The 60,299-nt window shown below is 33.7% G+C and overlaps 1 protein-coding gene across 1 annotated transcript; it reads right to left on the bottom strand.

Moving 5' to 3' along the window:
* Positions 1–8,279: 8,279 nt before the first annotated feature.
* LOC124374477 lies at positions 8,280–50,895 on the bottom strand. The gene is made up of 9 exons (XM_046832682.1): positions 50,676–50,895; positions 48,522–48,668; positions 46,832–47,008; positions 40,337–40,496; positions 36,290–36,411; positions 25,976–26,101; positions 16,920–17,104; positions 16,601–16,688; positions 8,280–8,715 (listed from the first exon to the last, which is right to left on the bottom strand). The coding sequence occupies exons 1-8, from the start codon at positions 50,892–50,894 to the stop codon at positions 16,607–16,609; spliced, it is 1,218 nt and encodes a 405-aa protein (XP_046688638.1). The 5' UTR covers position 50,895; the 3' UTR covers positions 8,280–8,715; positions 16,601–16,606.
* Between the last annotated feature and the right edge of the window lie 9,404 nt (positions 50,896–60,299).

Genomic DNA, 60,299 nt, shown 5'->3' with positions numbered 1-60,299 from the left:
AAACCAATGTAGCTTTAAAACGCTACAATATTGTTATTGAGCATTTCAGATTAAACAAAAAACAAAATAGGCATGTTATAATTACTCAGAAGACTTACAACAAATTGCAATATTTGATGTATTGCACGAGGCACGCAGCGGGAGTGTCTCGTAATTGTGCAGTGTGCCTGACTCAAAGGTCTACACATGTGGTCTTTCCTTGTGGCCACTGGTGTATGTGCATTGAGTGCTGAGACACACTGCCTGGTTACCAAGTTAATCTCCAATGCCTGTTGTGTAGGCAAGTGAGCCAGGCAATAAACCAGAGTTTATTTCTAATAATTATAATTAAAAAAAAACGATAAAAACCGAGATTTAAACCCTATTATAATTCTATATTATAAAATTTTATTTCTTTCCTATGTAGTACATCCTGTATAAATAGATTACAATGAAATGGATATGTTATTAATAGTATCACATGGAATATTTTGAGAGGTATTGAGATTGCGTCCTAAACAATTAATAACTTTGATCCTCAAAAATCAGGAAGATTAATTTTAACAACAATCAGTCTACAAGTAGACTGCGGCAAACTTCTTACGGCGCAGTGGGAGGACTAAAAGTAGTCGATCTCACTCAGTATATACCAGCAACAAAGGTGTTAAGATACTTTTTCGATGTTGTCGTCTTGCACTGTATGTCATGTTATATTGGTCTTCTGAAGCCTTATACTTGTTCTCAGTTTTTTCAAGTAATTTTCTAATAGCCATCATCCTCTTTTTAAGATTGACGTCTTTTTTTAACATGGTCTCATACATTCTTTTTTAATCTATGCATGTTCAGCTTTGACAATGGTGATTTAAACATTAATTTAAATTTGTTATGCAATCATTACTAAGAGAGAGATTTGCGCCAATACACCAAAATTCAGAGGTAGCAGGCTGATAAATAATTTTTGTAAAGACTCATAACAAGTTTTTATTTTCTTAGAACAGCCAAAACAAGACGCGCTCTTATAAGTGCGTTACTGGCGCAATCTGGAATAAGATATATATCCCACTAATATTATAAATGCGAAAGTTTGAATGTTTTGTATGTTTAGATGTTAAGATGTTTGGAGGTTTGTTCTCGAATCACGCTGAAACTGCTATACGGATTGTGCTGAAATTTGGAACCGGTATAGCTTTTGGTCTGAATTAACTCTTAGAGTAGCTGTTAACCCTTTCAGCTAAACTTCATCCAAGAGGCAGAAACAAGTGTTTACATTTAAATTTTAGTAAATATTGAATAATTTTAGAGTACTTAATCAGTAGTGTAATGCAGATTGCAAACACGAAGTTATTTAATCTTAAATTTAGATTGCGCCAATGATCAATAATCCATCTAATACAATAGAAATGCTATTTATACGCTGTTATAACAACTACCTTATTGTATAAAGCTGTGAATGTTTGCATATAACGTAATCTAATCTGGTTAGTTCCTTTAACATTGTGTATGGCCTTTTTACTGTAGTTATTGAAAAGCAATTGGAGATAATATTGCCCTAATACATATTTAGTGATCGGTAAAAATATCAAAATCACCTAATCATAAAAATTTAACCTAAGTTAGATTCCGAAACCAATATATGAGACCATTGTTTTGGTTAGTGCAACAGCATAAATCAATAGTGGAACTGTAAAATAGATTAGACCGGGGGTGAATTTAAACGACCAGAACAGACCCATATTGACCGCAGCAACTTTTTTGTTGTACTATACACTTTCGTCATTGGGATAAAAAGGCTAACTCTTATTGTTACTGAAGCCATCGAAGAACTTCAATAAATTATCATGGAATGTGGAAGGGAAATACTAATCTTATAAAAACTGTTTCACTTTACGACTTCAGGATCCCAAACCTCTGTTCTTTAAACTTAAATCTAAATTGGATCAGGAGATTGGAATAGCTTTGAGTGACTATCGATTATCTCTAGACTGTTTATTATGTCATAGAAAAAGAATAGATAGATATATTGTCCAGTTTTTCAACAGAACATTGCGTACGAAGCCGCGGGTAACTGCTAGTGTATATATATATATATATATACATATATATATATATATATATATATATATATATATATATACATACATTTTTTGCTGTCTACATATCTACTGATCAAGCACTGTTCTGAAATTTAATTTGTATTAAAATGTTTCTGCCTGTTTTACGAACATGAACTGAAAGTGTCAACAACTGTTAAATACTCAGTTAAAATTCTATTATGAAACAATAATATTAGAATAGTTTTCAAATTGTAAAATATTCCAGGCAACTATTTTGATCCACCTCTTCTTAGAAAATTTCTTTACATTTCAACGGATTACCAAAAATTTGTCGAAATAAGAATATGTTGTGATTCATTTTTATGTATAATATGTAGGCCTTATTTGTAATCGTAATATAGATATTATTTCATATAAGCCCATAAGCCATTTGAAAGAATTTAGACATCTTCACCTTTTTAAAATATATACTCATGCCATTGATAGACAACAATAAACACTTTTTAATAGAATATTAAAATAATATTCTTAAATCAAATTTTTCAAGTTCAAGATCACGTTCAATCTTCTTTATTATCTCAAAATACATATAAAAATACAATTTACCTCCCAGTGCACCTCAAGCGGCGCGAGCGGGAGTTCAGTTGAATCATAATTACAATTATCTTAGTGTTCATTATCCAATTCATATTTCGATAACATTGTCTTCACTTAAACTAAATTCATAAACTACTCAAAAGCAGAGTAAATCTAATAAATGGTATACCACGAGATTATTATAATATTACTTAGAATAAAGCAGCATTAACAGTTATATGTGCAAAAACAATGTAATTATAAGCATTACAAATTTACAAGGAATAATAAATAAATAAAAAATAAATAATGCAGTGATAACGATAATAAGTAATAAATATTGCAGTGGTAAACAATAGAATCTGACATTCCCAAACCAAATAAAAAAATAGTCTATGTATAAATAATCCAAGTGTGCAACAAGTAGTATAAATAATATATGTTAACTTTCTAACAGTACAATTTTAATACATTTTCAAGCAAATTCCTTTGCAAAGTTATTTGCTTGCAATGCACAAAAATAATGAAATAACAAGCAATGCAAATTAACATAACATATAGGCTATATATTGTAGATATAACAAATAAATATATATTGTAGGTGGTTTGAAATTTAATAACGTTCAGTAAATTATAATTATAAACTATAATATATGAAATCTAATAACAAATAAATAAACATTCCAAGTGGCTACAAACATTAAATAAGTATTTAATAAATAATTCAGTAATAGCAATAGTACGTAATAAATATTGCATTGGTTTCTTCCTTTGCAGAAAGACTTAGAATTGATATCAATTCTCCAACTTTTTCACAAAAACTTTACCTTCCACAGTCCAGACAAAACGTCAATTATGTTTCTTGAGTTTATTTGCACGAAATAACAGCTCTTTGTTATGGGTTTTAAGTGTGAGTTAACATAAACATTTGTTTCTGGAACACCTTGAACAAAGTCCGTGGATTTTATTTTCAATTTTTTACACTTATGTAGCATGGCATCTCTAGTCTGTCTGCTCTAAAATTGAACAACAATGGGCTTTGGTCCCTTTTCCCGCTTTGGTGGAATCCTGTGCATTGGTTGCACATCAGTGGCAAAATTCAACGGTATACTGGACAACTCTGACAGCTTTCATTAGCTGACTCCGGAACTCCATCAATCTGAATATTTTAATTTCTATTATATTGCTCCATATTTTCAAGTTTGGTCTTATACTCAGCAACACATTTTCTTAAATCACTATTTTGTTGTTCAAGGGCAGATTGTGCGGACTGAATGTTTTTAACTTCAGTCAAGTACGTTTCAATTTTCCCCTCGTATTCATCAATCTTGTTAGAAAAAAATTGTATGAACTCCTTAAATTCACCCATTTGTTTCTTAAAAATAATAACATCTTTTTTAAATTGAGCCTTAACGGTATCCTCCATTGTGACTAAAATTCTTCGTGCAATCTGGCCAAAATGTCCTTAGTAATTGTTTCTTTTTGCTGTTTACTCTTACCTGTGCAGCAGTTCTTACACTTCCATGATTCACGACGTGCTTGTCCCATGCGATTCCATGTGCTTTCTAAAATATCAGCACACACGAAGTGTAGATTTGTTTTACATTGAGAACAAACAGCATGTTCACTCACATGAGGCAGAGGATCGTCGCAATCGGCACAATCACTCATCTTGATAACACGGAGAACAGCATTGTGTTAAATATTAAAACTAATATAATCTATTTTTTCCAGTTGGATTTTTTTACTATAAAAAGCTCAGGTTAGTTTCGTTAATTTATGGAATGAATTATAGAAATTGCAGTTTGACTTATAAGTGTATGTAGTAATTATAAAATAAATATATTTTTTTGTAATGTAATGAGCCGCCTATTTATTAACGCTTCATGAAGAATCAAAAGGCTTTATTGAAATGGTTTGTTGTGCGTCCGTCTGTGCGATAATTCTTATTATAAAGGTCCTAGTGACTTCAAACTTGGTACATATGCTCTTATTGGTCTAAATAAGAACTATTGATTTTAAGATAAAGAAGAATCGTCTGTGCGCTACCACTCATGTTACACTCTGTCGAGTCTTTCCATGCTTCTAACATCGTTCGGGTTATTTTAAGTAATCTCGTATTTAGTTCCCAAAAACAACATATATGTATAGTACTTGTATTCATTATAACACTCATCTAACTGTTTGACATAAAATAGCTAGCTTTTTCAGCTGAAAGTATAAAACTCGTGAGTCAAATTTCACTGTTATAGAACATCGGGAGGTTAAAAAGCTAAACCATAGTTCTAATGGTTGCAATTCCCTATGGATGTTATGTTTTAATCCAAATACTTTTGCTTTTTATTTAACTCATGGTGCTTACGTGTATTACATTTTTACTTTGTGTGATGTAGGGAAATTGGAGAAGGCTTTGCCTATTTTTATAGAGATTTGAATGCAAATTATTACCGGTTTTCAGTGCACGGTATATACGATTTGAACACATTGAATTCCAATGACGATAAAAAATATTATAAACTTATATAAAAATGTGAAACACAATGAAATTAGATGAACAAATCATAGACATTATTGGATTATGTGCAAGATTTGCGGTTTGGCCTAAACATTTATTCAAATTCAAGGTACTTAATTTTTGGTGCCATCATTAGTTGTAATCAACAACCGCCGCACGCCATACGCACGGACCCTTCCCTTGTGCGAGTAGACAGACTGTCTATCTCGTGTCGCCTCGCCTCGTGCTGTCGACTGCTCGCCCTGCTGTAATGGCGGATCGTCGGTAGCGGGGTGAGGGGCAAGGTTGGATTCTCCTCCAACCACTCTGTCCCCACCAAGACCCCTTTGGAACAAAGAGAGAGGTGCTGTGACACTGAAACTTGAAACAGTCTCACGGCACCTAAACGAACCGCGGATCGTTGCACAGTACCTAACCTTATAGCGCCTAATATCACAGCACCTAAACGACGACTTTTTTGCTGTCGGTGGAGTGAGATTAGGTGCTAAAAGATTAGGTGCTATGAAGCCGCGCCCTCTGCAATTCAGATTACAACTCTCTCAAACAATCATTAATGTTCAATTAATTTCCAATTAATAATTCACAATAAAACAGTTACAATTAAATATTAATAAATTACGATTCTAATATTAACCTATTGTAGGCTATAGTCACTCAACTGTAAAATACAGTAGAATTGTATTGTATAAGCTTTTATACATATGAAAAATTACATTTTAAATTCAGTATAATACTAAAACTCCTTTGATTTATTTTTTTGATGGGTTTTACCTACACCTATTTCCTAAATTTACATTATTTTATTAATTACAAGTAGAGAATATTATATGCATACTGAAGATCTGAAAGACAAAATTTGAATAAACTATTTAATATTATTGTTGGTTGCTATAATTTGAACTTGCACAAAGGTAGAAATAAAACATGATTGTTTTGGGTTTTGCGTGGTATAAAACTAAATTTTCATTACCAATTCTGAGATTTATATTATTAAATGGAAACACAGAGGCCAGAGGCCAGGAATAGTGGTGACTATCTCAGGCAGCAGGACTACAGACCAGGTGTTGAAGCAAGAGTATCAGTGGAAGGCAATGAATCATCAGTGCACAAAGCTGTCTGCTTTCATTGGCAAAAGCACTGTGAGTTAGGATTGGCAACACTTGTGCTCTCTGATACCATCATTACTAACTACGGCTTAGCGCATGGGCACCAACAGTCTGTATGATACATTGTTTGTCTATGCCGTTAACCAACGGCATTAGTCTAACTCTTTGCAGATTATGTGTAAATGTTAATTTCTACACACAAAAAGGTTGAGTTTGATGATAGTGCATGCCCCACCATGTGACTCGGCTAAGCGTTACCAAAGCTCATAACAGGGGGATATATTGAAAATTAATTAAACTATAGAATTGAAATGTTGTACATTTTGTTATTACTTAGAGGATTGATAAAATTTCATTTCTGTCTGTGTTCCACAGAATATCTCAAGAACAAATTTAGCAACAAAAATAATGAAATTTTGCACGTAATCTCATATCTACATATGCAACATCGTGTTTTAGGATGGTGAACGTCCATCCATGGGATTTGACTGATCGTTATTGAAGTCTAAAGGGGCTGGAAAATATTTCTTTTCTGTCTGTCTATAGAACAAAACTGACTTGATGAAATGAACTTTAGACTTGAAATTTAGCATACAACTTTAGTGGTGTGGCATACTTCTACTTTGTAATCCTACTGACTTGTTCTGAAGTACACAACTATTGAGTAATTCTGACTTGGTTATACCTTACAGGTAATTTATTTTATCAAGATTGTTGGCAGTCAATAAACTGCATATAAAGTTACAGACCAAACTTATTGCTTTATGTTAAAAATACAAAAGACACACACATTAAAATTTTAATGTAAAGCTTGTTTCTTGTATTTAAGGATTTCTGAAAAACTTTTTTTAACTAGTATATTAAAAATACAACTCTCCAATACTTTTGACAATTTTGTCAATTTATTCTTAAATGTTTGACTGCACAACTTATTCAAGGAGGCATTTTTTATTAGTTAAGTAAAATTAGCCTAAAAATACAATTCTGAACAAAAAGTCTATTCAAATTTCCAAGTAGGCCACTTTTTAAACTTCCAGAAAACGTTCCCTCCCAAAAATTGTTCTGGCTATGCCATTATTTGGTATCATAATGTCCTTCACTGTATAAAAATAAAATGTGATTGAACCAATTCATTTTATTATAAATATTATATATTCAATGCTGTTTCATGAACCAGCATAGATTTACATTATATCTTTATATATACGAAGATTCTTATACAATTTGTTTGGTTTCCTGTTTCATAGGATACTTTCTTCATATTAACTAAATAAATATTTTGTGTGTAAAACTATGTTAAATACAGTAATTAAGTATTTGATGCTTTAAACATGTTGTGGCCAAGAATCATTATATCAAAATCAGCGCCTTAACCTGCAGGTGATACTCATATAATCCTTATTGTACTTTACTGATACTATAAATATGATTGCTTTCTTGATCAATGTTGGAATGTTTGAGCTTTATCTTATAAAATATAGTGAACCTTTTAAAACTCACAATATAAATACAGTAGGCATTAAGAACAACATATTTTAAATCAAAACTGTTTAGTAGCGTAAAACAAAAACTTTTTAATTAAGTTAAAATAATTATAATATTAATATTCACACTAGAAATAATCTACAAGTACAAGGCTAGGTGACTCAAATTTTAATTAATTTCAAATTAAAATATAATGACTACAACCAAAATTTCTGCAGATATAAGATTAGACAACTCAAAATCCAGACTTCATTCATGTGTAACAGATACTATACAGATGCAGTTGTCTTGTTTATTCAGTAACAACACAGCTTTCAGGTCACTGATTTTTCAGAATAATTTATGGTAAATGTGGGTCCGGTCAATTTGTACCTTTCAACAAACATACGGGTGGTGTACCAGGCATTTGGCTGAATGTCCGCTTAGCCAACCTGACTCTGCTATGTCTACTTAAAAAAAAAACTGCCAATGCCTTGAAACTCTGAACAGCATTGGAAAAAGGGTTTATTCCATTTGTTAGTTCAGCCGTAACTCATCGTTTAAGGGAGTATGAAAACAATTCTACAGATTTGTACAATTATTTTTATTTTAAAATAACAATGCATGTAATACAAGCTTATTAATGACTATACATTGTAACACTTTTCTTCCAAACATATTAAGGTGATAAAGATCTAACCACATGTTAAAAAGTACAATTTCATATGCAAATAAATTTATAATGAAGTTTAAAATTTCCGTACAAAAATATTGTTATATGTTAGGTAACTATAATAGGTAGTTATTTTAATCATGATTTTTAGTATGAACCATATATAATGTTAACATTTGAGAAGCCCAGTCTAATGAGATTATGCTGAAGCTTAAAGGAAAACAATATTAACCTTTATTTATATTTTTAAATGTTATAATAAGTCTTCACAGCGATAGAACACACCACATCTACGAGCACCAGTCCAGTAGATGTTGAGGGAGTACTTGAGAACACCATCTGTTGTACCTGAAATTGCAACAAGATTGCTTAAATCGCTTATTGCTCATACCAGGAAACGGATATTAACCTATGGTGCAACACCTTCCAACTATGATTGAAATAACAATAAGTTAAATTTACTAACTATAAATATTCAGTCATTAAGAATTAAACTTGGTTAGCTGGAAATAATTATAGATCACAATAATATTGACGTAGTTTTTACTGATGAACATTGGTTAAAAGAAAAGCAAATTTGTTTATATGTATCAGAAAGGTACACTGTAGCATCTACCTTTTGTAGAAAGCCTCTCCTTGCTCATGGAGGCACTTCTATACTAATTAAAAGTACCTAAAATATGACCTGATAGATGTATCTTCAAAGCATTGCCTTAATTATTTTTGTGAAGTTTTGGCAATTTTACTCTTAGTTTATAACTTAATTATTTTAAATGTTTATAGAAATCCTACATCTTATTTTAGTATTTTTATAAATATTCTAGAAAATGTAATATTAGAAATAATAACCAGACTACCTCAGACATATTTTGCATTGTGTGGTGATTTAGATATTGACATATTGAAACCTAACAAGCTTGAGGTAATTTACTTCCGTAATATCCTTGGATCAATAAATTTATATTGGGTGAGTCATCAACCAACAAGAAATTTTCCTGCCTTGATAATGTGTATAAAAACATTAATAAGGAATCATTTACATCTGCATTAATTGATCAGGATTTAATATCAGACTATGCCGGTGTTTTGGTTACATTTAGTTTTGAAAAAGATTTTTGTTAAAATTCAGCAAACATAAAGTAAAATGTTAGCGTCTAATGAAAGGTTATCAATCCTTTAAAATAATGTGTAAGAAAATCTTTGAAATAATTTTGACTGGACTAAATTTTATGAGCCGGATGATGTTGATAAGACTGCCACTGTTTAACCGCCATTGTCTCAGGAAAAAAAATCAATAACAGCAAAAATAAATCTAACCATAAATGTTTAAAAAAGTGGTTTACACCTGAGTCAAAAGCAAAACAATTCTCTCACGTTTGATGTTTAAAACACATGTAAAATGGCATGGAGTATAATAAAACAAGAGTCTGGTGTAAATAGCTCTAACAATTTTCACAGTTTAAACAGTTATTTTGTTAGCGTACCTAGGAATTTATTTTTTATAAAAATGCTGAATCCTGTTTGCTAACTCAGTTATTTAATTACTTAGTATATAGAAAATTGTTATATAATTTTTAATTTGGGTTTAGGCCTAAACGTTCTGCTACAATAGCTGTTGAAACTGTTGTTGATTTAATTTAAAGGGTTTTGGAGTTAAGTTAGAAATAGGAAGTAGTTTAATAGATTGAAGCAAGGTTTATGACAATTTTAACCACAGTATATTGGAAAAATGTTAGAATATTATGGTATTAGAGGCAAGGAGTTTACAATGGTTTAAAACGTACCTTTCCAATAGAAAGCAGGTGGTTAAGTTAATAATATTGAGTCTGGTTATCTTATGTTACTGCAGGGGTTCCTGAGGGCTCTATTTTGACACCTTTTTTTCTAGTTTATGTTAATGACTTTAGTGTACCTTCTCTGTCTATATTATATGCTGACTATACCATTATGATTAGTACAGGTGTTAACATTCCTAACGTTATGGCACAACTAACATCATTAGAATTCATATTATGGTTTTATTCCATAGCCATCTGTGTTATGGATTCGTCTTTGGGGAAATTCAAGTGCTACATAAAGTCTTTGTTTGCCAATAAAAAGCCATTAGAATAACTGCTGGACTATCTGGGCTTGTAAACATCCCGTTTGCTAGGTTCCAGATTTTGACTCTGGCCTGTATTTATATTTTTGAAAATGTAGTCTATGTAAAAGAAAACCGAAGCACATTTGAGACTCACTGTACTCTTCATGATTATGATACTAGATGGGGAGAAACTTTAATCAATTCTAATATCAGACTTGAGGAACTTTATAAAAGTCACAACTACCAGCAGCTCAAAAGTTACAGGGTGTCCCATAACTCTCTGGACAAAGGTATACCACATTATTGCTCAGGTCCAGACAAACATATTTTACGATATGAGCATGGGTCTCCTATGCTTAGTTTCCCACTGTCTGTCTGTCTGTGTTTTTTATTTAAAAAAATTAATATCTTTAAAAGTAATTAATAAATTTATAATATTCATGATAACAAGGCCAGTTACTGAAAAGAATATAATGAAATTATCTTTAGTATTTTCAAAATAGCAACCATTAAAACTTTTTAACTTTGAATATCTTAAAAAATAGCATTTTTTCTCAAGAATTGCAAGAATAACAGTTTTTAGTGGATTTTATCACAAATCTAATGACACTAAAATTATTTAAATAGAATAATAAATTGCTGATTTAGAACAGGTTTACTGTGACAAGACACGGCCACATTGAGATTCTCAGCAAATAGCCAACAATACAAAACATGAATAAAAGGCAGCTCTCATTCATCATTTGACAATATTCTCTCAAGTGGGCTGGAAAGTCATTTATAAATAAAATAAACAAAACTGGTCCAAGGACCGAGCCTTGTGAAACTTCTTTTCTTGCTGGTAGGGGGTGAGATTATATGATTGTGTGTGTGTGTGTGTATCCATTGGTTGTTTCCTTCAGTTCAAACCACCATTAACTTTACCCTGCAAAGGAAATTGCATAAAATAACACAGCTCTGTTATTATAGCTGGTTTGGGGTTAATTGGTTTTTTGTATTGTGTGTTTATTTTCTTTTGTCCTTTGAGATAGCTTTTAAACCAAACTGAGTGCTGTTTGTCAGATACCAACGTTTTGAAGTTTAGTCATTATGAGTTTATGTCCAAGGCAATCATAGGCTTTACTGAGATCAAGGTATAAGCTGGTGATGGTGTTGCTGATCTCGATATTGTCAATTATATATTCAGCTAGGTCGATAATTGCAGTGGTGGTAGATTTTCTAGAGATGCATCCATGCTGCTTGTCACTTAATATTTGGTTCTCTCTTAGATACTTTAAAATTCTAATAAGAATTACTTTTTCAATAAGTTTTGAGACTGATAGGATGAGAGAGATTGGCAATGTTTTGAGGATCACCTTGTTTATATTTTGGATAGATTTCGGCTATTTTTAATTTGGATGGGAAAATGCCTGTCTGAATGGACAATTTTGTAATTTTTACAGGGGGTTTTATAAGTTGATGAGCACAACATTTGAGGATCTTTGTTGATCATTCATCTATTCCAGAAGAAGATGAGCTCCTTAGAGACCTTACAAATTTGTACAATTCATCAGCTGTAGTTGTTTCATTTTAAGCATTTCTTCAGCTATGTTTGCAAAATACTTGTTAAAACAATTAGCTATTCTTCCAATATCTGTCAACAGTTCTCCGTCATGGCATATTTCTATTTTAGTAGTTTCAGAGCATATCTTCCTTTGCCTCTCGTTTTTTATGGTGTTCCAGATAGCTTTGGGTTTATTATCTGATTGGTGTATGTATGTAACGTTAGCCTCCTGTCTTGACTGTTTAAGTTTTTGGTCATATGTTTTCATAAGTTCGGTGGCAGCCCGTTTGTCATCTGCACTTCCAGATATGGAAAACTTATCTTGTGTTTTCAGGAATTCATCTTAAAGGATAGACATTTCTCTAGTGTAAGTCATAATTTTCCCCTTTTTTTGCTTAGCAAGAGATCTTACCTCGGAGCATGTCCAGTCAAGTGCAAACTGGAGAGGTGTGCCAAAGTGGAAATATGCTTCATCTACCTCATTTGAATTAATGACGGAGTCCCAAGTTTCCATGGCGAGTTGGTTCTTGAAGTTAAAATTAATATGTTTAAGACTTCTTTGTGAATTACATATGTTTTCTCTGGTCGCTTTTGGCATGTCAAGTGTATAGTATTTATTGTCTGTGTGGTCTGATCGCCCAGTGTTAGTCATTTCTACACTTATCATGTCTTGATCCAGATCTGAGCATACTGTCTATTGAGGATATAGAGATTTCGGTGATTCTGGTAGGTGTGAGGTCTAATCTATGTATGTTATATCATAGAACCCTTAGTAGTTCGTTGAATGCACTGTGTTCTCTTGATATCTCATCAAGATTATCAATGTTTACATCCCCATAACAAGTTTTTTTAGCACACAGCGGTAGTTTGTCCAGATCTTCAGACAGAGATTGAAGTACAGAGTCAAAATTTGATCCTGATGGTTGGTATACTCCAAGTAAGTATAAACACTTTTTCTTGGCCATTCTGATTTTTATAGCTGATACTTCACAAGTCATTTCAATACTATATTGTTGTAACCCTAAGCTTTCGGTTTTATGGGAAACTTGTTTTTTGTTTATATATAGCGACTCCTCCTTTAATGTGTTCACTTCTGCCATAAGCACTGATTAGTTTATAGTCAGCTATTCTGGCTTGATCTATTGTGCCCTTTTTAGACCATATTCTGTTAGTATTATAAAATCTGGATTTGTATTGTGCAGCAGGTGTTCTAGCCACTCAATTTTGCTTGCCATTCTGTCCATAATTTTGTAGAAGAAAAGTAGTCCTGATTTTGCTTAGGGTTTTGTTATGGATGGTGGTTTATTGAGCTTACATAGTCTAAAAAAGGGTCAGACTGATGTATTTCTGCCTCAGCTGTTGTTTGGTAGTGGTCTAGTACGGTAAAGGGCGTGGTCACTGATGTAGCTGGTGAAGTAGCAGAGGCCATGTCATGTGTACTGTGGTTGGCTTGTTCAGGAAATTTTGATTGACTCTTTACTTTGAGAGGTATAGTTACCCGCAGCATATTTAGCAGCCTGTAAAGAGATGCTAAATTAATTGGTTTTATTCCTAACCAGTGATGTTGTAACGACCTGAACCCAATATTAACAATAATTCAAGAAATTATGCTTTATTTGGTATTATAAAAATTTCATCCATTTGGTAAAATTTAACTAAAGACATAATAATAATTGTAAAGTGTACAGCACTGTTGAGGAGGTCAGCAGTAAGACTGCTGACAATGCAGAGTCAGCACCTGCGTGTGCTGGAAGGCAGTCTAGTTCAGGCCCGAGACTCGTAGACATGTAACTCTCTGTCGCCCTATTATAAAATTTTCTAAATTCTTTCAATAATGTAATTCAATATTTTATATCATTCAGAAGTGCTCTCCCCTTTTTAACCAATGTAAATTGTGTGATTTTTATAAGTTAATCATTAATAAACAGTGTTTTTAAAATTCAAACGTTGTTGCACAAACTTTATTTCTTTTTCCGGAATCATCCGGTGGTGGCAGCGGATACCAATTAATCCCCAAATCGGTCGCGTTACAATGTGTTAGTTTTCTTCAGTTTTTGTCTACAGGTTTGGCTGATTCCTGGGGTAGTTTTTGTGTCTCTATCTGCTGTTTTTCTGAGTTTCGATTTCCCCATTTTTACTTCATAATGCTTTGTTTTTTAGCCTGAGTGTTTCTTCTTTTAAAAACTTGTTTTCTTCTACTAGAGCTGATCCTATCTTGGTAGCCATTTCTAATTCCTCCTCTTGTCTATCTGAGTTATTTTCAATGAGACTATTTTGAAGTTCTTGAATGGTGTCAGAGCTGTTGAGTGGTATTGGGAAAGCTAGTCTTTGGTTGGCAGGTTTGGGGTTAGAGAGCAAAGAATTCAGGTTGTAATGATTAAGTCTTGGGGATTTGTCCACCGTTGCTTTACAGTTGTTGCAGGTCCAAGAGTTAATATCTGCTGGGGTCATTTTTTTAGTTGTCTGTCAAGAGATGTTAACACAACCCACACTGAACCATAGCCTGCAGCAAGTGGCTGTGCAGAAGATAGCAGAATATTTAACTCCAATGCCACAACTGCCACACGGGTATTTAGATTTGCTTTTTTGCTGTCCATTTAGTGAATTGGAAGTGGTTATTGGTATATAATTAATTAAATAGGTACTTTAAGTTAATCAGTGTTCAGTATAATAAAAGAGAGATTACATATGAAATTGCCAATTAGTTGTCAATAATGAAGATGTTTTATATGATGTTTAGATGAGCAAGCCAACTCCTATGTCAGATAATGAAAGAATACATCTGTCAATTTATATAACTGTTCTTAATTAAATGGCAATCAAGTGCCGTATCAGTAGCACGAGTATTACAGCAGCTGGATATGTTGCTGTAGGTCAGCGCTGACGATGCTGACACAGTGTCTGGGGTCAGTGGTCTGGTTGTCTAGTTACAGGTGGCCAAGCAGCTGTGTGCCAATGCTGTATGATGTGGAATATCTGTTGGATTGTGACTTGGTCATTTTTTATCAAGTTTAACAAGTTGATAACAAACATTCCATCCAATGGTCTCCTCAAAATCTTTGATTTAAACAGAGAACTGTGCCTTTTTGCTTTAACTCTTTGACAAAAATATTAGCTAAAACAGACATCAGAGAACACCTAATTCCCAATCTCTGCATCTTGTCATACAACTCAAAGTTGGTGCAAAGCACAACTACTTCCTCGATTACTTGGACATAAAGTTTGGTTTTCTTTGTAATTGTAATTTAACTGTTTTGAGTTTTTAGAATTAATATATTAGTAATAAGACATTAAACGTCAAAGCAGTTTACCCCTTTGCATAACTTGACAATAGTTTAACACTTGCAACATGCATCAATAGTACCTTGGCTCTTTTGGCAAGTGCTTATTGAAAATGGAACAGTGTGCAGATGTGAGAAGGGGTTGAAAGCTTTACAGCCGAAAAGTGGTTTACCTTATCTTGTGTGATTTCTGTCTTATTTTATTTAACCCTCCATCGGGCGCTTAAAATTAGAAACACCATCAGGCGCTCACGGAGGTTTCCTCCAGGTTAGTTAATAATGGATATTATAGTCGTTTAAACTGTTTTTATTTATTTAAATATTCATACTGATTTAATTACAATGTAATATATTCATTTTTAGAATTTAAATAAAAATTACTCTCTTATGTAATGAATTTTCCAAATAAGAATTTCGAAATTAAAAAAAATGTTATTGTATAGTAACAACATGATTTATTTTAAGGAATAATGCAATTAATTGTAAAAATGTTATGTTAAATGTGTTATACCTTCTGTAATAATATATGGAAATTAACTTAGTTTTTAACTTCTTCCAAAAACAACTTTCTTCAATTCTTGAGATATTATACAATTGTAATGTCAATTATTATTCTAAAATCAAAATTTATTCTTTACTAAAAATTTTTTAACACTACACAAAGTTTCAAAACATTTTCCTTCTGGTTCTTATAACGACAATGTTCACTCCATAAACAGTACTGAAATGTTCCCTAGCACACGGGACCTGTACTGACAAGTCTCTCGTCTTCATTCTCCATTTCACAAAATTCAAATAAAATATATTTTAAAACTTAAAAAGAAACCATCACAGGTCAGACATTTAGGCGCACACGGATTATTACTCCATAAAAACTAAACACTATAAGGCGCTCACGGAGATTTCGTCCAAGGACTACAAACACGACATCGGGCGCTCACGGAAGAATCGTCCAGTCTCGCACGGAAGTAGACCTCATACTGACAGATTTTGACAAAGATAAGCGGAAGGCTATTGTTTCGCTTCCCCGAAAGATGCTCGTGAAGTACACTGCGGGACACGACTGCCAACATCAGAAAAGTAGTACTATTTTTAATAATAAAAAATACACGGAGGAAAACTCCGTGTAGCGCCCGATGGAGGGTTAACTATCTAACAAGAGATTAAATTGTGGGTCTTGAAATTTAGTGTTTCTGTCTTTTTTAACATTTAACTATTAGTCTGTGAAAATACTTCAATACATTAAAACCTAATGTTGTTAAAACTTGACTTGTAAGAATGTAATAATCTATTACTGGTAAGACAACATAAAACTGTAAAAAGTACCTTGCACTACGCTGGAAAAGAATTCAAGTACTGTTGCACCTCAGTGTTGTTGGAGACTCCGGAGAACATAGGAACAATCTGAGCTTTACTGAAACATAAAGATCATTAACCAGTCTACTACTTTTTTACTTCCAATCATTGAGTTATATAAATAATGAAAGAACCCCAATCAATGATAAAGCAAGTGAAAAATTGTAGATGCAAATGTGAAAAGATGAATATAAAAATATAAATTAAATTTATATAATTTAGAGACACTATATCAGAGTTTATTATTTATTAATGATAATAAACCATTTTATACACTTATACAACTTACACTTTTATCGCTTCATCTTTTGTAATGAATTTAACAAAACAGGATAGTGGTTGTAGGAGACTGAAGTTTTTGTTTTTTAGGATGTAGGATGAACCTGCATACAGAATGTCCCAGTTCAGATTTCTCAGCTTGTCCTCCTCCTTCAGTTGGGAAAAGAGAACATGGGCTAATCCTTCAGCTATCATCTGAAAATGGATACCATTTTCTCACAATATAACATTATTATCATATGCGTGTATGGATTAGTACTATATTAAATAAGCTCTATTTTAAGATTTAAAATTCACATTATAAATTCAAATATTTAAGCTTTTAGAAAATTATATACAAATTGTCCTTTAAAGAGATGTAGGCATTAAAGGTGGTTTGCTTACTCATTCCTTCACAAATCATTCTGAAGAAATTCAGTTTTAAACCTCAATTACTTGGCTTTTGAATAAATTCTTTTCATGGTTGTAAGGTTTTATAGTTTGGTTTAGTTTAAGATTAAGCTTGTGACATACTATGAGCAAGGGTTGCTGTGAGAGGATTTAATAATAGGTTAGATTGGCAGTACAAATACCCTCAAATGAGCCAACACATATTTTATTTTGACAACATCTCTTTAAATTGATTAAAAATTTTAATTAACAATTGATTGGGTCAACCGATATATTAAGCACAAATTTTAATGTCTTAATACTTTGAAGACATATTTAATATTAAATTATTCATTACAATTTATTTTAAATTATTTCATTATAACCTTTACTAGTAATTTTGTAGTGTTGCAATAATTATGAGTTCATGGAATAATGTGAGAAACTTTCTTTTAAATAGCTAAACATTTACATGAATTTACATTTTCGAAATTGTGAACAACTAAATGGATATGGAATTGAAAATGATTAATGAACCCTAAAATATACTAAGTTCTTAAAATTACTTACATTTTATTCCACTTCACACTTATTACGCCTAGAGATATTTTTCCGCACACGAACACAAACACTCCCGAACTTCACTTTTCGAATTTCCGGCCTCGACTTCTACCTCTCCTCCTAGTTCTTCAGTTTTGATGTTCTTCTCCCGCCAGCTCATTGACCACGCCTCTGCCAAATCTCTCCATCATAATTGGTGAGTAACAATTTTTCATATCAGCATGGCTGTCCCTTACATTGTCGCACGGTTTTTACAAACAAGCATTTCCTGTTTGTTTACCATCGGCGTCTGGGCGGATGTGCGTATCCACTTACATCCGGAGGATGTTTATCTCGAATTGTAATACAAGACTTCCTTTCCAGCAACTATCTGTACATCGATTCTATGAATTTTATTTTACTAATAATTACATATGTCTTACATTCCCCTGGCTTAATGACGATTCTACCTACGAATCGTACTTATTGTCTAATTAGGGTTATCCATTGGGTAGTCACGTTCATGTACTGTAGGCTGTAAATATATACAATCAGACGGTAAGTTAGCTTCGTAACCAAACATGACGTAGTGCGGTGTGTAGCCTGTTGAAATGTTTACAGACGTGTTGTAGGCAAATGTAACTATTTGTACATATTTTGACCAAGTTTGGGGTTTTTCCACAACGTAATGAGATATTGCCTTTATTAGCGTGTGGTTGTATTTTTCAACCGCACCTTGTACTTGTGACATATAAGCAGCGCCTGGCCTTTGTTCAATCCCGAGTGCATTTAGTAACTGTGAAATTACAGAATTCATAAAGTGTGTTGCTCTGTCATGATTAATAATTCTAGGAAATCCAAATGTGCAGAATAGATTTAATAATTTTTGTGCTACTGTGTTCGCATCTGCATTTCTACAAGGGGTCGCAAATGCCATTCTAGTGCAGGCATCGGTTGCAACTAGGATATATTTGTAACCATTACTTTGTGTAATATTACCTACAAAGTCTATTGTTATTCTGTCAAAGGGTTTTATGGAGGGTGCAATAGGTTGTAGTAGGCCGTAATTTTTGTTCGTTTTTGGCCTACGTAGTTGACATTCTTCACAAGTTTTTGTATATTGGAGGATATCACGGTACATATTCGGCCAGTGATATCGTAATTTAATTTTTGAAGCTGTTTTGTAATGTGATAAGTGTCCACCCGTGTAGGGGTTGTCATGGAATATTTTTAATATTTCTTGTGTTTGTTTTTGGGGTATAGCCAATAAGTTTCTAGTTTCTCGTCCGTTGAAAGTTTTGAAATATAACAATCCATCTATTTCTTCGTAATGTCTTGAAGCCCGTCTGATTTTTTTATTTACCGCCTCTGGTGAGGTCATCGCAAGGCGTATTTGTTTCAAATAACTGTCTTGAGCTTGTAGTAGGGGTAGATTTGTCTGTATTAAAGTATTGACAGTTAAACACACGTCCGTAAATTCTTCATCCAAAGGTTGTTCTAAAGGATTTCTGCTTAAGGCGTCTGCTAACACGTTTGTAGCGCCACGTTTATGTTTTACTACAATGTCGTAGTCTGTTAATGACAGTGCTAATCTGTTTAATCTAGTGGAAGTGTGCTTAAAATTTTTATAAAACTGTAATGCGGCACAGTCCGTATAAACTGTTGTTTGTCTACCAAGCGTGAATTCTCTGAAGTAGTTCACAGCATAGGTTAGCGCTAGCATTTCACGTTCAGCATTGCTGTAACGCATTTGGGTATTTGAATATTTTTTTGACATGTAATAAATTGGGTACATTCTATTATTTTCTTCATCTAACTGTACTAACGCTGCTCCGCATCCAATCAAACTGCTATCTACATAAATGTGTGCTTCCCTGTTGTCCTTCCAATGTGGTAGTAATGGTGGGTTTGTCAAAATTTGTTTGATTTTTATAAAAGCCTGTTCACATAGATCCGTCCATTTAAATGCCATGTTTTTATTTGAATCTTTTATTATCCTCAGTAAGGGGTTGTGCTATTTTGGCATAATTTTGGATGAATCTGCAGAAGAATCCTGAGCATCCTAAAAATTGTCTCACTTGCCTTACACAAGTTGGTCTTTTAAATTCGGTGATAGCTTCTACTGACTGTTTTTGGGGTAAAATGCCTTCTCCTGATACCTCGTGTCCTACAATGTTTACACTTTTGTAGAGAAATTTACACTTTTTTGTATTTAGTTTCAAATTAGCTTTTTCTAGTTCTTCTAATATAGTTTCTAGATTATGTAAGTCATTTTCAAATGAGTCACCATAACAAATTAGGTCATCTACGTAACAGATGACTTTAATATAAAGGTGACGGTTTAATATCGCATTCAAGGCTTTACTAAATAATGTGGTTGAAGTTGAAAGTCCCATCGGCAGTCGGCAAAACTGTAGAAGTCTATCAGGTGTTTTTATGGCTAGGATATGCCTATCTTCTTTCCTAACCTCCATGGAATAAAATGCATTTTTAAGGTCTAATTTTGTAAATGTGTGCGCTTTGTTCAAAGAGCTTAAAACCAGGTTTACTGAAGGAATGGGGTGGGCATCTGTTTTCAACTGTGCATTAACCTTCCTGAGATCAGCTACCATTCTGTCGCTTCCATCTTTATTTTTCACTAAAAATACTGGGCTTGCATATTCTGTGTAATCCTGACATTCCTCTAATATTTTTGCTTGTACTAAATCGTCCAATAATTTGTTTAATTTTTCCCTTTCTGTTTTACTCTGCCTATACGGTGGTGAGTTTACAGGTTTCGTATTCGGTTTTAATTCAAGTTTAACAGGAGGTATGTTTGCAGGAGTTAAATCGATTACCTTTGTTGTAAATATGTGTCTGTATTTTTGTAAAACGTCAAGGACTTTTTTGTGTTTTTGGAGGGTTAAATGTGGTGAGATATCAAATACTATGGCGTCCTTATCTGTCAATATTGTTTTTCCTGTGTCACTTGTAGTGGGATGGTGTTCCAGGGTAGGCTGTGCTTCAAGAGTTGGGTAATGTATATGTCCTATCGTAGTATATGCGGGTATCCTTTTTGGGAAATTTGATGCATTATAAATATTTACAATTGTATCTGTACCATCTTCCCCTTCTGAAAGATATGCATGACATTTCTTTTTTATTCTTAGATTCCTATCTGTTTCGATGGCTGTTCGAGACTCTATGCCTTTTAAGGAGCTAATCCTAATATGCTGATGTGGTGCTATAATTATGTCTCGTGGGGCTGTTACATCTGTTATTTGCTGTACTTCTAACTCCTGTGTTTTTAAAATTCTTGATGTCTAACTGCCACTGTTCATTCATAGGTATTATATGTTCAATCTGATATTTGGTAATTTTTATTGTTTTATTTTTATAGTTTAACTCCACGCAGTTCTGAAATAGGAATATGTTTCCTACCAATATTGAGCTTTTTAGATCAGGTGTCACATAAAACGTGTCTTCAAGTATTACTTTGCCAATTTTTATGGCGATTTTTGTCGAACCCAAAACTGTTAATGGTATATACCGTTAGCCGATATCAACGAGGGTATGTTGCTAGTATTTAATTTTGTTGCACAAACTAGGTCTGCTCTAATAATGTTTATGTTACATCCTGTATCTATAATGCAGGGTACTGGATGTCGAGGGTTTGTGGTCAAGGCTACGTCTATTGTTAGGACAGGTATCTTCTTCGTAGTTTTATTTTCGCAATTAAATATGAGTTCATAAATATCCTCTAATAATAATGTTTTATTTTTCCTCGGTCTGTGTATCCTGTCTTGCGTTATTTCTTGCAAGTTAGTACAAGCTATCATATTCTGTTTCTTCTGTTGCTCTATGTGATTTAAAATCTGTATAGTGTCTATCTCAATGGTTTCTTCCAATCCAGTATGTGTGTTTACCTCCCCCATACTACAATCTGGGTCCTGTTTTACGTGCGCTACTACCTTTAATACGCTAGGTTTTATCTGTCCTGTGAAATTTTCTGAGACTGCAAGGTTTCTTGTAAAGCTGGGTTTATTTATATTTGTTGTCCCCGAGGGGTTTGGTTCGCTTAGGGTTGGGGTTGGATTGAACACAGATTGAAGTTTTATGGTGTGTATAGGCTTTTGCATAATAGGTTGTTCAATTTCTTCCATCTTCTTTAAGGGTGGGAATTTTTTATTATAATCTATGGCTTTAAATATCACTTCTGAACTGGTCTTTCCAGGGGTTGATAGTGGTAGTACTTTGGGGTTAGTTGGAGTAAATGTCATAGACTTTATACATTTGTAAGTTTGTCGATTCCTTTGGTTAAGATCTATGGTGTTATTTGTTTTCGCTTTTGATAAGGGGGAAGTTCGGTAAGGGTTAGTGTGACCTCCCCCTATTTCCCGTTTTTTTGATGATTTTGTTTATAATAATTAGACTTGTAACATGATTCGATATTGTGGTTTGTTCGCTTGCAGTACCTGCAGAACAGCTCTTGTGTATTGTTGGTTTTAGGTGCCAAGCAGTTACTTTGGGTTTGAGAAGTTAATGAACGTTGCTTGAACCAGCATTGTTCAGTATTATGGTTGTCTTTACGGCAAATAGTGCAATACCTATTTTGTCTAGCAGGTTGTATTTGGGAATGGTTTTGTCTTCTCCTATCACTGAAAGTAACGTGTTTAATCATAGGTGGCCTTTGGGTTTGTTTGGGGTAGTTTGGGCTTTCCATATGGCGAGGACTAGGTGTTCTATCATATCTTGGTTTATATTTTGAGTTTTCATACGGGGATGGAGACCTTTCGTACTTGTGGTTATGATTTGAAATTTGGTTTGTACTTAGGGTAGCTACTAAATTGGTTAGGGTGTTAACTTCTGCTTGTAGTTTATGGATGATGTTTTGTTCATATAAGGGTGTACTATAGGGTTTGTTTGCTGCAACCCTTTTGTACCTTTCTTTGTTTTTCATTTGTTTTAGAACTAGCTGTTCTGTAATTTTTAAATTATTTTCTACATCACTTAAGGTGTCGTTTTTCAGGCCTATAACTCGTTTACAGATTTCTGGTTTTAGTCCCTGTATGATAAAATGTATAATTTGCTTGTCCTGTATTGTAGGGTCATATCTTCGGCATGTTGTTAATATATCTAAAAAATAGGTTAGTGTTGGCTCGTTCTCTCCCTGTATTTTGTGTTCTAAAATCATTTGTAGACTCTGGGTTTGTGCTAATGGAGTGAAAGCCTCTATGAAACTTTTAGCAAGTTGATCCCATTGTATAACTTCCCCTCGTTGTTTTTGCTTGTAGTGTTTGAACCAAGTTAGTGCTGTGCCTGATAAATGCGCTGGGAATAAATTAACTTTAGTGTTATCTGTCCATCTGTTTGAAGTTGCTGCCACTAGGAATCTGTCTAAAAAATCTGTCTAAAAGTCCCAGCTGATATTAGCGGTATGTTTTCCCCCATGGTTGCTGTGTCAGATAGTGTGAGTGGCTCGTAATGTTGTGCTAAGGTTGGGGGTGCTTGTGTCTTGATGTCCGCCTCAGGGTTATGTACTGTGTCATATAAATTAGTTCTCTGCGCTAGAAAATCCTCGATTGTAGCTAGATCCTTATAGTTTTCCCTGTCCTCTTCACTAAGGTGAGTCTTTCGTGTAGTTAAATTATTAAAGATGGTTTTAATATTAGGGTGACTTGCGCTTATACGTGTTAAGTTCTTAAGTGCCGCTAGGATAGGTCTGAGGTCTGCTACAGTGTCTGTGTCTCTAGATAGTATTCCATTTTCATTTAATATTTTTATTATGTCACTTTTGGAAGTAATATATGTGTCTAATGGTATTAAATCTTCATTTAGTATAGTTTCCATTTAATTATACATGTCCATTGACGTACCTCGTTAGTTTACTTGGCGTTACTCTAATTACGGGTTTGAAAATATTTTTGAGTTATTGGAAATTTAATTTGTCTTTTAGGTAAATGAGTGGTTTGTCACTGAAGTAGGCTATTTTAGTTAAATACTTTCTTATGAATATTATTTAGTTCTAATTTATACCTAGCCTATGAAACTATGTGCTTGCCCATGTGAGGAATTTGAATGCCAACCGAGTTTTAACGCCTCCACCATGTAAGGTTTTATAGTTTGGTTTAGTTTAAGATTAAGCTTGTGACATACTATGAGCAAGGGTTGCTGTGAGAGGATTTAATAATAGGTTAGATTGGCAGTACAAATACCCTCAAATGAGCCAACACATATTTTATTTTGACAACATCTCTTTAAATTGATTAAAAATTTTAATTAACAATTGATTGGGTCAACCGATATATTAAGCACAAATTTTAATGTCTTAATACTTTGAAGACATATTTAATATTAAATTATTCATTACAATTTATTTTAAATTATTTCATTATAACCTTTACTAGTAATTTTGTAGTGTTGCAATAATTATGAGTTCATGGAATAACGTGAGAACCTTTCTTTTAAATAGCTAAACATTTACATGAATTTACATTTTCGAAATTGTGAACAACTAAATGGATATGGAATTGAAAATGATTAATGAACCCTAAAATATACTAAGTTCTTAAAATTACTTACATTTTATTCCACTTCACACTTATTACGCCTAGAGATATTTTTCCGCACACGAACACAAACACTCCCGAACTTCACTTTTCGAATTTCCGGCCTCGACTTCTACCTCTCCTCCTAGTTCTTCAGTTTTGATGTTCTTCTCCCGCCAGCTCATTGACCACGCCTCTGCCAAATCTCTCCATCATAATTGGTGAGTAACAATTTTTCATATCAGCATGGCTGTCCCTTACATTGTCGCACGGTTTTTACAAACAAGCATTTCCTGTTTGTTCACCATCGGCGTCTGGGCGGATGTGCGTATCCACTTACATCCGGAGGATGTTTGTCTCGAATTGTAATACAAGACTTCCTTTCCAGCAACTATCTGTACATCGATTCTATGAATTTTATTTTACTAATAATTACATATGTCTTACATGGTGTATTATGTCAGAATCCCACTTCTGATAATGATTTTCATAACAATGTTGAGCAACTTAGACTTTTCCACTAACCCTTTTGTCGTATTGTCTTTATGTTCTTAACCCTCACATTTAGTTGCATTTTTGCCTTATCTATGTATTCCTTATCACAAGGACAAGTTATACTGTAAAAAGTTATTTAAGTGCTCCCTGCCATATTTGGGTTTGTTTTTACAATGACGTGTGGTGGGTGAAATATTAGGTGAAGCAGCAATAATGCTTGATGATGAGTAACCTTTGCTGTTTCTTAGTTAACCCTTTGACTGCTGTAGATGAGTATACTCGCAAGCAGAGCACTTACCATCATTACTGATGTAGAGTATTCTCGCTCAATGCTATCAGCGCTCTGACGAAGTCATGTGAGCTATCTTGCATACTAATCAGCTGTCTGATGTGTATTTTAATTGTCCAAGAGTTGGAGTGAGATCTTGTGTTGTGTGGGGGAGCTGGTAGGAGGGGGAGGGATTGGCAGAAAAAAAGAGATATGAATTCCGCTACACGTGTGGGAGTTGCGACGTTGCTTTATGTGCTGTTCAATGTTTTTCAAAATATAACAAACTAAAAACTTCTAGGATTGTATTCTAATAGTGTCCTATCATAAAAGGACTGTGGAATAAACTGCCTTATTTATATCCTGGTTAAAATAGACCAATACACCTTCAAAGATATTTTTTAGGGGTAAAATCTAAATACACTAGAATAATTAACAACAGCAATAAAATAGTTATATACAACATACATGGTTACCAAAGATGAATGAAATGATCACGGTACCGTGCTGTCTGAGCAAGTTTGTCTCAGCGCAACTAGCTCAGTCGGCTGCACAATCAGTCAAAAGGTTAAAAAAGTATCTAATGGGTTTTATTTCATCAATTTTTAATAATATGCTTCATTTGCAGAACATTTTGTAATATAATAAAAAATATTTATTTTAACAATATTCATGGTTTTCAAAGTCAGGTGGAGACTCTGTGTGAAGTCAGTTCAGATAATAAAAGTTGTACAAGTTAAAACGAATGTACACACCTTTGATAATTGGTTTTAAATCCGCCTAAACTACATCCGGATAACTACACTAGTACTGCCTAAATTTATAGACTTTTATGTTACTTAATGTCTTAATCTTGTTCCAACTCACCTTACAAGGACTTTGTCCTTGATGTATATTGATATTTGCCAGTGAATAAATAAGAATAGAAGGTAAGGAAGCATTTGATGACAGTTCTTCAATTAACTTCCTTAAAACAGGATTGTAATTCCCATCCTGTGATGAACACAAAAATATGTTACCATACTTTAATATTTGAAGATATTTAATAAAATGTTTCTCTTTGCTTGAATAACAAAAAACATCAGAGAATATTGAAGAAAAATTTACAACTTACTTGACCTCTTACGGCCTGACCTGGATCTATTGCTTCCTGGAAAAGAAGCTCACCTAGGCTATAATTCAGTGTTAAAGAAACAGAGTTATTTGTATTTCTTTCTCCTCAACAAATATTTTCCTATTTCTGCTTATATATCACAAAAATTTGGGTATTGTCATACCCAATATATAGTAAAAGCTAGTGTTTGATTAAAGGTATTGTTTGATTCAATATCAATGTTTACATAATAATAAATAATAAACTATGACTAAAATCAATCAAGAGAAAGTCAACATTACAAAGTTAAACTGATAACAACGACAATAGTAAACAGACTTACAATTAAGCAAGCTTCTAGTCTAAATTTAAATTGTCCTGTAAACCATACAAGTGGCAATCGCCTGATAGTCGGTTAATTTTATTGTTCCTATAATGGCATAGCCAGTTTACAATCAATTTGACAAATGCCCGGTATGAAGTTTATCTTGGTACACATGTCAACAGAAAAAAACATGATTCACATACCACTGCATTCACAAACAGCTGCTGATTTCAGTGATGTTTTTTTTTTCTAAACAGCTTGGTAATGGTTTGTCAATGAAAATAAAATCTTTTGGCATTTTGCTTTATGTCAGTGTTCTATTGTGGTATAATAATGTTTGCTGAAGTTCTTTGGGGCCAATATAAGTGGTTTAGTTCTATAATTGTTATCATACAATATTTTAACTTATATTTTTAAGTTCTGACAGTAATTAATTTTCATATCTGTTAAGCTTAATGACCACAAATGTACAGAAAATTAATCAATGTAAAAAAAGGTACTAAGTATTGTAGAAAGTTTTTAGCAATGATTGTGGGATTTATCACAAATACAGTCAACTCCCGATTTTCCGGAGACGGAACAACAGTGTTGCGGATTAGGTGGGGTAAAAATGTTGATGTCAATAAAGAAAAAACAATTGTATGGTCAATGCAAATTAAAAACAGTTGTGCATAGTTTTTTTGACAATTTTACTTCCTTTTTATTTACATTGAGTTTTATAATACTAATAGTAAATATTAGATACCATACAGCATTTGTAGATTGCCTGCTGGTGAGTCCATCTAGCTGTTAACTGTAAGTGTTGTGAATGCGGCTAGTTTTAGACTCCCTTTGTTTGCTGGAAACATCTTTCATCTCCTCCCATTATTTAACTTAAGTTGTCACGAAACTGTTTCTGTTAGTCTTTTACAGGTGATTGAACCAAATCAGTGATCTCTTGTTTACATTAAGTGTGTGGCATTCTGTTAATTTATCTTTTCATTTTGATTTCTTACAAATTTTATTAGTATACAGGTATATAAATTATACAGTGTTGTAGTGCATTGGAAAAAGAGGAAACGTGTTGTTCTTTCAATACAATAAAAACTTGAAATCGTCAAGAAATTAGTAAAAGCCTTGATTATTGATCCTTCTGAGAAGATAAACTTTTCAATGTTATAAATTATGTCCTTTTGAAATCCCTCGACAAATATGCCACTTAGCAGCTAACGCTAGAAACACACGCTATTAGTGACTGGCGAGCAGTGCTAAACAGAATGTCATAGAACTAATAGAGCGTGCGCAGTTTAGAACAGGTAAATGGTGGAGCAATGTTATCACACCCACGCACACACTTGCTCACTGCAACCCTGCAAGCAGGCCCCTGTGGCCCTACCTGTCTTGATTATGAGCATGTGTGTAAAGTGAATTTTAAATTGAAGCAGCCTAAATCTTAGGTCTAAGATAAATCTTAATACTTCTTTAAAGATTTTTACTTTTTACTTATAAATTATGAAAAGTAATAATATAATATGTAAAATTTAAAATGTATAATATAATATTTAAATTTTAACATCTTTAATGTAATATTTAATATGTATCTTTATGTGTCTAATAAGAACTGTCACTTAACTTGGGTATAATTAGACATGATTAGTGTATTATTTTTTAGGTTTATACATTAATGTTTAGGTATACAGTCAACTCCCGATTATCCGCGGAATAGGGTGGCTTGGCGGCTGCGGATAACGTGATTCGCGGATAATCCGCAAAACGTAAAGAAAGGCAAAGAAAAACTCGAAATAAGCAAAGTAGGACATTATTTAATGACTTATAACTAAGTTTTTATTACATTTAAAAGGCTGGAATAAGTTCAAAGTTAACATTACGTACCGGTATTGTATACCGTTACGTAAGCCTACAGTTAATACAGTATCGAGTACAAACAATTTAAAAGTTAGTAGTACTGTACTGTACATCATAGCTAACTAAAAATATACATAGACGGGAATGAAAATACAGTACTGTTCTGTAAATACCCTACTCTAAATAATAAAATTATTTTATATTACATTAACTGCAAATTAATTTGCTTTAAAAAAATCAGTAAGTTTCTTCTGTTTTGTTTTGTTATGGCACTTAACCCTAATTTGTGATCTAAGTTTACGTAATGTAAGATCGTCTGCAACTGTCCCGAAGTCTTCGCCCTCTAAATATTCAATAAGTCGTTCAACGTGTTGTAGAGCTGATTCATGTGAAACACGAGATTGAGGAGGCATCTCTTCTTCTTCATTGTTGTAAATTTCTTCTTCGACTCCCTGAGCTTTGTTAATGATGTCTTCATCACTCAGGAGTTCGTACCCGGGATCGTCAGCATCACAGTTCATCCATTCATTGATGTTTTCGTCATTAACTTGCTCACCCCCTTCGACGGTTCTTGCCAATTGTACTAAAGCTAATGCACAATCTACATCAGATTGATCTTGAAGGGCTTCTTCTTCTACACTAATATTGCTGTTTTCTTCACTCGCCATTAGTTTCTTCCATGATTTTTGCAAGGTTGACGATTTTACTGACTTCCAAGCTGCTGCAATGACGTAAATGCTGTCAAGAATAGAAAAATCTTTCCAGAACGATTTCAGGTCATAACCTTCATTTATTCTTCTTTCTAGTAAATGGGACCTATAATTCTTTTTTGTGGCTGCAATAACTCCTTGATCCATTGGTTGGATCAAAGGAGTTACATTTGGCGGTTAAAAAACTTTAAAACAATGTTCCCATCAACAGATTTCATCACATTTTCAGCGGGATGTGAAGGGGCGTTATCTACTAATAAAACTGCTTTCAGGGGCAAGTTTTTGGACATAAGATGGTTTTCAACTTGTGGGACAAAGTGTTTTTCAAACCATTCTTTGAAGATTCTTTGGTCCATCCATCCTTTTTTTTGAGAAAAGTACTGAACAGGGAGGTTTACAAAGAACAAAGAATTGTGTATCTTTCCTTACTAGATTTGTGCCCTGAAACTTGATGTTCTCTTTCAAAAGCAAGTGTACGTGTCGGCAAACATTTCCAGAACAAACCAGATTCGTCTGCATTATAAATCTGGTCTGGAGTCAGATTTTCAGCAGCAACATACTCCTCAAACTCTGCTTTAAATAGTTCAGCAGCTTCAGTGTCACTGCTGAGTTTGTCACCTTGCAGTGAAATTTCCCTGATGCCATGGCGTTGCTTAAACCTAGTTAACCAACCAGAAGAAGCATTAAACATACCTTCGAGGCCAAGCAGTTTGTGAAAATGTTCAGCTTTTGCTGCTAGGATCGGACCTGAGATTGGCGTACCTTCACTCCTTAACTGAGCAATCCACTCAAGTAGTGCAGCGTCTAGGTGTTCATAGGTAGAAAGCTTCATTGCCTTTCTCTTTTTCATTGCAGACGACGTTTCAGCACTAGCAGCAAACGACAATAACTTATCTTTTTGTTTAAAGATGTCACGTACGGTCGTTTCTCCAATGCCATATTCTGCACACAGGTGTTTTTTCAAAACACCGTTTTGTAGTTTTTTTATTATTTCAAGTTTTTGGTTGATTGTTAAAACAACTCTCTTTTGTTTTTCTGACATAGCGAATTAATATAGGCCTACAGTATACTGATAAAACAAAGTAAAGGCACACCTAGATAAACAGTCAATAACACACAAGAAAAGACAGTCAATAAGAAATGGCAGAATAGTCAATAACACACGAAAGACACTTCAAAAAGAAACAGCAGAACAGTTGACACACGGAAGGCCAGTCACTAAGAAAAGGTTGAACAGTCAATACACTAACTAATCAACAAAAATACAGATGTTTAGAATAACGCAACAAATGTAAAGTAAACAGTGTAGTGTAGACAATAGGCAGTGACAGACTGATGAGTCATGGCAGATGAGTGACAGTAATGGCTGATGCGCGACAACAGTGCGCAGTGACACAAGGGAGTGGAGGTGGCAGTGGTGGAAATGCTTGGGAAGTGAGACGGGAGGCAAATAAGTGGAGGGGAGCAGACTGAGCTGGGTGCCTGCCCGCCTGCCAGACGAGTCACACCGCCACTCTCACTGCTACACATCACGCGTCGCCAACACAACTTACGTCTTCAAATAACTGTCTATACAGTACATTATGTAGTTAATATTCCACCATATTACTTATTACTTAGTCATTTATCACTAATATGCATACAGTAAGTACAGTACATAGGCTATCGTTCGCGGATCGCGGATAATCGGGAGTTGACTGTATAGTGTAAAATTTAATATTTATAATCTATGCAAATATGTAATATGTATCTGTAAATATGTAATCGGAATCTTCTTTTTATTTGCATTCAATTATGTTTTCTTTATGTATTGTTAATTTAGAACATTTTGACTAATTCCAAAAGATTTTCACCTTAATATAGTTATAAAATAATACAAATATGTACATTATCAAATTATGAACTGTCTGCAAATTATTGACATTTGAAAGTGTATGTAAATCTATTTATTTAGATTAAGTGATTAGATTCTTTCCCTATAAATAGACATAGTTTATAATATGTTTATACAAATCCATAATAGTTCGAATTAATGTACTTAACACGTTCGCTGCGGGCCACTGTCCGGACAGTCCCGTGACCCTCGCCAAAACTGCGAGGCACTGTCCGGACAGTGCCGATACGCACAATGCATTGCTTATTCGTTTCGCTTGTCACGTTCTGCGATCTTGCGGGAATTGTCAGAAACTTTTCAAGCTTGTTCTAGATGAAGTATACTTACTTTCTGATACGTCAGTTCGTCCTGGAAATGCGGGCCTACTGTTCCGACAGTGCCAGCGAAACAGCTGAAATTTCACTTGTTTATTGCTATTATGAACCAGTAGGAAAACAATAAAACACGTGTTCCTAATTTCTTTCCCCTTGTGTTATTGTTTTCGTGAATAGACGTATTAGCAGCAAGGCTTGTTTACAAATTGGATAGGTTATTACTACTAAATTAAAAGTAAGGTAATCTTTTACCGGTATTGCGATTTTATCTATATGTGTGGTGTCAATATTTTTCTTGTATACAGTATACACATATTTTGCTTTTTTTGTATACAGTATGTATTGTCTCCTTAGTAAATTCATTCAAACGATACTTCTATTTGTTTTACTGTACGGACAGCACGCGGTGGCGATCTGCACCGCGGGCTTTGTGGGTGTTTTACGCTATGTGCGGGACTACTTTCCGGACAGTAGCGTTGTCTAGCAACGGAACCTGATGCATATCAAAGTCGATTGAAGTATTCTTGCTACTTTTGGACATCACACAACACATTTGGTGAGTTATAATTAAATTTTATATAGCCCGTCATATGTTAACATAAATGATGCCATGCCAAAAATGCGGGCCACTGTCCGGACAGTCCCGATGATTACGAACACATAAGAACGTAATATAATCGAATATCATTATTTTATAGCGCATCAAACCAAAATAACGCCAATTCAACGAAAATCGCAAGTTCGAATTTTGCCGCATATCGGGTACATCATTGGCCGCTCTTGCCGCAGCGAACGTGTTAATTCATCAGCAGCCACAATGTAATAATTGTGGTATTGCACAATGGGCTTACACTTTACAGGTGCAGACTGGGGATTGCTGTTTGGCAACTGGATGAGCTTATTTAATTCATGAGACTTTTTATTTATTTCCATGTTATTAAAGTGTGTAATCTTTTTTATTCCCAACGAAATAGACAATACAAATGCTCTTATTAGACAAGTTTAACTGAAAGCCATTTCATTTAGCAATAAATTACTAATTTAACAATGTTAATGGCTCTCTTTGTTTTAACCATGTTTTTGGGATAACTGTTGGAGGCTTGCCGTTGATAATACTAATATAATAATAACCAGGATAATCAAGAATTGACTGTGTTTGTAAAATATTTATAGGACAGTGTAAAAAACCTTAGGCTATGGATTATTCTATATTTTAGTAAGAAAAACATTTAATTAATTGTGTAATACTATTTAGAAATATGTTCTTTTACATTTTAATATCAATTAGAGAATTGTACTGCTTATTTTAAATTTACTTTCAATTTTTGAAAAAAGTCGTATGAACTGTAACAAAATCAGTTGTTCATGCACTACTACTGTTTTTTGGCAAGAAAACATATAGAACATTATATATATTTTGAAACTAAATAAAAATTACAAACCTTTGATTAAATTGAAAGTTTATTATTTTTACAAAACCATTCCTTTGGTAGGTGCACACTCCCCCTTTCATTTTAGTAAAAAAAAAACTTGTGATAACTTTTTATACTTTTTCTGTGAGAAAAAGACATCATAAATACGAGGTGTACACGGAAAGTAAGTACTGTTCCATTGTACTGCCACTGCAGTCAGTGTTCTGCACATGCACACAATTCTTACGGTTGTTCAAATGACAAAATTGGTATTACTATACATTGTGTTTTCAGTTTGCGTGCACATTCAGTTATTAAGATAGTTACTAATTCTACCAACTGTGAGATCCTTGCTGTAATTAAATTTTAAACACAATGAATGTAAAACCGGCTGAAATTCTTAGTCAAGTTAAAGCCAATAATAGTGAAGACTTGATGGGTGCCTGAATGGTGTAAAGGTGGGTTAGAATGTTTAATGAAGATCGGCCAAATGGCCACGATGAGGCTTGGAGTCGACCTTTAGTCGTAAATGATGACCTGATGAGTAAAGTTGATGAAAACATCTACAAGAACAGATGTTTCACAATAAAGATACGGTCACACGAATTTCTACAAATTTCCCAAACTGTATACTATCACATTTTTCCAGACCGACCGCTTAGGTTTTCACAAGCTGTGTTCCTGATGAGTTCCACAAATGCTCACTGGTGTTCCAAAATTACATTGGCAATGCTGTTTGTCACAAGGTACCGTGAAAATAGAGAAGTTTTTGAACATTAGCAGAATGTATGCAGAAAATAGTGTAAGGTATACTCTTTCAAGTAAAAGTAAAATTAGCTTAAAAAATGGAACTCACTTTCCAAATATGGCTCTTTATCTTAATCAAAGAACTTTTACAGATAGGCAACAAATTACCTAAAATTGGCCTGCAAATACACGAATTTTTAACTGCGATTTCAAGGGTTAAAACATACATTAAATTAAAAACAGCTACTCTCGACATTTATAAACATAATTTTGAATTTTATTTGAATAAATACGAGGCATGGTTTTAAAGTAAGTACAGTTTTAAAATTACGCCGCCGCAGTGCTGCAGTTGTCGTTTAGCGCATGCGTGTAGTGTAGCTACATCAGTTGGGAAGCCACAGACGCCATTACGACGCCGTTTGATCGAGTCTTTGTTTGTTTATGTGATTTTAAAATGCTGCTGACTACCGAGAATCCCACCGACTGTGAAGTGCGTGCTGTGATTCGTTTTCTCTATGCTAAAGGCTTAAAAGCAATTGACATTCATTGTCAAATCAGTGAAGATTATGGTGAAAACATTACGAGTGAAGGAATGGTGCGGAAATGGGTTAGGGCCTTTAAAGATGGCCACACAAACGTTCATGATGGGTAACGAAGTGGGCGACCTTCAATCAATACAGATGATCTCATTCAAAAAGTGGACTGTAAAGTGAAAGAGAACAGACGGTTCACAATTTTTTCCTTAGCTGAAAAATTTCCTGCTGTATCAAGAAGTATTCTCTATGAAATTGTGTCCGAACGTTTAAATTATCGGAAACTGTGTTCACGGTGGGTACCGAAAATGTTGAATGATGAGAACAAAACCAAACGATTGGGCAGTGCATTGAGCTTTCTCGAGCATTACAGTAACGAGGGCGATGATTTTTTAAGCCATATCGTTACAGGCGTGGATAGCCTACTTTAGACCAGAATCAAAACGACAGTCAATGGAATGGCGGCATTTAACATCCCGTAGGAAAGTCAAATTCAAGCAAACAATTTCTGCCCAGAAAATCATGTGCACTGTCTTTTGGGACAGACAGGGTGTGTTGTTGGTCAATTTTCTGCCTCGTGGTGAAACGATTAATGCAGCCGCGTACTGTGAAACTTTATGAAAACTGCACAGCGCAATTCAAAACAAAAGGCGTGGCATGCTGAGTGCAGGCGTCGTTTTGCTCCACGATAATGTTCGTCCACATTCAGCAAATCGAACGCAAGAGCTCATCACTTCATTTGGCTGGGAACAATTGGACCATCCTCCATACAGTCCCGATCTAGCGCCTAGCGACTACCATTTGTTTCTGCACTTGAAGACGCATTTGGCGGGGAAGCGTCATTCCAATGATGAAGAAGTAAAAACGTCTGTGCAAGCTTCTTTGACAACGGCATACAAAAGCTGGTCCCAAGATACGACAAGTGCCTTAATAATAATGGAAATTATGTAGAGAAGTAGAGAAAAGAATGCTCTTTCAGGTAAATAAAGTTTTGTTTTAAAAATTTACTTGTTGATTTTTTTTATATCAAAACAGTACTTACTTTAAAAACATGCCTCGTATTACGTTGTATTATTCTTTTGGTAAGTACAACTCATGACTACTCATAACCGTTTTAGTTTATTAATAAACTTTAAGTATCATGTTCAACATTATACAATATAAACAAAATTATAACTGAATGTGATGTCACAACGTTGACACATTTTAATATTGGTTTTAATTATAATAGCAAAGTATTTTCATTAACATATAAAAGTACTTGTACTTGACAAACCCATATATAAATTTTATTAAACAGTGAGTTTACACTAAAGAAGCAGTGCTTCATCTGTTTAATTTAACATGTACTATTGATTTAGGCCAATACTTAAATAACATTTCTAGTAGCCGTATATTACTATTACTTAATGTATTATTTTAAGTAACCATTGATTAGTTTACTATAAATGAAACATTTATAAAAGGTTCTGATAGTGGATACTTGTACTGCTGTTAGGATCAAAAACAGATCTGACTAACAGATCCAACATTTTATGATCTGATCCCATCCAAGTGTCTTGAAATCGTTATAGTACAGTAAAATTCCATTAATCCGGCATCCTACAGTTAGGCAAGCTTGGTAATCTGGCATGTTTTGGAAAAGTAAAATTCTCTTGAACAACACAATACATCAATAGTTAATACGTAATGATGTTTTTTTCCGTTTGTGGTGGACACAGCGTTTAGGTAGGCGTAGAAAAGAGACTAGGTGTCATGTTTGGCTAACTTCGGGTGATATCGATTCACGTGACTGACCATGGCCGTCAGCCTGTGTAAACAGGTGCACTTTCATTTCAACTCAATTAAGTCTAGTTATAGTAAATCATTTTCCAAGCTAATGTGCTCAGCACAGGTTTGTGGTGGAAGGACGACTCTAAACAACTGACGTCTTTCGCCACTGCCTTCTGAGATAGGTTGGCAGTGGCAGTAAGATACTGGGTTGTGATGAACCGTAATGAATGTACCCTGTGTTCCGCCCAATTGTTGTGATGCGTAGACTATGCACGGTAAATTGACCATTAAAAAAATAGCACTTATAGATCTACATATAATGAGGACTACCTGAAGGTTACATTTGAATAATCAAACGTGTTTTTTATTATGTCTACATTATTTATCTGATCTACATCCAATAATCCGGTATATTTGATAATTCGGCATGCCTCAAGCCCTAATTGTGCTGGATTAAAAGAAGTTTACTGTATGACCTAAGTGTTTTTTCCTTTACTTTTTGGATGCTTAAATCATTGAAAAACATTTTGCATACCTTTAAATACAATGAAAAATGAGGCAGGACACTTGACAGATAGGAAATGTCTAGAATCCCTGAAGATAAGAGATTACAGTATCTTTTAAGGTGTTTGGCAGCTACTTGAAATTTCTGCGAATCTAGAACATAAACATTCTGTGGATATCAAGATAGCACTGTCATACCCTATCATACCAGAACTACTTATATAAATTTATTAACTACATATATAAAATAAAATAGTTTTCATCAAAACCATTTTATGCACTTACATTACTTTTTACCATAGCATAATAAAGGTACATACATACATAATCCCATTTAATATTTTTTTCATAAAATGGTCAATTCTTCAGATCATTTATTAGATGATTATGGTTAGCCCAATAAAAATACTATTTGTGGCAATATACTTCACATATCTTGTATCTTACAATTTAAAATTGTTTGACCTACATGCCACATGGGTCCAATACTTTATTCATATTCCAAGAAGACAATCTTGATGATAAAATATGCTTACACGAATATAAAAGTCACACCAAAGTTACAGTTTTGGTGATGTATACTGTATTTTTGTCTTTGAATATGTTGTGTTCAACAGTACAATTATGAATTGATAGATAGTTTTTAATTTTTGATTATATTATATTGCTTTGTCTAAATTATCAGAAATAAAATTGTTGGCAATATGTGATATCTCTTCAATTCAAGTACTTTATATCTCACTGTTGTGTATTTGTTACATTGTGCTAATTTTAGTTTTAAACCAGGACGGTACATTAGAGATTCTGAAATACACAACAGTTCTTTGGGATTTTGTAGACTTTCTTTGTAATATTCATAAAACACGATTTTTAACTTTTACAAAGTGTTGTAAATTATTTTACTTATTAAAAAACAGAAAATTAGACTATATAAGTATGAAAAAATTTGGTTTCACAGTGGTTTTAAAAACTGTACTTTTAAATTAAAAAAATATTATACATTAAAATGATGCGTCTTTTTTAAAAAAAAGGATGTAAACATAATTTAGAATAGCCGATTTGTAAAAAATTTTACTGTGAAAACAGTGGTGGTGTATATAATGTTAAAGGTTTTTAGGTTATATAGTTATACAAGGTGCCCATTATTTACAAGTAAAAATGTATTTTACCACAGTAGTTTCTAAAAATTGAACTTATTAAAAAAAGAAAAGGTACTTTCTGATCAAACGTAGACCACCTATTCAGAGCACACTACGGCAGTTATGTTTTTTGGAAAACCTGAAAAATTGATATTAACCTTGTAAAAGGAACTAGCAGTTGAACGGGCTGGGCTGACATTAATGTCTCCGGCCATAACACAGGTTACGACAGCACTGGTGGTAATGAACAACTACTTCCCTTGGGATAGTAGCATTCTGTAAAATACAACTATTTAAAGGGCCAGGTCATAAATGCTTGAGAAAGCTAAAAATATCACATGTATACAGTGGCGTAGCTACCTTGGGTGGCACCTGGTGTCACCCCATCGAAAGTAAAAAGCAATAAATATTATATGGTAAATGTCATGGATCATTTATTAAATATAATATTGAAGTAGCAAAACAATAATAACAAAGACAGAAAAGGAATTGTTATACAATTAAAATTTCTTCTTTCTTGCTTTGACAGCTGCAAACTCAGCAATAACTTCATTGAAATTTATATTTTGTATTGCCTCGTTTTCGATGACTAATATACCAAGATTGCTAAGCAGCGATTGGGTCATTGTTGCCTGCAAATAGTTTTTTATTAACTGTAATTTACTGAATCTCCTCTCACATGAATCTACGGACACGTAAACCGTCATGAACTATTTCAATGCTTTCATAAGATTTGGAAGAGATTTTGTAAAATCCCATTGTACAATAAACTTTAAAAAATCTAGAGACTCCTAATCAGTAACCGTAACAATAGCGGATTTTAAGTGTCTTCGCAGTCTTAGTATCTCCAAAAGTCAATCTTTTTAATCTTCAAACAACAGCATTTAAGTTTGTAAAATATATATATATATTTTTATTATTTATCACTATAGAATTATACACGTTTAACAATTCACGCCAACCAAACACAACACACTTCAAGAAACAAATGAGAAATGTTGCAACTGACACGTCAAAGATCGCGAGTATGAGACGGGGAATCCCCCACAACAATGTCAGGCTCTTTTGCGGGAATCCCCGAAGCATACTTAGAGCTGAGCTAGTGCTAGTGGAGGAATCCCTGAAAAATAAATTTTTGTGCTAGCGATTTATTTTTTTGCTTGTTTGTACATTGTTCTTAAAGTTGAGAGACTGGGTGGGTGTCACCCCAAAAAAGGTGACACCCGGTGCGGCCCGCCCCCGCCGCCCCCCTTTGCTACGCCACTGCATGTATAGACAAAAACGTATGGTAAGACGTAGCAAGTATTAACAAGCCACATGTTTGCGTATGTGTGCTGCTGCCGCCCGGGCCAGACATAACTTCTTCAATCTTAATTTCTATCTTCAAAATTAAGAAAATACATTTACAGTAAATTCGCCTAACCATAACAGTTGTAATGTGCGCTGCAAGGGTGGCATATATACATATTGATTGTCAATATACAACTAATATTTATTACACAATTATGTAAACAAATTAAAAAGAAATATGAGTTATAATAATAAATTAAAATATATGTTGATTAAATATCATTAAAAACATATAAAGATAAGTACATAACAATATTAAATAGGATTATACAGGTTTTATATCAAGATATGGCATTAGTTTTTGACAGAGAATCAGTAAAACGCAGCATGACATGTATTAGCAAACACAGACAAGTGATGGAATCATCACCTTCTCATTGTCTGAATAATACTTCAGAAGTCGAATCTACAAGTAATAAGATTCATGAGTTGTACAGACTTAATCAGGAGACTATTGCAGTCAACACTAATAGAGTGGTGTTTCTTTAAAAATCACACAGATACTGGTATTAGTTGATTTTCAAGTCAATTTCAGTAAAGAGATCTGAGTTTCATAGAATGTTTCAAATTTTGTATTTTATTACTTTCACTATTTTATTACTTTCACTAGATACAAGCTATATGATATGAAGCTCACAGGGAGACTTTAATACATACAACTTATAAATATGCTGCAAAACATAAATTCCAGATGAGATTATGTTAAATTCATTATCAAACTGATTATTGGGACATTCATCATTATCTCACTGGTTTTTATGTAAAATTGAACAAAAATACTGTATAATATTTTTGAGTTATGAGAATGTTACTAATTATATGATTGTTCAATTTCGCATTTATTTTGTTTTGTAGCATATGCCATGAAGATAGATTTACCTGAATTTAATAACAAATTTCAACAAAAGAATGAAATAACAAATTTTAGTACAAACATATTATTAATATAGTTTTAAAATATTGTACAATATTCATAAGAATTAATATGAGAGGCTAAAAATAAAGTAACTATTCAATAAATATTGTTAAAAATTGCTCAAGTTATTTGATTAATACAACTAACTGAATAAATCTTAAATTTTTAATAATGATCTATATATTTAGCCTGTTCATTTTCAAATCAACTTCAACGTTTTCTTTAATGTGAGTTTTAGACATTATTAAAGTATTGAATTTGTTAATACATTTAATACACTTAATGGCTAGCAAATGCTTTGTGTTCTTCCATTATGATCTCATCTCCAAAATTCAGATCCTTCCAAACTTTTAAGTAAAGTTGCTAAAAAAGAAAGAACTTCATATTTTAATTCATCTAAATACACTGGGGACACGATTATCTGGAAAGTAGTTGCAGGTTATCTGAAGTACATTCTATGAATTAGACTTAGTAATGTAGGTAAGCCTTGCTGTAGGCGCATACATGTATGCGTGACACTACTGCTTGGTTTTCACATATCAAACTAACCAAAGTAAGTGTTTAATGATGATCTATCTTATAAACAATTTCAATTATCTGATAAACTAGGTTCCATCACCTTCAGATAATTGTGCCCTTGGTATGAAACATTAAATTTCCTATACATATTTACCTGTATATGTTACATTGTGAGGGACTAATACATTTAAGTTAAAGTTCAACCATTGAATCATTTGTACAGACGGTTGAATCTGAATGCTTGATGGTAAGCCTTTAATAAACTCGCTGTTTTCACAAAACAACTCCAGGAGCCTACACAACACTTTGAACGCCTGTGAACATACATTTAATATAAGTTTAAACATATAAATAAAAGGTAGATTAGCCATTAAAAGGAATTGTACGAAAATTACTTGTTTATTTTAGTTGGATTTAACAAAAGTTACACACAATTTACTGTAGCGACTATATTATAGTGCTTGATTTTCTTCAATAACCAGACTATCTAAGCTTCTATTGAAATTCATAAGGACAAACAAGTAATATATTTAACGCAAACTCATTTATTGCAACAACAAAGAGAAAAGTTTCAAGAACAGGCCCTTATGAAACTCTATTTAAATTTTTAAGATTAGATTCATCCTCACTCTGGACAAAAATAATTCATTAAATTCATGAAAAAAAGTGATATCTTCTGCTGATGGCTTCTCAACTTCAGTCAGAATTCAAATACTAGATACGTGCTGTAAGACTACATTTCATGGGTCCTATACAATTAAATTTAAATTTGGGTACACATTTATTCAATAAATCTCAATCGTTATACTAATATTTTGTTTATATATACTTGTAGTTGAATAGTTTTTCAGCATCTAATAAAATGTTGTATATTTTTATTGGGTGAGCTTCATCTTGTAAACCAACTGACATATAGATTTGTAATTTAGCAAGAAGCTTCATTTATATATTAGCAACAATGAGTTTGATGATGGTGCATGTCACTCTATGGAGTTTGGCTGAACGCTACTGAAAATTTGTATTTTATTCTTGTGGGTAACCATCATGACAACAATAAAATAGCAAAGTAAATAAATTTGTAAACAAACTGGATCCAATCATATGAGATTTCAACATGTGACTTTTAATCATAGAGTATAAAGAAAAGGAGTAGAAATTCAATGTTAAAATCAGTGACACGATTTGACTTGAGCACTCTTTTTGTAGTACCCTTCCTTGCGATTGGAACTTTTGTTATTTGAATACTGCTATGGAACCTAATTAAATGAACAAAAATGGAAATGTATCATGTGGCAAGATATGTTGAGAAATATTTCATCTGTTCAACTTCATTTCTACATATACAAGAATGAGCTCTATGAAGGTGCATTTGCAATATTGCAATTGGAATTTGGCTGAGCACCATTGAAGGTTATTACTTAGTATCCTGACACAGTCTCACATTGGCCTGCTAGAGGCAATGAAAAAATTTCTTTGTGATCGTCTGTCTTGCTATCTGTCTGCAGGACATCTCCAGAATGAAACGAGCTATAGATTTGAAAGTTTACATGCAACCTTAGCGAAGCCTGACACATCACAAGTGGTGTGGTGTACTCCTATCTTGTAGAAATAATAAATGTTGCATTGCTTGGTAATGTTTGTGTTGTTCCACTATAAACTTACTACAGAGACTCTGAGATTAAGAGTAAAATGTTAGCTTATAATTAATTGAATGATTAAAGCACCCCCGGCTTGTATTTATTTTAGCATATTTTCATGGAAAAGCCAATTTTGAGTAAACTAGTAATTTTAAAAGTAGGTATATATATATATATTAGTGTTACAAACTTCTGTTGGAGATAGTACTCATCATTTCAAGCAAAAATGTCCTATAAATAAAGGTAGAGAAATGTGTTGTTTAGCCGCTATTTTGTAATTTTTATAAAAGAAATTAATATCTCTAGAACTGTTAAGCTAAGGAATCAAAATTCGGCACATAGGTTTGAAGATGATAAGAGGAAAACAAAATTGTGATTATTTCTTTAATATTAACAAAATGGTGTTTCTTGAAAATATTTGAAGTCAAATAACAAAAAAACTCGTATAGTTATAAATGTTCTAGACACCAACTATTTGACCAATTTTGTTACAATTCCAACAGAACTTGTTTTAAACGAAATCCATCAGTGCATAAACGAAAATGACCACTTTAAAGGTAAACTTGCACAAGCCGGGAGCAACAAACATTTTGTCTTTTCATAGGCATCAGCTGTTTTAAATAGGTAAAAAAATTTTTACAAGATACCAACTATTTTTAATTTTTATAACATTCTCAACGGTACTTATTTAAATCGTCAACGCATAAGTGAGCTTGACCACTTTAAAGATACGCTTACACAAGCCAGGAGTGCCAAACATGTCACAGTTGAGAGTTATCAGTTGTTTGTTGTAATTTATAGAACATTTTTTGCTTGAAATGATGAATACTATCACCCACAGAAATTTATATATACGAGGGCTGTTTTTTTTTCAACTTCCGATCGTGCCGCTAGATGGCTGGGCGAGCGGTATCGGCCAGCAATGCGCGGCAGTCGACTGCGCACCTCTCCCACTACAACCTCACTCAATTTCAGACGGCCGACGCCATTTCCAATTTATCTAGCGACACATAAACATGGCTACCATGATAGAATCTCCCGCCAAGTGTGAGTTGAGAAGTGTCATTCGTTTCTTGCAAGCTGAAGGGTTATCTGCAGCAGAAATTCACCGTAGAATGGAACGAGTATACGGTGAAAGCTTTATGAGTGACAGTGCAGTGCGTGATTGGTGTTGGAAATTTAAAGATGGACGAGTTGACATTCATGATGAAGGGGGCCAAGGACGAAAGTCGGTCGCAAACGAAGACCTCGTTGATCGAGTTGACCAAAGTGTAAGAAGCAATCGAAGGTTTACGATTACGGAGCTATCCAATCAGTTTCCTGAGATTTCAAGGTCAGCCCTATACTCTATCGTAACTGAAAAGTTAGGCTACAAAAAACTTTGTGCGCGATGGGTGCCGAAGATGTTGTCTGATGACCACAAAGCTCGGCGAATGGCGTCAGCAACGTCTTTTCTGAACCGCTATGAAGCTGATGGCGAAGATTTTTTGATCAAAATCGTGACAGGAGATGAGACATGGGTTCTGTACGACACCCCAGAAACGAAACAGCAGTCCCAACAATGGATGCATTCAAACTCTCCAAACAAACCCAAAAAATTCAAAAAAACTTTCAACAACAAAAAGATTATGGCCACAGTGTTTTGGGATCAAAAAGGTGTATTGCTTGTTGAGTTTTTAGAGCAAGGTACCACAATCAATGCGGAAGGATACTGCGGTACGTTACAACGTTTGCGGAGAGCTATCCAGAACAAAAGGAGAGGAATGCTCACATCGGGAGTAGTGCTCATTCATGACAACGCCCGTCCTCACAGTGCTGCTTTGACAAAGCGTCTTCTTGACGGTTTTAAATGGGATGTTTTTGACCATCCGGCGTATAGTCCTGACTTAGCGCCGAGTGACTATCACCTTTTCCCGGAACTGAAGAAGATGCTAGGAGGGCAGAGCTTCCGAACAGACGACGCGCTGCGAGACGCCGTGAAGACCCATCTCAAATCACTGGCGGCAAACTTCTATGAAGAAGGTATTAAGAAGCTTGTACCCAGGTATGAAAAATGCCTCAATTTAAATGGCGATTATGTTGAAAAGTAACTAATAATGTACCTAACTTTTGATAATAAATTTATTTAATTACTCTCCCTAGTTTTATTTTTATATCACATCGGAAGTTGAAAAAAAAACAGCCCTCGTATATATATATATATATAAAAAAAAAAATATTGTATTGTACCATATATTATGTTTTCAACACATTGTATTAAGCCATACACAATTATAATTGCACTAACAAGTTTTATAATTAACAGGGTACATCTTTCTAAACATTCTGAAAAATTAAGTCCATTATTTTGTGCAATAATACGATAATTCCCTTACAAATCATACGTTGGACATTGACAGACACCATGATTTTGCTGTTTCACGTTTATATTAACATTAAACATTCACTGACAACCAACATTGTAATGACATCAGTTTTATTTAATTATCAGCCAATCTGTGATGTTTCCGATTAGTGCTGTGATAGCACGGCATTCTCAGAAACTAGTACATGACAGATAGAGAACGATTGTCTCTTGCTGGTTTTTTTGTTGTAGTCAGTTTTCCAGACTATTTAGATGCATTCATGTTGTACCTCAATATGTCATTACCAAGTACGTCTTCTGCTTCTGATTTCAAAGTTATTGCTGAGTTAAAGAATGTCGGTTATTGTAGTAACGACGAAAATATACGAGGTGTGGCTATTAAATAATGAGACTGGCGCTGCTGCGCATCAAGGGGGCATGCGTCAACAGCCATTAATAAACAGTTGTTTAGTGTGAACATTTCTCTTTAGTATGCAGCTAGTATTGCTTCTGTAAAGAACACCGTTTAGTCAGAGCCTACTTTTGCATTAATGATTTTTTTCCAGATAAAATGGTTAGTGTAATAGTAGCACAACGAATTATTGTCAAAATTAACTTTAAAACTGTAAAAACTGCTATTGAAACTTATAAGTTACTAAAAGACATGTATGGCAGTGAATATTTATCGCACGCTTGTGTTTTTAAATGCTTTGAATTGAAAAAGTTGGTAATTTGATTCAGTCTAAACGTCAATTAAGTATTCATGCAATTAGAATAGAATATATTTATTTCCATCTTTTTCATTTATATTACATAATAAGATGACAACTTGGAAAAAACAAATAACCACCATTTACCAGTAGTCATTGGTTATTTTAGTAATTTAATTATAATATAATCACAACTTAAAGTAGTAGTCTTCTGTAATAAATTAACATTTTAATTTTTCGTCTTATTTAGTGCATAAAAACTAATAATAATAAAAATAAGTATGTAAGGGAACGAAAAAAATACATATTTAATAATTACACCTATTTTACAGTTATAGCACAGTTAGAGAGAAAATGATTGAAGAGCATACATTAACGAAATACAAAATGTATAACAATATAGATTACTAGGTTAGATCGTAAGCTAGACAGATAAAGTTAGGAAACAATAGACAGTAAAATGCCTAAATCGTCAATATTATTAAACCAAATTCTAAGCTTTTTGGAAAACAATTTAAAGCTAGCAATTTGTTTTTATATTATCAGGATAAGATTGAAGCATTTTGGGCCTAAGTATACAAATGTATTTACAAACAATGATCTGTTTACCTTTGGTCTTACAAAAAAACGTCGGACTGTGCTTCGAGTAGAATAAAACAAATTTTCAGTTCCACTGTTACCGCTCTTTTTGAAAAATGCTCAAAGAACTTTAAAGACAAAAAGGTTTTTTATGGGTAAAATTTGCAGATTTTTGAAAAGATAGTCTGTGTTTTCACGTTTTTGGGTCACAAAAAGTTTATTAATTAAGGTATCATAACCACCACCCTAAAACTGCAGCCCATATTGAAGGAGGGAGTTTATCAACAAGAAATACAGTGAACTTAAGCAAGTTATGTCACAGATATTTCTTAAAAAATAGAATGTACGAATCAATTTCCTGATTTCGGCGTGTAATTTATTTATATGACTTTTCCACGTTATTTTGTTGTCAATTAAAATTTCAAGATATTTATTTAATTTCGGGTGTTTGTTGAATAACTTCAATAAGATGATGGTTTTTTTATATCCATGGGATTGTATACCTTCACTGAAGGTCAAACAATTAATCAATATTACTACCCTGAGGTAATTTCTACATTACGTTAAAGAGTAAGGAAAAGCTGCACCGAACTGAGGAAGGATAAATAATGGGTTCTTCACCAAGACAATGCACCAGTTCATTATGCATAATCTGTCAAGAGGTTCCTAGACAAGTACAGCATTCCAGTGTTAGAACATTCATCTTATTCACCAGATCTTGAACCTTGTGACTTCTACCTGTTCCCTAAGGTGAAATCTGCATTAAAAGGGACGAAATTTAAGTTTGTGGAAACTGTAAAAGAAAAAGCGACATGTGTTGTGAAGAGGCTGATAAAAGATGACTTCCGGCACTGTTCCAACAATGGAGAATTGGCATTGAGCATTATAGGGATGGATAAGGAGTGTATATTGAGGATAGCAATAAGTGATTATGTATACAATTTTTAACAAAGTCGGTCCTATTATTTAATAGCCACAACTCGAACAAAGTGATCGTGATGATAACCTAGGCGTAGGCCCACCAGCAAATAGTGATAGTGGTGACCATGGATTGGATAACAGTTGATCTGTTTATGAAAGACCTGATTTTTCGTAATTTCCTTACACATTGTTAGATGGAAAATGACCAAACATATTTTATACGTATTAGTTCCTGAGAATGCTGTGTAATCACAGCACAAATCCTACACATCACAGGGCGGCTGAAAATGAAGCAAAAGTGTCGTCATTACAATGTCATACAAAGTCCAACATAAGAGTTTAAGAGTTAATTGGTTAATAAAGGTAAAGCAATTTTAAATGTCCATTAGAGATCTGTTGCCTAACAATGTGGTATTAAGTCAAAATAGATTTTATTTAAAAAGAGGATAGTTACTTACCATTGTTCTGGTGTCAGAATTTGTGGCTTGTAAGAATCTGTTTAATGCATTAACTAGATCATTGACTTGTTGTTCAAGTTTGGCCACTCTGTCATTACTTGCAATTAGGCTTGGTAAATCTTTCAGCTGCCACTCAATCATGTAAAGACACATCGGAGCAACATAAACTTTCACTAGCTGCGAATTTGAAAAACTCATTAACAACATATTACTTTTACAGTTTCAAATCATTCTTAGTGAATTTTATCTTGAATTGAATAAAGGAAAGGGTTTTACGTTTGATTTACATTTAAAAGTATTCTGTGATCCATTTTACCAAACAATAAAATGTAATTATTTCACTTGCATATTGGTGAAGACGTTTTGATGTTTTATCGTCACTTGCAGTATTTGCAAAATGCCACAAAGCTGCGGTGCTCTAGCATTTCGTCGTTGCCAATACGCGAGAAATTCTGTGACGATTTATCGCTATCACCTATTTTAATCTCCTTAGTTTATATCTCTTTGTCTTTTGATGTGTCAACATAACATTGTGTATACCTAATAAATTTCCTTTCTGTGACGTCTAGAAAATACATGTATCCAATTCGGAAATACAAAGATAACAAATAAATACCACACAGCACTAACATGGAGCAGTCTACAGCCCAGTATTGCGGGTCAGAGGTCTAGTGGTTTAAGGAGATATATATATATATATAATTTCAATAAACATTGAATCGCAAAAAGTATATATATATATATATATATACTATACATATACATATATATGTATACATATATACATACATATACATATATATATATATATATATATATATATATATATACATATATATATATATATATATGTATAAAAGAGTTAAAAATGGTAAACAGACTAGTTCCAGAAATATAAAAAAGTGACTATAACGCAAAACTTCAAGGCCTAGCAATAATTCATATATACAAGAGAATAATTTGGATAGTCCATTTAGAAATAACAAAGACAGTTTACTAATTGATAGTCAGCTGGGATGTAGAACCATTTATTTCTTATGGCATATCAATCACTTAAGTTACATGAGTACTTGACCAATGAAAGAAAACTGTCAGGGAAAATAACTTCAGCTGACATGTACCGATAAGCTTTGACAGTTTGGCATTTTAACTGTAATGATATTAAAAATGCAATTAAATACGTCCTTCCTCATCATAGGGCAAACCACTTTGTAAAGAAGGTAACCTATATTGGGTGCAAGCCTCACAACCATCTGCAGTGGTCTTTGAGAACAATGAGGAGGAAACTGAAGAAAAAATCTACAACAGATGGATGTTGGATTTAAATAACAGAGGAATTCTTCTATCTCTAAATGTGCAAGTAATTTCTATAACCCTGCTTACTTTTACTGTAACAACTTATATTATAATCTTACTTTCATCTTTACACCGTGAACATTCTTATTGTTTGTCTAAATAAACATTTGATTGATTGTTTAACTTATCAATTTGTGTTAGTTATACCACATTGGGTCATATATTTGTGTTATGCGGAGCTATAACTATTTGTGCTTCATGGCTGGAATTGACACAAGTCAATTTTCAAGCAATAATCTGTCTCAATATGATTTTAAATGTGGGGTATTCAGATATCTCTTAGTTAAAATATCTCTATATTATTCCAGATTAGAAACTGATAAAGAAAAATTACCTGTGAGTTGTTGTTTGCTACATGTAGGGACAGAGCTTGAAATACCCCATCTCTCATTTCAGTTTGTGACATATCAAAATATTTCAGTGTGTAATGAGCTATCATCAATACAATTGAAAATTTGTTCATTGTATCCATTTGGTCCGGCTGTTTCAAAATAACAAAGATAAATAAGATAAATTATAATAGAGTATTTTCATTATTCTACTAGACTTATAGGAATTGGAGATGGTTTTAGGATGAACATAATTTTAAACATGGTAGTGTATGATAACATTTAGAACAGATTACAACTGATTAAATGATCAAATTATGAATATAAAACAACTGACTGCTTCTTGATTTCACGAGTGGAAAAACTGAAATAAATAAAACAACTATACAACATGTAAGAATGATTTGTAACCCTCGAACTGGTAGTGTCTGCTCCTATACTGGCACCCTGTTTTTAGCTGTTAGTAAGAATTACATTAAACTGTTATACACCTCTCAAAACTATTCAAATATACTACTTATTGTATATATACAGAGTGACCATTAAGTCTTAGGACGACTTTATAGCTTTTAAACAACAAGAGATATCGCAACCAAATTTGGTATACCGTTACTGGAAACTGTAAGCTTCTTTTCTGTGTACATGGTGGTCGGATTTCACCTTTGGGTGACGGCCCGTTGGGGGCTATAAGAAAATCTTTAATGACAGCCTATGTTGAGTTGTACATCATTTTAAATGTCTACTTGAACTGAAAACAATGCCGCAAACCAGACTTCAAAAGGTTGATCCAGTCGGAAGAAATAGCTGTTCAAAGTTTAAAAAATGTGTAATACCATTATTACATAAGAAATAACTAATACTGTAGCTGTTAGAAGTTAAGGGGAATACTTAGTAAACTCATTTAGAATTAGATGTTCAAAATGTTTCCTTTCGGCCGTCTGACAATGTACTACGTGTAATCAGAGAAACCTGCTGCATTAAGAATTACAATGAAAAGTGAAATCAGTGCCTCTAAGTCAGGGTTTCCCATCCACTGGACTTCCTCATAATGGCTGTTATCTGTCTATCAGTTCACTTATCAGTTCCACAGAAGTGCCACATAAACTAAAGTGACCGCAGCTCTTTGACAACATAAATTAAAAACTGTATTCACTTATAAAACACACCTCATATATCTGATCTCTGCAACACAATACCATTAGAATCTGTTCTCTGCGGTACAACATCATCAGAAAGTTTGTACTAACTTTCATTTAATATTTTACTTACAAAATGTTACTCTACAGTCACTAGAGCAGTTACAGTTACAAATCTGCTGTGACTGCAGTCCGTGCCATACACGTAAGTGCATCAATCACGTTGGAGTGCCATACACTAATATCCACATAACGCGTTACACATCGTCAAACAAAATAGTACATAAAGAATAACACTGGTTATTGATTTATTGTGGCTTTCCAGTTCACTTCCCAAACGTCATAAATTACCCCTCTAAGCAATCCTACACATTCATGGCACTTATGTGAATTGTAATGTACACAATAAACTAAAATAAAACAATGCGGATATGTCCATATGATGAAATTAGAATGATTCCGATGGTGTGGACATTCCATATGCAGTGCTTTAATAGTTAAATAGAATGAATTACTAACGCACACAATGCACAAAATCTAAAATAACTGATAACCAGTGAGATGAGAAATGGTATATTTCCAAACAGTTATTAATAGCCTCATGTTGGCACAACCCCAACTGATAAGAGGGGTATAAGCATATAAGTCTGTTTGAAACCATTGATAAGAAAACTGATTGGTTTCTATAGTCAATGTCAATGTTATTCATCATTAAATCGGTCAAAACTACAGCCAATTTGTATAGAGTTAACCAATTAGGGTAGGATTTGAAGCAATGCGTTCTTCTAATAGAGGAAGATCTTTGATATGCTGTACTATTCAACCTATACTTTCATTTAAAAATTAGTTTTATTACGTTATTTGCAATGATTTCATTTTAAAATTAGTTTTATTACGTTATTTACAATGATTTCATTTAAAAATTAGTTTTATTACGTTATTTACAATGATCCAAAATGAACGTGCGCGTGCACACGCATACACACACACACACATATTTAACTACTGAAAATTAGTACTTACATCAAGAACCATTTCTCTGACAATTTGAAGAAAGTTTTGAGCAACGTCAAATACATATTGCTCAATTTTTGTAACTAGACATTTCCATTCTTGGGAATTATTTATCATTTTGAGAATACAAGCTAGATTAATCATCATTTCCTCAAGTTCTGCTTCACTGTGGGGTTTCACTGCCATTATTTTTAAGGAAAGTGTGTTGAAATCCTGAAAAATAATCATTTATTTATATAACTGGTTTCAACAAGAGACAAAAAGATTAGCATGTTGAAAAAGTAATTTGCAAATACTTACTGTACTTAAAGTACAGACCATCTGATGTACAGATCTGAGCTGGGATAGTTAGAGGCTTTACAAGCAAGTTCCAGCAGATGTGGCCATTTAAAATTAAGACGTTTCTTTCTAGTCATAGAAGAAGAATAGTACAGTGGAGTCCCGATATAACGAACCCCGATATAAAGAATTCCCCGATATAACAAATTGTTTTTAAATCCCCTTCAAAAGTCCATAACACTTAATGTAAAAAGACCCCCATACAACATTACATTAAATGTATGTAATGTATTATATGTTGTGTATATGTAATGAACTTATTTAGGTTTTAACCCTCGATATAACCAATTGTTACGATTTGTGGAAATAAATTAAAACCCCTGTATAGTGAATATTGAGTGTAACTAACCCCTATATAACGCACGCAACCCCTGCATTACGAATTTCTCCATTTCAAACTTCGGTTTAGCGTCGTTGAATATTAATTGTGGCGACTCACGGACAAGTCCAGACATGAAAACAATGGAACCTGCTTCCCGCCTCTTCCCCTACAACCATCAGTCAGTCAGTGCAGCGTTGACATTGTGTTTATTTACACCGTGATCAATAGCTAGTGTTGTTTCAAGTCAGTTTGTTTACATCGCCGAGCAGTTTTCATGCGGTGCTGTCGTAAATAATTAAGGAGGTTAAAAACAGTAAATTTATTTTACTCTCCGTGTAATAGTTTTTAAATTTTGTGTTCGTGTTTGCTATGGCACGAAAACACAGTAGAAAATCCCTTACAGTCGAATTTAAACGTAAAGTAATACAATTTGTTGAAGAAAATCCCAAAAAGAAAAAATTGGAGACTGCCAAGAACTTTGACATCACTCCCTCCACATTAACCACAATAATAAAAAATAAAGAAAAGTAAGGAGTTGACGGTGGACTGTCAAAATGTGCAAAAAGGCTAAGAAAGATGAACAACAGGATGTCGAAGAAGCTATTATTAAGTGGTTAAAACAGTGCCGGGATAAAAATGTACCCATTGGAGGTCCTATACTCCAAGTAAGCACTCAACAGTTTGCAGAACAATTAGGGCACGCAGACTTTCGATCCAGTAATGGCTGGTTGGATCGGTTCAAAAAGAGGCACGAAATAAGTTTCAAAAACATTTGTGGCAAGAGTGCTGCCGTGAATGTTGTAACTTGCGAAGATTGGAAAGCTAAATTGCCAGACTTGACCCGTGGATACAATGCAGATGATATCTACAATGCTGAAGAGACAGGGCTTGTTTTTAAGTGCCTACTGGACAAAACATTAACGTTTAAAGGAGACCCTTGTAACGAGGGGCAAAAAAAGCAAAGATCGTTTGACAGTCTTTCTCTGCACTAACTCATCCGGTACAGATAAACTGAAGCCTCTGGTTATAGGGAAGTCAAATAAGCCCAGATTTTTCAAAAACGTATCGAACTTACCAACAGACTATAAAACTAATAATAAAGCATGAATAAACAGAGAGGTTTATGGCTGGCTGAAAAAAACCAACAAAGGGATGAAAAATCAAAATAAACACATTCTTTTATTTATCGACAATTGCACTGCACATGCAGATATTCCAGTGCTGACAATCATCAAAGTTCAGTTCCTGCCTCCAAACACGTCTATACTCCAACCGCCTGATCAAGGAATAATACAAAATTTCAAAACCACGTACAGAAGGGAGGTTGTCCGTCAATTCTTGAACGACTTGGAATGCCAATCTCCAACCAAAATTAGTGTGATAGATGCTATGTGGATGGTTACAAAGGTGTGGAACAATGTTGAAGACAAAACTATTGTCAACTGTTTCAAGAAAAGCGGCTTTCAAGTACATGATCGTGACAAAAACCAAGATGAGGACGATTCAGAAGTTCAACAGCAGGAACTAATTGAGGATGTTGGCCAATAGTGAGGGAGGCTTTAAACGTGGACTTGGATTTCGAAGAGTTTGTCAACTTCGATGACGACGTTGCAATTTGTGGAGAGCTCACTGATGCTGAAATCGTATCTTCCATCTAAGGAGATCAAGAAACAGAAGACAACGTGGATGAAGAACTCGTTAGTCATCAACCAGATTTTACATCAAACGATGCAAGAGATGTCCTTAATGTGTTGAAGTGTTATTTTCTAAAAACATTCTTCCAAAGATGGTGTTGTTAAATCTATTACTGTGCTGGATTGTGAAATGGATAATCTAACACAAGATAAACAATCAAAAATTACTGACTTTTTTAGCGGTATTCAGGTTACTGAATAACGATGGACACGCAGTAGTAAATACTTGTTGAATAAGTTTTGAACTTAAATTAATAAATTAGAATTACAAAAACGTTTTGGTTTGAGTACAATTAGGAAATTTAAAACTATTTTCTTCATATCATTCTGTAATCATACTGTGTAGTACAGTAGCATACATATTCTTTTAGCAAAACATCCAATGTTTTGTTTGTTTGCGTTTTTATTTTGGTTTTTTTTTGTTTAATTTTGTATATTCCAACACGAATTTAACTTTAAAACAGTTTAAAATTGGTAATAATTTTCCATGTGTGGTCCTCAAATAAATTACGTTATTCTCAAAAACATTTAGGTTTTTTCCCTCTTTTTTATAGTGTGTATTATAAGTTAAGACACAGGTCCGCAGTTATTCTGCAAATCATTTGTTAAACCGAGGTTAAGCAATTAGAAATTTATTATATAGAGGTTTGAATTCAGCTTTAAGAACCCTCTTATGAATATTGGCCGCATTTAACCTTGATATAACGAACCCCGTTATTGAAAAATTCCCGATATAACAAATTTTTTTTCGGACCCTCCAGATTCGTTGTACTGAGGTTCTACCGTATCAATTTCTATAAGAGAGAAGACTGAACTTGTAGAGATACAACATGACAGTTAAATGTATTTATAGTATAATACAGACATAGACGATCATATTTATCCATTTACATTGAGTTTAAAAAAATCAGAAGTCTCATCAGTTCATAGTATATATATACTCGAATACAGGAACTCCTGTGTTGCAAAGCCAGTTTTGAGGAAGATCTTCAGGTTTTCTGGTAAGACATTAAAATAGACTGCTTCCTTGTATAATGGTTTTGTTTTGCAAATAAACAGAGATAATAAGTTTCTAGAGCAAAGTTATTGTTTATTTCTTGTGTTACAGCAGTGATCATCTCAAATTCTAGTTCAAACAATAGTTTAACAATGTAAAATTTGTCGAGTTCTTATACTGTCTCCTGGCTTTATCCAGCAAGAGCTTAGATACTTCTCTTTGTTTTGTAAATATTTTTTGTAGATTTCTTACTTTTATTCCACACTAAATAATTTGTCCATATCTGTATTGTTGCTTCTTTATTTAGTTGTAAAACATAACGTCATGGTTCAAGTATTCAGCAGAGTTTATTCACATGTAGCTCCCAAGACAGATAGTTCCCTAAAAATCATACCCAAGATTTTTATTAAATTTGTCACATTTAGTTCTAGGAGACGACTATGATGATTTTGCGAAAAAAATGAAGATTAGCTGCTGTGTCTTGTCCTCATTTGACATTATGTCTTTTATGAGACAGCTTTTATTGCTTACCATATCAAAAGCAGGAATTGATGTTATGGAAGATCTTTGGTTTTATTCATAACAATAAGTACAATGTGATTGCCATACATCACAATTTTGCTGAGTCCTAAGGATTGTGGGTATCAAGAAACACTTTAAAGGTCACACAAAATACAGCGCAAGAAGTAATATTCCAGGACACCAACTTGTAGAACTGATCGGCCACAGATTATATGATGTAGCAACATATTTTAAACAGGAGATAGATAATGTATTCTTCATTCATAAATGGTGATATTTGTATTAGCGGTGAAGGTATCTGAAACAACCGTAGTGAATGTTTAAAAACCACCAATATCCAAAGGTCAGAGACAGTTTTATGTTAAGGGGAGCCAGTCACGAAGGCTCCTCCCATGCTATTTATATGGAGAAACATAACGACACATAGGTACCGTTTAACTGAAAAGTATTAAAGATACAGACTTGAAATTTTTGGTGGGTGATTGTTATTACTTAAGGCATAATTTCATGCAATTTGAGTGTTATTGCATAAATTGTTCAAATTATAAAACAAAACTAAACATTGCTTAAAAAATGAATGACCGGTGAAAAAGTTATATTTTTTTTTATTATAGCCTATATTGGTTAAAATCTAACAACAATGCATGGCATTACTCACCATATAATGGAAAAGATATGTACAAAATTTGAAGATGATACGTTGAATAGTTTTTGAAATAATGGTACCTAACTTTAAAAAAACACAGGTTTCGGCAAATTGAGTTTAAAGTCAAAAAATCTAAACACTACTTCTAAAATCCACCAGGACAGTAATCAGCACTTTCACTCTTTTCTCGTTTCTTCTTAAAATGCCTCCTTCTTATTCTCTTCTTCTTGTTTTCCTCTCTTACTTCTATATTGGCTTTTTTTATCCTTTCGATAGCAATGTTCCGTAGGCCTTCGACCATAAACTTTCCGGGTTGAAACACCAGGAGTTTGAGGACATTAGTTTTGGCTATGGATCCCTCATTGAAGCACATGACAGCATCAGTTGCACCTAATTTAATTACATTTAGTCCTACAAAAACAGTTTATTGGCAATCTGTGCCAAACAACACCATTCAGACTCTCGTTCGGGTTCTGAGTTTTCCCGTGTATGTACCGTTTCAAAAGATTTGGATTTGACAAATCTCCAAAAACAGGTTTGATAAAATCCATGACAGCATCTGGCAAAGAGTGTTTGTGGCTGTAGGCTTCTACTGTTTGTTTCTGCTTATTGTACTGACACCATATTTCGCTATCATTAGGACACAGCTGATGCTGAGGCTTCTCGTCAGAAGACAATTTATGGTCAAAGGTGGCCCATACCACTTTTTGCATAGCCTCAACGCTTTCTGTATTTTTCCTAATGGCAAAGCCATAGTACTTTTGCAACTGGTCTATCTCTTCATCTGTTAGTCTTCGTTTTCCTGCCAATAACTTACCATCGCTCAATTTCACGCATTATTTTCTTTCAACTTCCGCAATCTGGTGCCTACACGTTTCCGTACGTGTCCAACACATTCTAACTTACATATACTAACATTATCACCATATGGATTACTCTCCAGAACCGCTGCAAAACCCTTTGAGTCACCATCACCCAAGTATTGGGTGTAGCGTAGACCTAGCTTCACTCTTAACGCAGGCCAGTCTTAGAGCGAGCTTCAAAATTGAGTGTAAGGGTTTACTAACAATTTTTTAAATCAATAACGAAATATAATAACTATAAAGTGTTATATATATATTCTTAATCTGGAAGAAACATAGAATTAAAAAATATGATTTTTAAAATATCCATTTTTTGATATATTTTCGCGACTGGCTCCCCGATTTCAATAGCCATTACAGCTAATGGGGATGTCAACCAGATGATGAGAACAGCAAGACTTGATCTACTGTGCTGAAAATGATGTTTGGAGGACAATATTTTCTGCTGCTGAGAAGGCGATGGACGATTGATGTGTCCTCACAACGCCAAGTTGTATCAATGGCGTTGGCCAAGGAATTGAGCAAGGAGTAAATATCCTCTCGGTCAAGCAGAGTGATACCACTCAATGTGGTTCAACCTGTTGTATTTTTGCATATCGTGAACCTGATCTTTAATTCTGTTCTGGTCATGTGTTAAAAATAAATCAAGCACTAAAAGAATTGAGCATTAAATTTTAGAATGTGACCTTAGTTGAAGCAAGTAGTGCTACAAGGGACTTGCATACCGGACATGGCTTACATTTCAACATAAAAGGGAAGCACTGGCTGGCTAAAATGAGATCTTTGAAGCTGAGGATGCAAACTAATTTCTACAATGGTTGCAAGCAATAAAGAACGCAATGCTGAAGGTGAAAGGCAGCCACAAGACAGTATAAAGCAACCAGGGGAAAACGAATTACTTCCACTACAAAGCCATCAGAAACAACAAGTGAACTGCATTCAACCAAACCCTTGGCAATAATTTATTTAAATATGCAGTCTATTATCAATCAGACTGATATGTTAGATGTATTCATAAATGACCAAGCCTATGATATTTTAACTCAACAAGTGTAAAAATACAGGTCATCTGCTATGTGATATCAGTTTATAAATTATAAAATGTTTACCAATATTTTTACTCTGAACATGGTAGTTTAGTCTTAGTTTGTGTTCAAGAGTGTGGAAAATAATTAAATTAGTATTCACATTCAATACAAATTTCTTTTTTTACATACATAGATTAAATTAACTAAATTATTACAATTACCTACAGTTGACAAAAGCTCATTTTTTTCTGAAAACTTAATTATTGGTGAATATTAATCATAAAATATTTTGTACAGCAATCAAGTACTGTAACTGCACAAAAGATTTAGATTTTCAATGAACTGTTAATGTGGAAAACTCTTGCACATAAGATAAGAATATTACTTTCAGTCTTAGTAGGCAATGTAAACTTGTTCTTGACAACTATGGTATTTCCTGTTTTTGCAGGATATTGCTACATAATCCACCAACATAAGTACAACTTGTAAAAAACAGTTACCTTATAAATTAATTGCATCAACAGTTCAGCTACCATTTATTTCAGACTGCTGCCTATGTGATTAATTTCTGGATAGAGTAGTCAGTTCAGCATGAAAGTTTATACATATGAAAGGGCTAACGGAAAGAACAGGCTAAGTCCATTTTTCTCAATTTTGATTTTTTTGGCTTATATGTTGGTACTCCTGTTGCGGCATATGTAAGCATGTGCTAGTTTGCGAAATATCAAGCTCAGTCCCGAGAAAAACAACAATTAAAAAAAACACCAAAGAGAAAGAATAAGCTCAGTCCATCCAGTATTGGAAAGAACAGGCTCAGTCCATAGTGCTTGTGTCTGCCACTACGCGCACCACCTGACTTCTTTACACTTGAATACTGAATTAATGTGAAATAATGGTGTTATAGAGTGGTGGTTTTCAATGCTTAGTGAGTTTAGTATCTAATTATCATTAATATTACGTGCTATTTTTTAATAACTATGGAAGGTGACATTCCCTCTGATGGTTCTCCAATGAAGCTTGGAAACTTCGAAGAAAAGGAAAAGGTATGGTTAGGATGTCAGAGGTAAGAAAGAAACTTAACCTATCTTCACATACCATGGGTTGAAGATTGCCAATGTACCTTGAAGTGCTTTGAGAAAGTCCCAGAGGCGACTAGAAAATAGTATTTTAAAGGAATTTAATTTACTAAACTCTGTTGACATGCAAAATAGTTACTTGTGTGGCCTAATTTCAGTCTTGCCCATTCAACGTAGACGGCCCTAGAAATGCAGAAAATGCCCGACAAAACAATGCCTCCTACAAATATAGAGTAAGGGTGAATATTAATGGAACTGTTGAGGATACTGTAATTTGTCGCAAAGCTTTCATTGCGTTTCATGGCATAACTAAAGGCAAAGTTGAGTATTTAGTGTCTAGTTTGAGGTCAAGTGGTCAATCCCCTTTAGATAAACGGGGTAAAACACGATAATAGGCCTTGGAGGCTTTCAGACGTAACTAGAAATTCCATCAAGGCCCACATTTGCAATCTTTTCCCAGACGAGGCAGTCACTATGGATTAAAAGACTCAAAGAAAACTTATCTTTCTGAAGAGCTGAATACAACAAAGATGTATAATTTATTTAAAGAAGCATACCCATCAGTTAAAGTTTCTTACCAGTGTTACAGAGAAATCTTTTCAAGTGAATTCAACATATCTTTCAGATATCCTCGCACAGACACGTGCAGTACTTGTGATGAATTTTCAGCCAAAGTTAAGGTATTAGAAAATGAAAAAAAACACATAACTGACAAAAATTGTTTGACAAAAATTAATAAAGAAATCGAACGTTTACATGTTGAAAACCAAGTCCATAAAAGAAAAGCAAGCGCATTCTATAACAAGAAAAAAGATGCTAAAGAGTTTAGTAAGACTCATGCAGATTATGAAGCTATTGCTTTTGATTTTGGCAAAAACCTGTCTTTGCCCAACATCCCTACTAACGATGTGTACTATAAAAGGCAATTGTCTGTTTACAACTTCAACGTTCATATATTAGCAAGTAGAAAAAGCGTCTTTTTCATCTACCCAGAATGTTCAGGGAAAAAAAAGGAAGCGATGACGTATGTTCAATGCTTCACAAATTTGTTTACGATGAAATTGGACGAAAGAGTAAGGAAACTGGAAGTGTTCTGTGATGGATGTTCAGGACAGAACAAAAATTATACATTGGTACGTTTTTTCCACAATTTAGTTCATACTGAGCGACGCTGTTGACTTAATAACAGCAAGTTTTCCAGTGAGAGGACATAGTTTACCTTGAGACTGACAAAAACTTAGGGTTAATCAACCAAAAAACTCGTACTGAGCTTCCACATGACTGGATCGAGGTATTTGAAACAGCTCGGACAAATCCGTCACCCTTTATCGTGCACGAAGCCACGATTGATACATTTCGTCAATGGACTGCACACTTAGCACCGTTTTACAAGAAAAAGTGTCCCTTTGCTACCCGCCCTGTCCAGAGAAATTGTATTTGAAATAAATCTCAAGAAGGAAGTTAAGTTCAGAACAAGTTTTAATGGTGCTTTTGAACTTGCATCCATTACCACAATGGATCTGCCACCACATGGAAAAAAATGAGGGAGAATTCAACCTACCAAACTTTTCATATGAAGGTAAGCAATATTATTTCCACTAGACACAATTTTAACTATTATATAAGGTTGTATAACTTAGTTTATTATACTTTCAATACATTTGAATGTCAATTAAAGTAATACTCATTTAGCACCTGGTGGTGTAGCTACCTAATCTACACTGACGTAACCTCCTTATTCAGTTATAACTTATAGTTTTAGGTTAATGACATAAAATACATGTTTTTTGTTGTTGTTCTAGGTCTTCTACACCGATTCCATTGGCCAAGTACCAAGATTTGCAAGCCTTGAAAAAATTCTGTGGCCCACAAGCTCAAGAAATACTATGGAAGTTTGCCTCATGAATAATCTGGACATCAAACTAAGATTGCCTAAGTAGAGTTTACCTTGTATCTTTATTTCATTTGAATAAAAACATAAATTTCTATTTATATGTGGCTTTTATTTTACCAGGTTTGGTAAAAAAAACTGGGTAAGCCCATGGACCTGAACTTGTTTTTTGCCGTTTCTGTTTTGTACTTATGACTTTTAAGTACGAGTTTTGGGAATAAACAATACAATAATGACGCTTTTGTTAATTTAAAG

The sequence above is a fragment of the Homalodisca vitripennis genome, unplaced genomic scaffold, assembly GCF_021130785.1.
Source record: "Homalodisca vitripennis isolate AUS2020 unplaced genomic scaffold, UT_GWSS_2.1 ScUCBcl_8628;HRSCAF=16810, whole genome shotgun sequence".
NCBI lineage: Eukaryota > Metazoa > Arthropoda > Insecta > Hemiptera > Cicadellidae > Homalodisca > Homalodisca vitripennis.
This window is presented reverse-complemented; position numbering and strand designations above follow the sequence as displayed.

Excerpts from the sequence above, each read along its gene's own strand:
- LOC124374477 (XM_046832682.1), bottom strand. The coding sequence starts at position 50,894 with ATGATTATTTTTCAGGATTTCAACACACTTTCCTTAAAAATAATGGCA. Across the intron at positions 48,669-50,675 it reads TCAGAGAAATGGTTCTTGAT|CCGGACCAAATGGATACAAT; the intron begins GTAAGTACTAAT and ends ATTTTGAAACAG. Across the intron at positions 17,105-25,975 it reads AAGGACAAAGTCCTTGTAAG|ATGATAGCTGAAGGATTAGC; the intron begins GTGAGTTGGAAC and ends ATCCATTTTCAG.